Raw genomic sequence first — 72,089 nt, forward strand, 5'->3', positions numbered from 1 at the left:
ATTCCACTTTTTTTTCATTTCCGTCTAAACAAAACGTTATTAAATTAACAAAAATGAAAATCACACAATTTTGTACCGAGAACGTGGTGGGTTATTTCGATTTTGTTACAAATGTTGAGTTATTATTCTAGATTGTTGTATTTTTCAACTTTAATAACTATTTTAATTGTAATTTTTAATTTTAACCGCTATAATAAAAATAAGATTTGAAGATATTTTTGAATCAAACAACCTAATATCTCACACACAAATATATAGAAATCTAGCTACCTAATGTCTCTACTAAAAGAAAAGGTCATATTAATATTTTTTTTGTAAGTGAGAATAATGTTTCTATAATATAAACATACACATGCATTCGCTTGAAATGGAAACATGTTTTTCAAAACTTTTCACATAAGTTCTTATACATCTAATTTTCAAACGTAAACTCATATAAATGATCGGGCTAAATAGGGATTCCAATCAAATCATTATTTTATATACATCCTCGTACAAACAGTTCATACAATTATTTTAAAATAAAAAACTTATTATAAAATGATTCAGGCCTAAAATACCATCATTGAATATTCTATGAGTATTGTTAATCATAGATGGTTAATGTATCGAAAAAACTTCAATAATCACATTGAAGAATTTAAATAAAAAAATTATTTATTCCGACCATGGTTTTTAATACATTGTGCACAAGCTAGCTATATATATATTTAATTTGGTAGAATTAAATATATTCTAACTTCTAAGTAATGCTCAAGTTCATCTTATAAGTGTTTTTTCTTTGGAAATGTTTAAATATTTATAATAATATTATTATTTTTAAACCATTCAACTATGAGTTAAATGCTGAATTGACCAAATTTAACTTAAACTAGAAATTAATAAATAAACATTTGACATATATAGAGTCAAAAAGGTCTTGTTTGATTGGTTGAGTGTCCAACTTTACAAGATGGCTAATAAGTAGTCGGATGTCCTCTCTTGAAATAATGTGAATTGCCTATCGGGGGATATTCACATTAAACTAAGCCTAGTTCGATTCCAAAAAGGAATAACTTTTTTTTCTTCTATCGGCTAACAATAACATTCATTTGGAAGGAAAAAAGAGTTCTAGAACTTGTTTGATATCGAGTTATTTTAGGGTTTTATTGAGTTAGAAAAAAAACAATTGTAATGAAAAAGTAAGCTATTTTAAATTTTAATGAGTTTATTTTAATGTTTTTTTATTTAAAATAAAGTAAAAATATTTTATTATTTCCTTAATGAAATTAATGATTATATATAAAAATAATAGTTCGAATTGTCAATTTGGAGCTATTTATTGGAACCAATTTAAATTTTGAACATTTTCTTTTAAACCTTACAATTTAAAAAAAAAGAGTTTTTGTTAAAGTTATACGAAATCGAAATCTTTCTAAATGGTTTATAACGCTATTAAATTATTTACGTGACATTATATATTTAAAAATAAAAAATACATGTAATTAATTTAATTACATGTCACATTTTTTTTAATTAGTATATATATATATATTAGAAAGAGAACCTAATAACATGAAGTAGTTGTTTGCGCATTTTCGATCTCCACACCTATCCCGCTCTTCTTCATTTACACTAACGATTCCAACATCATTTATTTCGCGATTATTCAGCCATCCTCCCTTACCGTTCATTCATAACTTGCCCCAACAACTCAACTCAACTCTTTTAACTTGGTATGCTTAAATAGTTAATTTAAGCTTTTAGTCTAAAAAATTCAAATTAGAATATATTTTTTTAATTTAATTTAAGATTTTTTTTAAAAAAAATTAAATAAAGGTTCTATATTATTTAAAACTAAAACTAAAACTTTTTTGTAAAGATTTTACAAAAAGTTAATTAAATAATGTTTGATTAGTATCTATTGAAGAATTTATGAAAAACTTTTGGTCGAGAAAAATAAAGGCCCTTAAATACTCCACTAAGTCTAAAAAAACTTTCTTATAATTCAGTACAGTATAAAATTTAAATTTTGTATTACCTTTTAATAAATTTTAAGTGAAAATTCACCAATATCACACTTGAATTTGTACGAATTTATAAAATTTATACATAATGGTCAAGAAAATTTGATGGTTATTAGAGATATGGATCAATCATGTATTTGAGTTTTTATGGAGTTTGTTGAATCATTGAATTACAAAATTCGATTTCTCTTTAGATTTTGGTATTGTGAGGTGTTAGGATTTGGATCCCCAAATCTAACCTGTTTGAAACGGTCTGTAAAAATGTAAAAAAATAAGAACACAAGAAAATAGAGATTTATAGTGGTTCACTCAAATGAACTACATCTACTTTAGCCATAACCAAATTTTAATGTGAAGAAGAAGAAGAAAAAAAATAGAGAGTTTTTGTCTAACACTTTATTTCTCTAGAATTTTGTCATATCCAATGTAAATCTTAATAATAACATATTTATAAGGTAAACATTCAGGTAATAAAACATAAATAACTCTTGGTCAGACACAAGCCCAAACCCAAATACAAACTCAATAAACTCTAATTAACTATTGTAAAGTTTATTTATGTGTAGGTTTCATAACTTAACAATCTCCCACTTTGAGATTAACTTCATCATCTCTCAGTTGGTAGCGGCTTTTCATCCGGTGTCTTAATGAAAAAGACCAACTAAAGTTTCACACAACTTCATTTTCTTGGTTCTCACAACTTTCGTCAACATACTAATTGGATTCTCATTCCCGAGAATCTTCTCAAAAGTTAACACTCCATCTTCTAAAACTGATCGGATAAGATGGTAAAAAAAACTTGTATATGTTTCGTCCTGCTATGATAATCTAGATTCTTTGTCAAATGAATGACACTCTGATTGTCGCATCACAACACACTTCCCTCGTAGTATTGACTCAATTCTCATAAAAAGTGTTGCAACCACATCATATCCTCTGCCACAGCAACATACTCTGTCTCACAACTATAAAAAGCAATAATCTTTTATAGTTTTGAAACCCAACTAGTTGCAATACCTCCTAGAGTATAGATGTATATTGTTGTGTGCTTTCTATTATCAACATCATCACCATGGTCAGCATTAACATATCCTTCCATACTCATATTAGAATTTTATAAACATAAAGTGAGACCCATACTTCCTCTTAAATATCATAATATCCACTTTCTTGATTCACAACGCTCTCTACCCAGGTTGTTCATGAATCTACTAACAAATCTCATTGCATATGATATGTCTAGTCGTGTACAAACCATCACATACATAATACAACCAATAGCAAAGGCATATAGAACGGTGACCTTATAAATTTTCTCATCCTCCATTGAAGGAGACTAATCTTTGTAGTCTAAAGTGACTAATTAAGGGGTAGTAACTGATTTTGCATCGTACAAGTTGAACTTGCTAAGAACTTTCTTCACATATTCTTCTTGTGATGAGAACTTCTTTATCCCTAAAAATTTTCATCTCAAGGATTTATTTTGCAGCACCCAAATCCTTCATTGCAAACTTCTCAGACAACTATTTCTTTAGTTTGTTAATCTCATACCAGTTTGCTCCAATAATCAACATGTCATAAATGTAGAGGAGCAAAATAATGTACGATTTAATAAACCTCTTGATATAACAGCAATGATCAGCTTCACACCTCAAAAAATTGTTACTTTTCATGAAGTTATCGAATTTCTTGTACCATTGCCTTTGAATCTGTTTCAAACCATACAGAATCTTTTAAAGCTTACAAAGCTCATCTTTTCCTTTGATTTCAAAGCCTTGTGGTTGTTGCATGTAAATCTCTTCATCCAAATCACCGTGAAAAAAAAAGTTTTGACATCCATTTGTTGAAGATGAATGTCTTCTTTTACAACCAAACTCAAAATAGTTTGAATTGTTATCAATTTGACTAGTACAGTGAAAATCTCAATGTAGTCAATACATTCTTTCTATTGAAATCCTTTCACAACCAACCTTGTCTTGTACCTCATGGTTTTATCACGTTCTTCTTTAATCCTGAAGATCCATTTATTGTGAAGTGCTTTCTTTCTATTTGGTAGTTCAATGAGCTTCCAAGTCTAATTTGACGCCAAAGAGTCCATCTCATCTTTCATTACAAACTCTCACTTAACTGATTTATCATATTGTATTTTTTTCTCGTAGCATTCAGGTTCGCTTTTATCTATCAATAAGATATAGTTCATAGATGGGGACCACCTTTCGACTGGTTTTCGATTTTTTGACGATCTTCTCAATTGTATAACTGGTGTTTGTTAATTTGCCTTTAGGGCCATGTTCTCAACAATTTCATCTTCAACAACCCATTGGTCTTCTTCGACAGTCGGTATATAGATAACTAAAAAATCTCTCAAATGCCCGTACTAGTCTATTCCAACTTGGAATCACTATCTAAGGTTTTCCCAACACAATCTTTGTAGAGAACTTGCTTATTGAATATAACATTTTTTCTATGAATGATCTTTCGATTTTGATTATCCTAGAAATGATAACCAAACTTGATATCACCATAACTAATAAAAAATATTTATTAGACTTTGGATCAAATTTGCTCCTATCACATTCATTAATATGCACTTATGATAAACAACCAAACATTTTCAAATAATAAATGTTTATTTTTTATTGCCTCAAACTTCTTTTGGAATTCTAAATTCAAAAAGAACAAGGGGTCCTCTATTTATCAAGTAGGTAGCAGTGTTGATAGTTTATGACTAGAAAGTTTTAGGCAGCCCAACATACAATCTCATGCTTCTAGCACGCTCGTTCAATGTTCGATTCATCCGTTCAGCTACTCCATTTTTTTAGGCGTTCGGGGAACAACCTTCACCATATTAATCCCATTCATAGAACAATACTCTATAAAATCTAAATTGATGTATTCACCTCTGTTGTCGGATCTCAAGCACTTAAATTTCTAATTTGTTTCATTTTCAACCAAAGACTTCCACTTATTAAAAATAACAAATACTCCAGACTTGTGCTCCATAAAGTAAACTCATAATTTCTTGTCGAATTATCTATAAACATCACATAGTAATGTGATCCGCCAATAGAAGAATAATGTGTAGGTCCTTAAACATTAGTGTATATCAACTCTAGCATTTCTTTCTTGAGCTCCTTTCCAATCTTTAAGAAATTCACACGTTTCTGTTTACCAAGAATGCATTTTTTACATAACTGATGCTCAACAGACTTCAGTTCTGGATTCTGACAATTCTTCAAAAAAAAATATTCATTTTTCGCGCATATGGCCTAACCTGCAATGTCATAGTTCACTGTTTTTTGAGTCATCAACAACAACATCAATTGTGTCTCTACATGTTGAAGTTGTGTATAACGTTCTAGTTTTGTGACCTTGAGTAACAACTATTGCTCCTTTATTCACCTCCACGCACCGTTTCCACAACTGAAACTATGACCTCCGTCATCAAGTTGTGTAACATAAATTAGATTGCGCATTAAACTTGGAATGTCTCACTTTATTAATCTTCCAAACAGAACCGTTTGTCATCTTTAATTTGATGTCCCTGATGCCAACAATATCTAGTGGCTCACCATATACAAGATAAACTTTATCACAATTTCCAGCCACATGATTCTCCATTAATTCTATATGGACAGTGATGTGGAAAGATGCTCCTGAGTCTAAAACTCATGAGTCTATTGGGCTATCAATTTACAGAAGAAACACATTAGTGTCATTTTCTATAGTAATGTTGGCTGCATCATTTTTATCATCACCGTTTCTCTTTGGTGCTTTGTAGTTCCTCTTTAAATGACCATACTTACCACAATTCCAGTAATCAAATGTCCATCCAAACTTGGACTTACTCCTCTTGTTTCTCGACATAGATCTTCTTTTACCTCGGTTGAATTTGTTATAATTATCTCTGCCCCTGTTTTCAACATTCAAAGAAGAACTTTTAAACGTTTCACCATAATCAATTTTACAAACCTCTTCAATAAGAATTCGATCCCTAACTTTAATCAATTTTAGTTTAAAATTTTCAACAGAGTTACTAATTTTTGCCTTCATAGGTTCTCAACTATTTAGTAGAGATGCTAACAAAATTAGGGCACTACTTCAGCCCTAAAATTAATCTCAATAGATAGAAGTTGATTCACAATTTTATTAAATTCGCGCAAATGAGTAGTGACAGAAGTATCATCAACTATTCTTAAATTGAAGAGTCTTTTTATTAAATGGTGGTATTCTCCTTTGATATGTTGTGAACAATAATCTTAGCTAGTGTTAATTGGACAACTCCTAAAACATGTCTATCAAGGAGTTTCTATTCAGCTTCATCCATCTTCTCTAGTTTCTCACTAAAAGGAATATGAATCTTCTTTCCATAGAGATAATCATCAATATGTATCCTTTAGAATGAATAAATAGTTCCATCAAATCTTCTAATCCCGTGTCCTATATTGTTCTCTTTTACCATCATTTCTAATGCTCCGATCTAGCATAACTTCGCTCTGATACCAATTGATAGGATTTGGATCCCCCAAATTTGAACTACTTGAAACGATCTGTAAAAATGTAAGAAAGGAAGAACACAAAAAGACACAAATTTATAGTGATTCACTCAAATGAACTACATCTACTTCAGCTGCCACCAAATTTTACTATGAAGAAAAAGAATAAATACATAGTTTTTGCCTCACACTATATCTCTAGAGTTCTATCATATCCAATGTAAACCCTTAATAATAATATATTTATAAGTTAAACATTTAGGTAATAAAACTTAAATAACTCTTGGTCAGGACATAACCCAAACTCAAATACAAACTCAATAAACTCTAATTAACTATTATAGAGTTTATTTATGTGTAGGCTTCATAACTCAACATGAGTCTGATAGTGATTTAAATTCCTTCAATACTGATCATGATGTGTTGAAGGTTGTACAACATTTTTAGAGTTATCTAGAGGTTACTATTTACCTTAACCTTGTTGATGCACTAAACCAAGTTATGACTCGTATTAACATGATACATACTTCTACAAATTCAATATATTGAAAATGGCGGTGAATGAAAAGAAGGCAAAGAAGAGGTTGAATTTGAAGATGAAGAAGATGATGATGTTGAAGTTGAAATGGTGACATGAGAAAATTTAGAAAATAAAATGACTGAAGATTTTGAAGAGGATATAGATGAATCTGAACTTAATGTTGAAGAAGGGGTTGAAGTTGGAATTAAAGAGAAAAAATTTATCGTTGAAAAAAAGGGTGTCGATAAGAATTAACATAGTATTGATGAAAATGTTGAAGCGGGAGAACAAGAGATTGATGAATAGAAATATTATGTTACTAAACAAAATGTGTGTTGATGAAAATAAACATAATATTGATAAAGATGTTGAAGTTGGAGAAGAAGAGATTCGTAAAGAGGAAGATGAAGGTGGAAGAGATAATTTCTTCAGTAAAGTTCAAGGTGGAAAATGAATTATATATGAAGAAATTGGTGAAAACATCTTTCATGAGAATAAAAATGATAGTTGAAAAATAAAAGTAAAAGATTACTAACAACAATTGGTAGAGATGCTAATGAACATATGTTCTCAATTGCATGGGTTGTTATCACATGAGGAAATTTATCAAGTTGGGAGCCCAATCGACACGACGACGTCTCCAATAATAATGATTTATTCAATAAAATAAAATATATCAACAATACGTTAAATTATTCAAATCTAACTTATTACATATCTTATTATTTATTTTATAGTCCGAAATTAATTATTTTCGGAGTCAATCGTCAATACGATGTCTCCAAAAATAATTATCTATTTAATAAAAGTAATATTATTATTAATAAGTTAAATGATTCAAATTTACTCTATATATTTTATTTTTTCATTTTATAATTTGAAATTAATTATTTTAGAAGTCCGATATACACGACGATGTCCCTAAAAATAATCATTTATTTAATAATATATGTGTTAAATCTCTTGTCTTTAACTAAAAGAAATATATATATATATATATATATATATATATATATATATATATATATATATATATATATATATATATATATATATATATAATGCTACAAAGAAATTAATTAACAGTTACACCGTCTCCCCTTGTGTTGGAGCTTATCAAAGATGGTTGTCTCTTAGGGTACAATGAATCTAGTAGTGATTCAATACCGAAATCACTATGCAGCGAACTTGACAAAGTACCTAAATCAATCACCGAGTTTCAACGAAAATACAAAAAGTCAAGAACTCAAAAAACACTCAATTTAGTGATAAACTCGAAGAACACTCAAATGAGTGAAAAACTCAAAGAACACACAAAAAAAATAAAGAAAAAAACATTCAAACTCTAGAGAGATTATGGAATGAGTGAAAAAGAGATATGAGATATATGAATAGTTATAACATGAGGGGATATTTATAGCTGGAAATTAAACCATCACAATAAATTAATTTATCAATCTAACTACTGATAATTCATCCAACGACTGCCATTCCTAAACTTTTAGCATTCGATCTTATCCACCAACATTAAATTTCACCAAAATTTCACATTTGAATTTGGTATAAATTTATATTTATTTGGATTAAATTACATTTAATTTATTAATCCAAATTCAAATTTCCATTTAATTAATGGAATTAGTTTAAAATTCCAACAATCCCCACATTAATGAAAATTGAAAAATTAACCTTGTGAAAGGTTCATTAGTTGAATTATACATAGGATAAGTAGGTGTAACCCTTTGAACTTTCCCTTATGAAAGTATATAACTTACTAGCCGATTAGTAGACTCAATGTCCTTGAACTATTCTATAATTTGTGTAAGCGAATACACACTTTCACATAGAATTTTTCCTGATACATGTCAAACTCTCATGGTTGTGTCCGTTTTGGCCATGGAACACGCGCCTGGTTTTATATGAGAGTCTAAAATTGAGTCATGCAATTCTTTTAAAGCGGCCCCACTTCTCCCTCACATATGTGATCTCTTTACTCACAAAGAATCATTAAAAGTTATATGCTTATCCTCGTTAAAATATATATTGTTTTGTCATATAATTAATAATCAACAATAATTTTCTAAGTCAATACAATTAGTTCTTGGGATCTCTAGTTTACATAGGTTGGGTTTTCCTTCATACCAACTTATAGTAGACTAATGTCTTAAAAGACTTTTAAATTAACTCTCTATTCAATAATTTAGTTAGTGGATCCACAATGTTATCTTTGACTAACATAGTTAAATATGATAACTCTATTAGAGAGTATAGTTTAATGACATTATGTCTAAGACGTGTATGTCTAGATTTGTCATTTACTCCATTATTATCACAATAATTAGAAATTTTCTTTTTAGACAATCTTAAAATATCTTCTAATAAGCTTAGTTATTCATATATACTTATCATTTAAACAATCTTTTGTGAAAATATTGTTACTTGGCTAACTAGTAGACAAAATGTCTTTGAACTATTATGTCTTCGTGTAAACGATTACATATTTCAAAAAAAAAATTATTTCCGTTAGAAGATTTTCACCCATATAGTTGCACTTTCAAGTGTAAACATATTCACTTGTAGACGTAAAGACTTTTATATCACTTTATGATACCTTGTTTAGTGCAACTCACATAATTAATGGATTTAATCATTTTATCTTAATTTCCAACGATAAAAATATCGTATAAAGACATGTAATGAAATTACCACTTTCATTGTCTTCATGATATACATAATTATCACATTTATTAACTTTTCAGTTAAATCAAAATATGATCAAAATTTTCATATCATTATTGTAACATTGTTATAAGTCACACAAAACTTTACAAGGCAAATTTTCTTTATTAATTCATTTCATAAAATCTATTTTGAAGATATTTTCTCTTCAGATTTGTATGAAAATAATATTAAAGAAAAAAGCATCTCTTGATTTTAAACCCTCATAAAATCAAATTGACAATCAACTAAGCAAATTTAAACAAGGCATTTTCTTGTTATGTTAAGTTGAGCAACTTTATCTTTTATTGAAAATATATTTCTCTAATAATAGATCATCCTTTTATTTATCATAATATACACAATAATAATTTGTGTTATTATCAACAAAAACATTTGCCCCCCATTCGTGTCGGTACATTTTAAAACACACATCTATGTGAATTAAATTTATTTTTTTTAATCAAGAGATTACCACACAATTCTTGTGTTATACTTATCATTAAATTAATAAGATAACTATTATTATGAATATTTAATTGAATAAATCATTTATATAATTTTTATATAAGAGATTAGAATGTTTATTCATATATAAATCATTCTTCACATAATCTCTGTATAAGAAACTATAATGTTGAGTCAATTAAAATATTCATTTCAACATATTATTTCTATAAAAGAAATTAGAATATTTAATCAAATAAATATTTATCATCATGTCACATGATTTCTACAAAAAAATCATATTGTTTCAAGCATCTTTGGTAAAAACCGCTTGAACTTTTATTTTTGGTTACACGTTTGCATCCGATGATGTCGGCACATATGCCACATCATTTCTCAAATCAATTAAAAATTTTCCTTGTAAGATTAAACCAATCAAGATCTTATTATTGAGATCTATAACCAAACAGGCCCTCTCTATTAATACCGCATAATTATGAGTCTCATGTCATTCTTAGACTCTTGACATTTCAAAACTCTTAGCATGCGATCTTATTCATTCGCATTCGATCTTAACCATTGGTATTAAATTTCACCAAAAAATCATATTTCAATTTGATAATTATTTATATTTATTTAAATTAAATTATATTTAATTTATTTATCTAAATTCACATTTTCATTTTCAATAATGGAATTAGTTTAAAATTTTAACACTAGGTAATAAGTCCATATATATGAATTTTATATAATGGCTCAAAATTTATTAAAATATATCAATTATAAAATTGGGCAGTAACAAATGAGTGTCCACAAGGTTATAGTTAAAGATTTTGGTTATTTGGGAGATTTTTTGAAAAGACAAATTGTTTGATGTAGAAAGAGATTATTTGAGTTTTTAATAAGTTGAATTATTATAATTTATTTTTTATTTAAAATTTAATATTTATATAAAGATATTTAATATTTTAATTAATAAATTGAGTGATTAGATAGTTGAAAAGAAAATAAGATATGATATATGATATTACAGTAAAAACAAAATTAAACAACCTCTAAACTAGCTCTAAGTGAGTTTAAGTAATTATAAGTTAGCATCAAACTAACCTAATAATATTTAGTTTATGAATAATATATAAATAAGTCATCAAGAAATAAAGTCTTACAAATGGCATTCTTTAATAAAGAAAACAATGTATGTATTCATTTTTTTCATGAAAAAAAAAATTTGTATTAACATAGTTAGAAAAAGGAAAAGAGTAAATTAGACAGTGAGGTCAAAAACAAAAAATTACTATTTTGAAAATTAAATTTGTGTACGAGAAACTTGTTTAACTCGGTCACCTTTTATCTTTTATGTACCTTAATGTAACTATAATAGTAAAATAAATTGTTTGGACATTCAAAATCTTTATCGGTCCATCAATCTTTTGTGTTTTTTCTATTAACGTTCTTTTCATGTTGTTTTATTAACAAAAAAAAACTTATAATGTTCTAAATTAAAATTGAACTAGTGATATTTGATCTTTTAATAGACACATTTTTAACCCAATTAATAATAAATATTGAAATTCTTAGTGAGTATTTTGAGGATAATCACAAAGAAAATACAAATATTTAATTTAACTTTATATAACAAAGAAAATGTAAATACGCGATAAGATATAAATTATTTTATTTAATAATATGTATAAATTAATTCAATGAAACTAAATTCTATTTTGAAAATTGTGAAACTAGACTATTAAATTTTAAATTTTGAGATTATTCTCTATTATAATATTTGATAATAATTTTGTTGAGAAAATCACCTAATAATAATTTGTGGAATAATTGTTTTTTCCTCGTAGTATGTCTCAATGAGATAATCACGGGAACTAAACGAGATAGTAAGCGATAAAATTAAGTAGACAAATCAATTTTTAGCATGGAAAATCTAGTAAGGATTATAATCACGGGACCGTAGGCATATTGAAACACATTCACTATATTGTAGTAAGTTACACAAAAGTCTTCTCAAACACCTTAGAGGTCAATATTACGAAGTCTTCACCTCTAATGGTGGATTACAAAAATAATGACAAAAAATATCTCACTGAAGTGGAATACTCAAACGAGTATTTGAGAGAAATCAAAACAAAGATTTAGACTAATTAAATTGTAGTGAATACTGCGATGATTCACCACCTGTGATTCGAGCCAAAATCGACATTGTTTGACTACTCGATCGTTTCGCTGAAATTCTGAATATCTAAATATGTTTTTCTGTATTCTCTTTATATCTAGTTTTTTTTTATCTAATTAGACGTTCCTGTTGTCTATTATATAGTATAGAATAATATAGAATAATATATTACAATAATTTATAATATAATATTAGTATAAGCTCAATGGGACAGACATAAGACTGTACAAACGGGTAAAATCGATTTGTTTTGTTTGATTCGTATTAAATTCAAATTAAATTTATCTAATTCGTAACCCAAACCATTTAACTAATGAATACGGATCGGATATGAATTTGATTGAATATGGTTTGGACAATCAAAACTAAAAAATATTATTTATTTATTTTATTTTATTTTTTTGTAAAGTTTCAACTTTATATTATTCAAGAATAATTATTTTTATAATTAATTCATTTTTTTATATTTAATTACAAAATGAAAATGTGAATTAAATATATTATATTGTAAGAACTAAAATTCTATATATCCAATTTATGAATTTTAAAATAATTATTTTGAATAAATAAATTCAAAATAATTAAAAGCAAGGTTGAACATGATTAATTAGTTAATTGAATTAATTGGTATGATAATTAAATACTAGTTAATTAAAAGTAATGGATAATAAAATAAATAAAATAATTTGGGATAAATATTATACTCTTTTTATCTCAAATTAATTTTAAGAAAATTCAAGGAATTAAAAATAAATTAGAATAAATGTTGGATCTATTTTATTCCAAATAAATTATTTATTAAACCCCAAAAATATACAAAATAAAATAAATTAACAAAATAAATTTTATATTTATTAAAAATAATTTGTAGGTTAAAAACAAGCCCAAAGGGTAAAAGAAAAATTAATTTCAAACAAATCTTTAAGCTGAAAATGTAGCTTGATCATATGTGCCCGAAATTCAGAAGAACCACTACAGTAGAAACCATAGTCTTCAGATAAAAAAAGATCACATCCTTGATTTGTCAAAGATGGAACTTCGTTGATAGTCCACCAAAACGGATGATTCGAAATCTGAAATAATCACACTACCACAGTGATCATTTCCCCTATGATTGTAGGTCTCATCATGGCTCGATCGGGAAAGCAGAATAGACAAACCGCCATTGATGACTTTTGACCAAATATTAACCACTTGCTTCATAAACCGACCTTGGGAGGCTATAAATAACCTCCCTTGAGCAAATCGAAAGCAAGAGATCTACTCTCAAGTCCTCAATCAAGCCTTGAAAAATCTGTCATTAAAGCTTCAAGCTTTTTCTAGAATTTTGGAATTTTTGTGCAAGGCCTTAAGGCTCTGATTCAGACGTTTAGAAAGCTTTCCTAAGAGCTAAGGAGTGTTCTCCAACTCCAAGTAACCTTTCAATCACCCTCTGATTCAATTTACCAGTTTTAAATTGAAATTTTTATATTTCAGTTTTGACAGTTTCATATATTATCTAGTTGTCAGATTTCTTGATTGGAAAACAAACATATGATCATTTATAAGCTTTCTATTAAAGCAAAACTCAATCAATCAACCTAATTCAGAAACCTCTAAATTTGAATTTTAAAAAATTCAAAATCGAGTTTGTTTTTTCTTGAATTTTTGCTCAATAATAGCAGCCCAAAAAGCTTCCTAATAAATTTCTAATTATGTTGGGAACCTATTTGGACCAGTTCCAATCTGTCCTGATCATGTTTGATCAAAATCCAAAAATTTTATAAAAAATAAAATTCAAATTCTTAAATTGGTTAAAACGAACCGCCAATCTTCATGTTTTGATTTCATTCAATCATAGAAGGCATAAGGAAGTTATTGACAAGCTTCTTACACTACATCAAAACCTAAAAACCAAAATCTCGTTTTAGGTGACAAAACTGTTTAGATTAAATGGGACCTCACCCCGATCAAATGACGCGTTGGGATGATGTTCAAAATGATCATGAGAACTATTGGAAGCTTCCCATGCCCTTGGATTAAAGGATCGAGGCCTCAAGCAAAACTTCAAACCCTGTAGTTTTAATGTTCTTAAGGATCGAGAAACTTAGCCTAGGTTTTGCTAGGACTGAGAATTCCTCGCACCTAAGACTGACAAAAATTATCCCAAGGCTAACCTAGGACCGAGGGACATCAACCCTCATGATCGAGGAAACATAGTCCAAGGCTAACCCAGGACCGAGTGTTCTTCGCACTTAGGACCGACAAAAATTAGCCTAAGGTTAACCTAGGACCGATAAATTCAGCACCTCAACCGAGAATTCCTACACCTAACCGAGGGACTTCCGCACCTCAACCGAGGATTTCTACACCTAAACGAGGAATTTAGTACCCCAACTTAGGATTCATACACCCGACCGAGGAATTTAGCACCCCGATTGAGGATTCCTACACCCAACCGAGGAATTCAGCACCCCGATTGAGGGACTTCTGCACCTCGACCAAGGGATTTCAGCACCCTGACCAAGAATCCACGAACCTCGATTATGGGGGTTCCGACCCAGGACCGAGGGCTTTAGCCCCGACCGATAAAAATTGCACCTAGGACCGAGAGCACCGGTCATAGGGCCTATTTGGTTCTATTATTTTAATTCCAAATTATTTTTATAATTTTGGGATCCTAAACCATTTACTAAAAATCCTAAAAAATGATTTTCAAAATATTTTTAGAATATTTTCATAAAAAACTATTTTGATAAGGGCTCGTTTGGGATTTATTTTAAAACATAATACTTTCAAAACTGATATTCTTTAGGTAAATTTATATTCAATCATCGTCATCAGCTACATGTATCATTGTTTAAATATTGTTGTTACAATTTTAAATACACGAAAAATGTGTGCATGTGTGGGACCGAAAAAATAATTTGTTAAAAAAAATGATATACAATCAACTTTTCAAAAACCGAGATTTTGTAAAGTAGAGACTGTTTTTTAACAAAAAAAAAAATGTTATACAATCAACTTTTCAAAAGCCAAGATTTTGTAAAGTAGATATTGTTTTCTAACGGGTGCTGGGGATATAAAGCAAAAACTCTTTCTCGAGTATCATCAAACTACGAACCAAAACAAAACTGTAGTTAAAAATACGTTTGTATACGTATACTTTTTTTTATTGATTTTAAACTAAAAATCAATTGCCGACTTTTTATTAAATAAATAATCTTTTAAATTAATTATTTTTAATTAATTTTAAAAAAGATTTCTTTAATCAAATTTTTATTTGATTATTTCAAATCTAAAAACTTAGTTGAAATTTGATCAATAATTAATTATTGTTATAATTAATTTGAAAGGTCGGAACATATTTTTTAAATCTTTTAAAATAATATTTTATTTAAAAAGATATCAAACATAAATTGATTAAAAAAAATTTGGAATTATATATATAATTAAAAGAAAAATAGATCTATAATTTAATTGAATTTTTATCGTTGCTATTTTTAAAGGATATGTAAAAAAAGTAAGTAACTTGTTTAAATGATAAAAATTTGGTTAGAGGAGAGAGAAACGGTAAGTAAGTAAGAATAAACAAAAATATATATTTTGTTTTAAATTAAAAAAAAATTAGCATTACACCCTCACTTTCATAGTTTTCCGTTTAAACTTAAAACGCTTACAAATAAAATATATTTTAATTCAAATTATTTTGGATTAATTGAATTATTCAAATCTTCAAATTAAATTCAATCCAGATTTTATTTTATTTTTTAAAAAAATGATTTATCATCATTTCATTAAAAAAATTCAAAAAAAAAAAAACCAAAACAACGAAAATTACAAAACACATAAATATTTAAGTGTTTATCTTTCTAAAAAAAAACTATTGTTGGTAACTTCATAACTAAATCTGAATTTAATCTAAACTCAAATAGTTAATTCAATTTGTAATTTGGATTTGATTCGGATTAATTCATCATATGCTCACATCTAGAATAATTCAATTTAATATTTTCTTATTTAATTACTTAATTTTTGATTTATTTTCTTATTTATATTTAATATGTATAAAAAAATATTAATATTTTAATGTTATAATTAATTTTATTTATAATTTGAATCTTAAAAAAATAAATCAATCAAATCAAATCAAATTTTGTTGATTAAGTAATGGGAAATAAGTAAAAAAAACATATTATATTGAGATAATTTAAAGAAAAAAAATTGAAAAACATATTTTATTTAGATAATTTAGATAATCATAATCCAATCTGAACTCAATCCGAATTGGTATTTTGAATTCGAATTGGATTGAATTTCGGATTAATCCATCAAATGCTCTTTCTAACCTGAACAACCTAATTAACAATTTTTCATTTGTATTTATTTTAATTAGAATTAAATTTACATATTGAATTCTCTCCTAATGATATTCAATATTGAAATTAATAATATATTAGGATCATTTCAAAGTGATATGATAACAATAACTCTATGTAAGTATGATTTGCTATTTTGAGAGTTCTTTAAACCTACTAAAAATTTGCATCATTAAGAGTTGAATAAGATCAAAAGTTTAAAAAAAATTATAAGAAAATTTGGAGGTGGTAGTTTAGAAGAAATGTAAAAGTTCAAGGTGATTAAATCAATTAAGATAAGCAACCTCTTCTTGATTTAATGTTTATAAAAAAAATTCAAAAAATATTAATCAATAAGACTATCGATGATCACTGTTCTTCTTAAATATCTCATGGATTATTTTAGAATAAAATAACACCTAAAAAATAGCAAAATGTTAAAAAAAAAATTCATAATTAAATAAATGAAAGAGACAAGTGGCGTGCAAAAGCCCTCTCACAAAATATAAGATTAACGTGTCACAAGAGAATGAATTTGAATGCAATTATCATTGAAAATTAACGTTTACTACAAAAAAAAAAATCAAAATTCTAGAATGTATTGCCTTATCATAAAAAATAAAATAAATAAAATATGGTGATCAAGCTAAAGTTGATATTGGACATATATAGTTTATAATCCCAATTAACCAAAAATCATAAAGTCTCTGGAACATAATTTTTAATAAAAATAGAACATGAAATTTTTAATCTTTTAAATACACTTTTGTTAAATCCTATCGCGGAAAGAAATTAAAAAGAAAATGAATAAGATCTTTTAATAAAATGGGACAACATTCTAATGCACATAATTAAGAATATTAATCTGTAAATTAATTAATATTATTATTATTTTTAATAATTAATTAGCTAGCATATGTAATTAGTGTGAATATACATATTTTTTTTTATAATAGTAGAGTAGGTGTATGTATGTTTAGGTGTAAAGGTGTGAATCGCATGCATGTGCATATGATAAATGAAATCTCATAGAGAAAATTAAGCCACACAAATTTCTTTTTCTAAGACATTGCTTGCTTTGAGATTTACGTGTAGATGGACTACAAATAGAAATCAATGAATTTTAGTTGTAAGTGATCTTCAAATCTTGTTCATTTCCAAATTGAGGGATGGCGGCTATGACTTGAACAATTTTTTCATCATTTTTATTTCTTTCATTATCATTTTCAAATAATAATAATAATTATAATTATGAGATTCGCGGCATGACGGTGAATTCGTGTTGATTCTTTAAATTCAAAAGAAAATAAATAAGTCCTTTAGTTTTTTGGTAGGATGATATCTTAGGTTGGTTTATATGCATGTTTAAGTTCTTAAGAATTCTTTATTGAATTTATGATAAAAAAAAAAATATATGTTGTATTGACTTGGGTGCTTGTCATTTTTACAAAGAATACGTGGTTTAATGATAGTTTGGATGGTAAGAGCATTTTGTCGATCCTTACCTTTTATTCATGGTGATATTCTTATAACTTTAACTGAAATTGATATCGAGTTTTTCCTATTAATTCTAGATCTTATTGAAAGACAATGATTGATAGTTTGGATTCCACTTGCGATTAGTTTGGTTTCTCATTTTTTCTTTTATATAATAATTTTAGTGAGCTTAAATAACTTCATATTGTTGATTTCATGGAATATTTAAAAAAAAATATGTTGTTAAATATATATTTAAATTTTAGCTTTTTATTTAAGAAGGTAATACAATCTCATCACAAGTGTTCTTAGTGTAATGAATAGAACCATTAAATTTTGTCTATAAACAAATGGATTAGTTTATGATAAAAATGGATATCTATAAAGTAATTTAATATAAGAAACAAATAATAAAAATATAGGTGTCGACAAGTTACAATGAAATTCAGAAATTCACCATAAAGTCAAGCTAATAATAATTATTTAAAAGTAGCATATCTATATATATTCAAAATTTTGGTCAGTACTAATTACTAAATAAGAATGACGGTGGAATAGGAAGAGTGTGAAGAATAAGTGGAAGAAAAAAGATGTTTAAAGCAATGGTTGAATTGCTATTTTTATTTCTTTTTCTACCCTTTGTTTATTAGATCTTATATGGTAATATGTTTTAGTCAATTTATTAGTTGGATTGTATTTGACATTTGAATTATTCTCATTAGACTTAACTTTTCAATTTTATATATAATTATTGTAATCAAGCTTATATAATGCATTTTTCAACATTAGATGTGCGAGATGCCTTTGTTTTGTTTGAGACATTTTACAATTTCGATTATAAGTAACTTACCTTAATTTGTTTAGGGTGTAATTTATTTTAACTATTATTAATACAAATAATGTTACTTTTGACAAACTGTAGATTTTTGACTGTTGTTTCCAATTATGAAATATTGGATCATTAGTCGAGATTCATTTCAATATTCACAATGTAATTTTGCCTTTGATATTTATAAGATTCTAATTAGTTACAAACATCAACTTTTTTCTTTTTTTCATATTATTTTGTCACCTTTGTAATGTGAATGAAATTTCAACTTTACTAAGAAAAATGTAATAATAATAATAATAAATAAACATAATTAAGAGAACTCTTAAAAGACTTCATGGTTTGTCTTATTAACAATAGCATGAACATTCTTGAAATTCAAATAGTTCAATAATCTAAAAGACAATAAAAAAAACTCTTAAAAGACAAAATCAAACTAAGCATAGGAAAAATCAGAAGAAAAAAAACATAGGTGGGATAAAATAAAAATATAATAATATTAAAAGCCGTGTCGGACTGAATTTCATATGAACTCATAATTCCAGTTTTATGGATGGAATTATTCTGCAGAGTGCAGACAATAATTAATGGTCCTAGAACCTTAAAAGAACACGTGTTGATATTCAACTATGGATAAGAATTTGTTAGCCCAAGCTTGAAATTAGAATAATTTATTTTTTTTAATAATAAAAATAATCTGAAACAATTAAATGTATCATGGATTAGTAATATATATATATATATAATGATATATATAATGATGCTTAATTTTTAAAGTGTCTGGATTGTCGGGTCGAGAGCTGTGGTTAATTTGGATATATGTGAGAGTAAATGGATATTTAGGTCGGATTGTGGGTTGACCCGCACATAAAAATTTTACCGTAATATTTTTTCACGGTTTTTTATATTATTACTCGTGCAAATGCACTGAATACATATTAGTTATTATAATGGAAGACCCTATATTATTAGGCTAATAACTATTTGTATATTTATTTGAAAGTAAAATATATGTAAGGATCAATATACAAATTAACCAACGTATTAAAATTTTGTTTACAAAATATATATTTATATACAAAATTATAAAAAAAAAATCAACATTCACGAATAAAATTATAAGTGAAATTAATGAATCACTGACAATATTAACATTATAAATATAATAACATGTACAACAAATCAACATTCAAAATAAGTAAATATATATATATATATATATATATATATATATATATATATTTATTAAAAAAATAAAACAATATCTTACATTAAATATATAAAAATCATATTCTTCAATCATTTTAGAAATGATAATTATTTCTTTGAAAATCAATTTCTTAATTGTTATTATTTTATTACTTTCAATATTATCAATTGAAAACTTTGAAATAAATCCCTCTTAAATCTTAATAAAGATTTTTACTATAAATTTATAATTGATTTTGATTCAAAATATTTACTTGATTATATTTTTTAAAAATTAATGAAGTTTGGATATTTGAGATCATATTTCCTTTTCTATCAAAATGATGATGTAGATTTGCAACGGAAATCAATAGTCTTTGGATATCGATGATCAAATGTAAGTATGCTTACGATTGGTCTGATTGGTTCACAAAAATATCTAATTATCTATAGGGGTGTAGCATTTAGAGAGAAATTATTCCATATGAAAATATTTTGTGAGCAATCTAGATTCATTGTAGGGATGATTATTCGATTAGTTTTGGGGACGACAAATGGTGTAATGTTAAAAGTCTAGCTACGACAATATGCAGAAATACCACAGTTAAAGCCTTAAAGGACATGTTTGATCCTTGATCTAGTTCAAATAAAGTCAATAATATTAAACAATGCTCTGTATGTGTATCTATTTTAGTTACTCTTTTCTTTGTTTTTTAATTTAGACAAAATTGCAGCTAAAATGTTTTCACTCATAATATATATAAAATGTTTAAATTATAGATTATCTAACTTACATTTTAAATTATATGTTTTTCTTATAAATTAAAATTTTATCTTTCCAAACAAAAATATATATTGTGATCATAACCAATTACAATTAAAAGAGTATTAGAATAGCAAAATTATATGTAGAAGTAATTATTTTAATTTTTTTTTAATATAGAAAGTGTAATAATTAAATATTAGTATAATTAATATATATATATATATATATATATATAAACTGAGTACATGTGTATATTAATTAAGAAATATTCTTTCGCTTAGTAGAGGTCTTCTGCTTCACTTCCTCTTTACTCCATTTTCTTATTCTAACGTTAAAAAGCATTAAAATAAATAAATAAAATTTATTTGGAATTTTGATCAAGTAATAAATGGGATAATTAATAAGCAATATTTACCTCATTAAAATATATATATATATATATATATATATATATATTAATTATGGTGATAAAATAAGTTTTTATACAAAATCATTTTGTTATAAAAGGGTATTGATTTGAAAATGATATGAATCTAGAATACACATTTTGTTAAAATGATTTGAAAATTTTGATACAATAATGATATTGAAATAGTGAGAATATTAGAACTGTTTTTAATTATTTTTTTTTTCTGTTATTACATAATTATGTACTAGTTTATTTGATAATGGTTATTTATGCTTCTAGTGCTTATATCGGTTATAAGTTAGTGTAGGATATCTAAATCTCGATTGATGGTTATTAAAATACTTTATATGTTTATTTGATCAACTTTAAAAATGTATATATTATATTTTTTACTATGCTAGTTTGAGATCATTTTAATTGATTATTATTCAAATAACAAATAAGAATAGGTGAAGTCATGAATATCACCAAATAGTTTGCCACTTCAAAAAAAAAAATCTAAATCCCCAAAAAAAATTTATTTATTTATATTTGGTAAGAATGTGTAATTAATTATCAAAAATTTTAAATAAAAAATGAGAAAAAAAAGTAAAAGTAAAATTTTATAAAATTTGTAAACAGGAAAAAGAAATTAAAAATAGTTTGCCACTTCAAAAAAAAAAATCTAGATCCCCAAAAGAAATTTATTTATTTATTTATATTTGGTAAGAATGTGTAATTAATTATCAAACTTTTTAAATAAAAAATGAAAAAAAAAGTAAAATTTTATAAAATTTTAAACAGGAAAAAGAAATTAAAAATAGTTTGCCACTTCAAAAAAAATCTAGATCCCCAAAAGAAATTTATTTATTTATTTATATTTGGTAAGAATGTGTAATTAATTATCAAAAAATTTAAATGAAAATGAATAAAAAGAAAAAGTAAAATTTTATAAAATTTGTAAACAGGAAAAAGAAATTAGAAATAGTTTGCCAATTCAATAAATAAATAAATAAATATATATATATATATATATATCAAACAAAATTATATATACTATGTTATGGATTGAGTTAAATGATTAAATTAATTTATCAAACTACTATATAGATGATTTGATCAGCGGTAAAAATATAATGTATTTTTTACTAAGTTAGTTGAACTCATCCTAACCGGTATAATTCATATAAATTTTGTTTTGAAAATAATATAAATTTATTTTAAAAATAATGTAGACAGTAATTATAAATATAACATATTTGTCATATTAGTTTTTTAGATTAACGAATTATGACTCTGATAATATAAAAAAGTGTGGAATTTTGAATTTTTTAATTTAAGGCGTGATAGAAGGCTAACACGATTCTTTACATTTATATTTCATTTCAACCTAACATTTCTAAGTAAGAATTAAACACATGATGCTTGCTCTCTTAAACACTTTTCCAATTTGAGCTAGCATATTATATATTATATAGAGACAAATATAATATAACATATTTTAGAAAAACCTTAGCAAGTCATCCTATTATTCTAACATTAACAGATTTTTTCAAACAAATTCATATCTTTTTTTTAAGTGATGTTTTATCATAATTATTAATTACTTTTACAAATAGTGAAAGGGAAAGATATTTTACTTATATTTGATAAGAAAGTTTGATTAATTATCAAACCTTTTAAATAAAAAATGAACAAAAAAGAAAAAGTCAAATTTTATAAAATTTGTAAACAGGAATAAGAAATTAAAAATAGGTTGTCACTTCAAAAAAATCTAGATCCCAAACAGAAATTTATTTTTGGTAAGAAGTGTAATTAATTATAAAACTTTTTAAATAAAAAATGAACAAAAAGAAAATGTAAAATTTTATAAAAATTATAAACGGGAAAAAGAAATTAAAAATAGTTTGCCACTTTAAAAAAATCTAGATCCCAAACATAAATATATAAAATCTATTATGTGATGGGTTGAGTTTAATGATGAAATTAATTTGTTAAATTATTATATATTATTTGATCAGTTGTACTTTATTTCTTCTTGAATTGATTCCAATTGATTATCATTCAAATAAAGAATGGGTGAAGCTGTAAATATCACAAAGAAGTGAAGAAAGACATAGTATTCTACGGTATAATGCATATAAATTTTGTTTTGGAATAATATAGACAAAAGATCATGGAATTTTGAATTATATCAATATTATCTTGTATTTTATGGATTTATATTTAGTTTTAATAAATAATATGCAGGAATTGAACGTGTCATTTTAAATTCCTAAAAGCGTGATAAAAAATTAGCACGATTCTTCACATTTATATCTCACTTTCAATTCTAACATCCTTATGCAAGAATCTAACACACAATGTTTAGTCTTTTAAAATCTTACAATTTTAGCTAGTATATTATACTTAGACAAATATAATATAACATATTATAGAAAGACATGTACTTCATTCTATTATTCTAACATTAACACTAACAGATTTTTTCAAATAAATTCATATTTTTTTTAAGTAATGTTTTATCATAATTATAGTTTAAATCATAATTACTTCTACTAATAGTGAAAAAGAAAGATATTTTATTTATATTTGGTAAGAAAGTGTGATTAATTATCAAACTTTTTAAATAAAAATTGAACAAAATGTAAAAGTAAAATTTTATAAAATTTGTAAAAAGGAAAAAGAAATTAAAAATAATTTACCACTTCAAAAAAATCTTGATCCAAACAGAAATTTTTATTTTTTTTTCTTAACTATAACTTTGATTGTTTATGTGGCATCTCTAACTATTTATATGAAGTTAACACAACTGTACAATATGTTTTTAACTTATATTTAAGATATTTTTATTATGAATGTATGAGAATTTTAATTGCTTGATATATATATATATGCTCATTATTATACAGTATTAGTGCAATCTACATACATAATATGCATTTGTAACTTAATTTTATAAAAAATATTACATTAGAACTTGTCTGATTAAGTATTTTAAATTTAAAGACAAAAACGTATAACTATGGGTTGTTCAATTATTTTCTAAAATCTTATTCACACTTAACAACATTTCTTATGCACATGTATTAGCAGCATCCCACATTCATTAAACTAATTTTAATTTAAGTTTATTTAGTATGAATAAGAATATGAGATGTTCACTTTTATGCAATGAAAAGTTACATGTTCTAGTTTAAGTAAATTTTGTTTTTTCTTTTAAAGTTTAAGTTAATTGACCTTCCTAGCAAATATAAAATTGATTTGCTCTGTTTTAACCAAAGCCCATAGACTTTTACTAGAGATAAATTATTTGACAAAGATGCAACTATTCAAACAATTCTAGGGTTTGTTTGATCAGGGAACTTTTTTTATTTAAACTCCCCTTACACATATCCATCATCCATCAAAAATACAATCCTTCAATCAAAAAATAAAATCTTTGATTGAATGTTGTGCCCCCAAGTTCACCCGTTAATCCACCTAGTCTCGTCTCAATTAGCCAATTGATAACAACGGTCCACACTAAAAGTTTTCATATCCCTCCATTTAAGAAGACCCTTACCGCCAGGGAGTGAAACTGTTAAGATAATACAACACATATTTTGCTTAAGATAACAACAAAGGAACTTACACAACAAATTATATAAGTACAAATATTTTTGTAACTAAAGTGAAAACTCATTAGTTTAAACCTTTTTTTACCCAAGTTCCCAATATGTATCAAAGTCTATTTTTGAAAGAGGTCGACCAAATAATATAAACAAACTTCTTTTCTTTAACTAAAATTAAGGAGTAATCCAAATAATATAAACTCAAAGAACATGCCAATGATTTTATTTATTTTCTAGAATGAGTATATATATTAAAACCTTATTTGATAAATGCATCTATGATTATTGAAATTTTTTTATACCTTTTTGAATTTTTAACATGACTCTCTATTGAAAAGTATAAAACTCATGATCATTTTATAAGATACAACTATTATAGAAGTAATCAATAACAAGTCCAATTTTGTCTTCTTCTTCTATAGTTGAACCACGTTCTCAATGTTTAAACCAGGACCCATTAAACAAAACATTTAAAACATCGCTATTTTAGAAAGAAAAAACAAAACATTTAAAACATCGCTATTTTAGAAAGAAAAAACGGGATTCAAAATTAAAGCTTACAAAACTGACTCATTTTAATATTGAATTGACCTTTTTCAAAAATATCATATAACTGAAATAATACAATAAACCACCTTTTTCATGTTTATCTTTTTATTTATCAAATTCATCAACTTATAAATTAAAATATCAAAACATTGTTGATTTTTTAAATATTAATACCTTTTAAATCTTTTCAACTAATAATTCAATTCAAATAAAATTTTCTGTATATAAGAATATACCTCGTTAATGTCTTTGCTTGGCAAAAAAGTGCTCTATCTGCAAGCATCCTTGAGACTGAGAAGATGAAGAACTGCCTGTTTTGGCTCCATACTTTAATCTCTTTGCAAGACTTGAAGTCTCCACATCCTGTGAAAACAAGCAGATTAAGGCAAAAACAAAATTATTAAAACCAACTAAATATATCTTATTTGGAAACACCCATATTTTTTAATTTGGATTTGACAGAGAAACCGCCAATTAATTCCTGAATGTGTCGCACTAAATTCAGTTACCATATGGATCCACATTTTGTGAGATACCTTATAACAAGGATGTTTTCATATGGAGCCTTAAAATTCCCAAGCAAAAACATGTCTTAGAAAAGTGAGATTTGAAAACGGGATAATACATTTGAAAAAACCTTCAACCCTTCTTCCTCTTAATACTTTTATGATCAGATGGGATATTGGTGATTTCAGCTTAGAATTCTCTACTTAAAACTTCCATTGATATTCCTTACTTCAAGGTGAAAAGAAATATAAGTACTCACCGGTGATGACTGATCTAAAGATCTTAAAACTTTGATTTTGCCCCCTCTACCATCAGCTCCAACAGCTATTAAATTACTATTTGTACCCTTTTTTTCTTCCTCGTTATTGTTTGATCGCTTACACCATTTTCCCAAGTGCCTTCTGCCTCCATCAGGACCGAGAGCCCATCCCGAGAAGCAAAAATCTGCTGAGATTCACAAACAGAAATTTATTTAAGAACTTGTTTGCCGTGGGGTTATTTGAAGGTTATGAAATCATAATCTTGTTCGATGAAAATAGCGGAGGGGTTTGTGATTATATGGGTTAACTTAACCAAATGTCCTTTTGTATTTAAAATTTATAAAAGAAAAAAATAAAGTAAATGTATTTTGATTGATAAATTAAGTTATTTGATGGTTGAAACTTGAAAGGATAGGTGATTTGATAAAGTTTTTTTTATATAAAAGAAACTCAAGATAAAAAAAAAACTCTAAGCTTAAGAGTACACACAACTCATGATTTCTAAAGCTCACTGATATTTTTGTAAACCTTCATTATTCTCCTTGCAAAGAACTTATCAAACAAAAATCAATTTTGACATATACCCCAAACCCTATTGAGTTTTAGATTCAATTTTGTTCTGATGCCTTGTGCATTTTGAATCAATGTCATAACTTGCGCTAATTTGGTTTGATTTTCTCCCTAGGTGTGTGTGATCTCCGTTACCAGGGATTAAATGAAGAAAAACAATTTTGACATACAAAAGATGAAGAAAAACCTGGCTTGGCAATTGGAACTGGTGGTGGAGTTTCCTTGGTGCCGTGACATGGGGTTTGAACTTTTTTAATGTCGCCAATAATCAAAGCATCATCATCATCAATAGTTATGGTGTTAACTGTATTAACTACACTTGTGTCCATTGGATCTGAAGTCCCATCATTGTTGGACAGCTTTTGAACAATGGCTTCTTTCCTCAACAAACTCTGCTTATGAGCAGTTATATTATTGCTGCTTGAAGGTTGCAAAACACTTTTCGGAAGTTCATGAGAGAATTTAGGGGCATTATTGTCTTCAACAATGTGATAATCTGTTTCCTGATAATCTTTTCCTTGTTGAGGCGATAACTGATTGGAAACCATATTTTTTATCTGGATTGAGTTAACCTTTGGTTCAGTTTTATCCCTTGGGCAGTCTGGGTTTTTCTTTGAAGCTTTTAACGACCTCAAAACATCATTCTCTTTTACTTCAACAGTCATCTCTAGTTCCTGGATCCTAGCCTGAAGAATTTGACAAATTAGAATGTTTGTTTGTTTACTTCATAATAAAAATATTCTTTTGGAATATTCATATATGATGAATTTACCTTCATTTTCTTAATCTTTTCTTTAGATTTCTCAAGTTTCTTGAGAGAACTGGCCTCACCTCTACCCAATGTGTTGCATTTTGCCATCAGAGCTTTGTAATTCCTACAGAAAATTGAGAAAGGCACAATTAATGACAAATGAAGTTAGAAGGAATGGAGAAGCCTATGTTTCATACAAAGCAAATGTACTATAGATATTCCAATAGTAACTTTTAAAACTTGTTTGATATGGACCTTGTGTTAAGTACAAAATTTATATCCCTAGAACAAATATACCTCATATACCATATGAGTTTATACTTTATTGTCAGAAACACATTTTTCGCACTTCAACCTAATCAAGATACTCAAATCAATCATTTTACTTTCATTCATGCCAAATTAAGACTTCAAGTTAATTTGGGACTTTTTGAACGAAAACATTGTATTCAAATTTTTTTATTGGAAACTTAAATTATTAAAAGAAAATTTGTGGAGAACATAAAATGTGGAGGCCACACTTCAAAACAAGTAATTATGAAAAAGATAAACAAAACTTAAAAGAAAAGGTTTTGAATGGTTGGTGCAAATAAATAAGTAGCCGTGATTTATATGGGAACAGTGGAGGTTCATATATTTTCTAGATTAACCTTAGCAAGCTTCAAGTAACTCTCTACTCTTGACTTGAGACCAAAATCCTAAAACAAGCCTATGATTGTAACTATGGTGGAGCCTTGATCGTATGAACTTTGTTGATATAACAAAACTCATATATAATACACATTTTCAAAAGAAAATTATATATTTCAAGACAATGTGATGGGTAGTAATGATTTGTGTATTAAGATAGTAAACTGTATGATTAATATTATTGTACAGGAAGAGGTTGTTAGTAGTTATAGCAATTATATGTTGTCTTATTAGCATTAGTGTATAAGATCACACATGTTGAGTAATGGATTGAACTTCTCAAAGACTAATTCACTTGTCATCTACTTTCTAAAGAGATTCTTAACTTCTCAAAGTCTTTTTCTAATCAAATTCAGCATTGCATCATAATATTACTTTTGTGATTCGATATGGTCCAACTCATTACAAATGGGAGTACATATGGCAAATTTCCTAAGGATCAAAATTTTAGGCAAATTTTCAAAGGAATAAAATTCATACCAAATCTTTGAAAGACATTGTAAGTTATGAACATCTAATTCCTAGAACCAGATTAATGCATCTTCAAACAATGGTGTTGTAAATTTCAGACCACATGTGAATTCCATTAACCAGACATGGGAAGAGTGGTTGTTAGGAAGAATCTATTTAAAGCATTTGTAGAGTCTATCACATTGATCAAGATTGCTTGATCTGACCTATTAGTGTGGATAAAAGAGAAATGATGAAGAACTTACATGTTACGAATGATCAATGTTTTTTTTAACTTGTCAACTGTCTCTTTGTTGCCATTACCTAATGAAGCAAGCTTCCCAATTTCTTCCTCCTCCAAGTTCACGTCAGAAGCACTGCTCATAATAAACAAATTAACATTTATTTTTCCCAAATACAAATTCAATTAACAATAACACATTTTAAGAAAATTTTATGAAGAAGTAAAAGCTTAAATGCTTCCAGAAAATAGCTCGAAGGTAAATACAGTTTCACTGAAGCAAGCTCTTGGGCCAAGGCCAAATTTCTCTCTCGCAGCACCTTACATTCCAGAGTTGATTTATCCAGTGCCTTTCACACAAAAATGATAGTTTGATCTATTAGTACATTTTTATACCCCAAAATGTTTGCATGTTTCCATAGTATTATTAAATACAATGATGAGGTACCTTAGATTTCTCATGAAGAATCTCATCTAAACAGACTTTCTGTCTTAAAGCTTCACTCTTCAAAGCTGTTTGCTTGTCAGCGTGCTTCTCACTTGAACTTAGCTGAAAAATAAGCAATAATGTCACATCAACAAACTCAAAATTTAGCATGTAACTGTATTCTCAATTCTCCATTTAAATATCTCAGAAACACCTCAACAGACTAAAATGATACTTCTCATTCTTTACTACAAAGCTTAGCAAAAACTTCCAAATCGGAAAGAACATTCTAAGCAAGTCTTGATGGAAAAACAAAGAGAGGCCAATAGATTATACTTTTACAAGTCTTACATATAAAAACAAATATGTACACATTAGCAATAGTTTGCAAATATTACTCTAATGCAATAAACATGTAAGTTAAGGAAAGAGAAAACATATGTATCTTATGTGCAGAAAATGAGATTAAAAGGTAACTCGGGTTATTGTCTTCATTCTTACCTTTGCAGATAGCTCTTGAATCTCTTCCTCTTTGCTCTTCAAATTCGAAGTGAGAACTGAAGTCTTCTTTTCCAATTTCTCGAGTGTCCAGCGAATTCCCTCCAAATCCTCCTTGTTGATTGGCTTCTCAGAAACGTCAGTATCATTTGGATCACCAACAGACTGGAAATAAAGCCGAGCCACATTGGTAGTTGAACATGTTTGTTTGCATACTGGACAATTCTTCTTCTTTCCATTCTTGCAGTACTCAAACCATTGTTGAATACTAATACAAAAAATAGAACAATGAAAGTGTAAATTCACTAAATTGTTAAGTTTAACTTCATTAATATAGTATTGCAAAACTGCTAACCATAGTTCATGAAAGACATGACCGCAGCTGGAGATTGATTGAAGGTCTTCGACAATCGGCTTCAGATCCTCGAAACATATTGAGCATATGGTCTTGGCGAACGTATTACCGCCACCAGGCATTTCGTTTTCACTATGTATAATCCAGAATGAGGAGTATTAACATCTATAAACCAAAAAAACTAAGAAATAAGCTACCAAAATGACTAAATAGAGTGAAATTACCTCGTGAAACAGTCGAATCAAGCATGAGAGTAATGAATAACAGGAACAAAATTTCGAATCAAGTTTCACTTCCTCTTGCGATGCGCTTTGCAGGAGAGTCGCGAAGAGGCGCGAAATATATTCTTCTTCAGTCCCACTTCCTCTTGCGCTGCTGCGCCTTGTATGGGGAATCGCAAAATCGGGAACCCTAATTCCTAAATCGGAAGAAATCAAAATCGCCGTTTTTTTTAGGAAATAACAAAAACAAAATGGAGGGAAAAATGAAAATAATGAAATCGGCCTGACTGGACCGATTCTCAACCGGTTTGATCGATTTATTATTAAATATAAACTTTCATAAATATTGTCGAAAATAAATATGTTATTACATCTAGAAGAAAAACTCAATCCTACTTATATAATCTAAAAAAAAAACTAGACTAAATAAAATAAAATAATTTGAATTGTCAAAAATATTTTGAAGAATATGCTCAAATCACTTTCATTTACAAAACATTGAGAATTTTGGACCATTTAAGTTTACTGTACTAGTACCAATTTTTATTAATGAGTTTGTAGAGGTTTAATGTAATTCTCAATTGTCGGAGATTACACATTTAAATTGATTTTGAATTCTCGTAAGGTTCAACCAATAACGGTCCTAAAGTTTGAAATTGTTTTTTTTAATTTAAATTTGTATATTTTAAACTTGATTAAATCAATATAATAAATTATATCATAAGTTAATTAGAGTTGGTAGTTATAGGTTCATCAAATTTGAGTGATGGTTTCGAGTGGTATAAAGATTTTTTTTGCCAATTTATAGATGACACTTTTATTGGTAGTGGTTATACTGGTGTAATCATTTTAAGATGAACTATATATGTCTGGTTTTAAAACAAAATATGTCGATAATCGCTGAAGATGAATAGTAACTAAAACTTTATAGGACATATTTGAATAAATTGATTATCTAATAAAAATCGATAATTGAAGATAGAAACATAATTAAATTTATAACAAAGATTGACATTGAAAATTTGGATTAAATATTATAAAAAAATATTTAAGGAAGAAGATTAAATGCAAGGTGCCAAGGACTAGAGGAATATTTGACAAGCATTCAGAAAATATTATAACGCTAAACTATAAATTGATTTCTCTTTCGGTTTAACAATTTTTGAGATTTTTAATTTGGCAAGAAGTTTAACTAAGAAATTAGTTTTTGAGTTTTATTATTTAAAATATGTTACTATTACATAAATTGTCTATTTATAAGATATCATACTCTACCGTCAATTCATAATTTATTTCAATTCTCTTTAATTTATTTTCAAATGTTTAGTATTTTATTTTAAAATACATATCTAATTTGAAACTAGTTTTACTTTAAATGATAAAAATAAGAGGGAAACATTCATACTATAAATATGTTTTTGTTTAAAAACATATTTTTATCTTAATTTATATTTAGATGTCAATTTAGTATAAAATTAACATATTAAATTAAAATAACAAAGTTAATCCTATGTTTTCCTATCATTTCTTTATATGATATTAAATTACCTGATAAATAAATTTGTATCACTCTTGTTTTTTTGAATTATTTAAAAATAAATTTAAACTATTCATAATCACGTCTTATATTTTTCTCATTAATTATAACATTTCAATTATCTCTTCTCTTCCCCTCTCTAGATAAATAAATAAAAACTCTAATAGAGTTAAAAAATCATTTCCTTTGTTCTTTTAATAAATTTTTTTATAATATCTTATTTTTCTCCTTTCATCATAATTAATTTAGATATTATTGTGTTACTCCTTCTTACATCTTATTTAGGAGATTAATTTGTCGTACATTTTTATAATTCAAATAATACTTCAATAATTTGTAAGTCATTTACTACAAATACTGATTATGATGGTGATTATTTGTCGAATTTGTGTTGTCTATTTTTTAACAACAAATTAGTCAAAATTAACGAATTTTAAATTATTTTTTATATTTTAAATAAAGAGTTATTAGAATTTAACATGTATCCTTATAAGTTTTCCACTATTACAGTTAAATATATTTATTGTATTGTAAGGATCGTTAAGAAGTGGAATTTGAAAAATTATTTAAATTTTAACAATATTTAATACTAATATATTCAGGTATCGGGTTTGGATTTCCAACACTATTCATTCTCAATCCCGAATCCGATCGGGTAACATTTATCACTTCTCATCCACGACTCCAGTCCCCGATTTTAAATATCCGAACCTGACAATTGGATACCTACGGGTAGGGTTGTAATTGAATCAAATACTTTTGATTCGATTCGGTATTCGTATTCGAAATTTGATATTCGTATTCGTAATTTTGTTATTCGAATTCGAATAAAAACATTTGATTCGATTCGACTAATAAACGAATGCGAATACAAAATCAAGATATTCGATTCGGTATTCGCTAATATTCAATTAAATATTCGATTATATATATATATATATATATACCGTTTTATTAATTTTAATTTTATAAATATTATTTATTCTAAAACCTTAGTATATATATATTTCTTCGGTTGAAAATTTGAAACCCACATTAAAAAAAATCGAATCGAATACTCGAATCGGATCAAATAATACGAATATCAATTTCAAATCGAATACGAATCACATTAATTATTCGAAAAAATTTCGAATACGAATATTCAAATAGTTTCACGAATACGAATCGAATACAGTAATATTTGCTTCGATTCGATTCGTTTACAACCCTACCTACGGGTATCAGATATACGGGTACCCATTGTCATCCTTAATGGTCAAGGGTGGAGCTAGGATTTCAAGTCTACTCGGGCTAAAAATATTTTCACAAAAACTACTATATATATATAATATGATGTTTTTTAAATAGTTTGTGATATATTGAAAAATATGAATCATTTAATCACAACGAAACAAAGTATGACATTAGTTTCTCGTACAATCTCACGTTCACCATCAACAATAGAACGAGCAATTTCATTAGCTTGAGCTGACTATAACTCGGTATTGCGTTTTGAAGAAGATATAATAATATTGATAATAGTCATTAGATTCGAAAAGAAAAGCCATATAGAGATCTAATGTTCAAGAAATAAAGCAATGCATATCATACGCATAAGGGTAATCTTTAAGAAATAAAGCTTGCAAACTATTAAAAATACAACTCATATTGCTAGCACCATCATATCTCTAATCTCGCATATTATTAGTTTCTCGATTATATTTATTGAGGACATTATATAATTTTTTTTTTATTGAGTGTTATAACTATGGCATAATAAACATGTAGAATTGAAATTATACAAATCTGATAAGAGAATAAATTTTAATTTAAACTAACAGAATGTGGTCTTTAGCCTAACAAATTATAAAGACTAATGACTATTGAGAAAAAAAAATTTAATTATTATAGTTATGTATATATTTTTTTTTATTTAAGTTGAATAAATTATATATAGTTTAATTATTTAATTAGGAAGAATAAGTTATACATATATTTTTTTAATTAGGAAGTGATTGATTATATATTATTAAGTGAGTTATTTATTTAAGAATTAAAAAATTAAAAAAAAAATTATAAATAAATATATTATATATTACTATTGATTAGTTTAATTTTTATTTATTTATTTATTTAAGAATTAATAATTTAGATTTAGATGGTTTAAATATAATAAATATATTATAGAATATATTAATTATATTGATCAGATATTTAAATGGAATATATATATATATATATATATTAATTAGTACTAGCATGTATCCCGTGCATTTGCACGAGTAATAATAATATAAAAAATCGTAAAAAAATATTACGGTAAAATTTTTATGGGCGGGTCAACCCACAATCCGACCCAAGTATCCATTTACTCTCACATATATCCAAATTAACCACAGCTCTCGACCCGACAATCCGGACACTTTAAAAATTAAGCATCATTATATATATATATATATAGATTAGTTAGTTAAAAAGTTGAACTTATATTGTTAAAATGTCACGCGTTTATCAAATTTTGGGTTGAATTTAAAATATAAAATGTTATTAGCCTAGTTGGTTAAAATATTATACTTGTTTTTGTTAGGTTGCAAGTTTGAACCATACCTATAGCATTTTTAATTTTATTTTTAACCGTTTTAAGTTTATGGGCGGGTCAACCCATAATCCGACCCAAGTATCCATTTACTCTCACATATATCCAAATTAACCACAGCTCTCGACCCGGCAATCCGGACACTTTAAAAATTAAGCATCATTATATATATAGATTAGTTCATATTACCATAAATTATTTTGTCCACTAAATTTAGTATAAAATATAGTTTTGCTTCATAATTTTTTGAACTTTGAATTTATAATTTATAATTATATATATATATATATGACTTTAGCGGGAAAAAATTAGATTGAAACACAGTTTAAACAAAAGTAAGACTATCTAAAAAAAAATTAAATAGTGTAGATTTATTATCATTTATATTTTAATTTATATGTTCAGTTTTATTTTAAAAAAAATATTTGCATTGAGATTATTTTCCAAAAAGTTTATTTGGTGATAAGGCATGTCTATAAAGATTACTGATATTATCATTAATTAAAAACAAATTAATTATATATAGTTCAATATTTACTTAATGTTGGACAGATTAAGTAAATCTGTAAAAAATATTTTTATTTAATACTTTTTATCTCTTATAGAAGTCTTGTTTGGTTGACAATAGTGTTTATATCTTTGTATTTATTAATATTCCAATGTGCCTTAAATAAAGGTGATGATTACTTCTAAGTACATATATATAATATTTTATTGTTTATAATTTGTAAAGAAAATAAAAATAATAGTTGGAGTGTTAAATTTTATTGGGTTTAAAAATTCTTAGTTGTTTTACCTAGATGGTTTCTCTTAATTTTACCTTAAATATTTATTAACTTAATTATTAATTAATTACATAACTAATTAATAACATAATTTTAGATAATTAATTTATATTTTAATATATTGAAAATAGTCTTTTTAAACATTATTTATTTTAAATTCTTACATTTTTATCAATAAAAATTATAAAACATATAAAATATTTAATTATCATTAATTAAACTGATAGGCTAAATTTATATCTCAACAGTATATATAATTATATTTTAATAAAAAAAAATTATATTATATTAGAATCTATGGTATAAAATGGAGTAACTAATAAGAAAAATATTTAATTTCGAAAAAGTCTCATCTTTGAAAAAAAAAAATTAGTTATTACAATAATGAAATTAAACATAATAGTTAAAAATTAAATTAAAATTTTAATAATAAAATTTTAAATAACATAAATAAAAATAATAACAAAAATGAATTTATAATGTATATATTAAATAAAAATATTATTAAATAATTGTGTAAAATATCATGATTAAAATATTAAATAATGATAATAAAATTTCATAACAATAAATTAAGTTAGAATAAACAATTTAATTAACAAAACTATTCATTTTTTTATACAACCAATTCAACACAAAATTATAAAATCAATACAATTTATATTTTCTTATACTCTCAACTAATTTCAACCAAACATTAATGTTACAAAATTCCAAACAGTAAAAAAAAAAAAATTAGACGCTATAAATGTTGAACTAATTTTAATTGAAAGAATCAACTTGAGCAAGTTTATCATCTGTTTCGTCATTCGTTCTAGATACTCTTATTGCACATGTTTGTGCACTCTCTTTGGTAAATCAATTTGCATCGTCTTTTCAATGAGAATTGAACTTGAGAATTTAATGTTGGAACTTAGGATAATAAATCTTTAATGAATAAATAATTTTCTGCAAGATAAAATTGAAAAGTAATGTTATTATATCAACTAGAGTTATTTCCCTACGTTGTAGGGGTTATTTTACACATGATAAACAATTTTTTAAAAATAAATATTGTTGATTACAATTTAGAATAAGATAAAATATAAGTGTAAATTAATTACATTATAACGTTAAAATTATAATATTATATAAATCACACCACTATTCATTCATGAATATTAGAGTGAGTTTAAAAAAAATGACATATTTTTATACTAATAAATTATATTTTAAATATTTTTTCTCATTTTTATAATATTAAGTACTTTAAAAGATAAATAGATCTTATTTTAAACTTTTAAGAGAAGACTCATATAATACCTTTAAATATGACAAATTATAGATATAAAAAATGTTTAACAAAAAATTTAACTGAAATTAATCATTAATAAATAATCAAAAAATCTTAACAATATAATAAAAAAAAATCTTATAAATAAAATAAACAAATAACAATTACAGAATTAAAGGAGATGAGAGCACATGGAGTCGCTCCGATTATGTGAGACCCAACTTTTACTATCTATGAGCTATTTTTATGACCTTACATTTTAGAAGTTAGCGGGATATGGGAGTCTTTCAAGATAGATTGGTTCAGTTCCTACTGTAATTCAAAAGAATATATCCGAGCTTTTCCTGGCCTTTTCTCTCTTGCTTATCCGCTTTTTTATATTTAATCGGTCCATCTCATTATTTGGATCAATTTCAGATATAAAAACTTTATTATTGACCTAAAAATATTATAATTTGACATATTATAATAAATAAATATATCAAACAAATTTTAGAATTAATAAAAAAAATTAATATAAAATTTAAATAATAGCATTATATTATATTACTCAACTTTTAGGTGGTAAAATTTAGCTTCATAATTACTTCTTATCCTTAAAATAATTTGTCGAACTATAAAATGTGAAAATATTTGCATTGTTTTTATTATAAAAAAATAAAAATATATTTTTAAATATCTTAAATCAAAGATTATAATATAAAAATATCATAGTTATAAAAAAATATGATCTTTAGGCCCTTTTTTATATAAAAAAAATAAAACAATAAAAATTAACTAATAAGTTTTGCTTACAAAATAAAACTACATTATCAAACTATTTGAAAAAAAATAAGTTCTTTTAAAAGGTTAATCTAAATATTTTTAGAAAAATAAAATAAATTATAAAAATTTAAAAATTAATGTAATTTTCTAATTAACTTTTAATGATATGATATTTATTTTAGATTCATTATCTACCTATTTATTATTCAATTCCTAATTCAAGAAAAATAATAAAAGAAAAAATATAATTCATATATTTATATATTTATATACATAATCAATCAAAAATATAATTAAATTATGAGATAGAAAATAAAAAGTGAATAAAAAAATAAATTAAACTTAAAAAAATATTTAAGAAATTTTGATAAAAATAAAAAAAAATACAAATTTGGTACTTCAAATTTAAAATTACATTATTATTATTATATAATAAATGTTTGAAAATATTTAAACTTAATTTAGATAATAAAATCTTATGTCATTTTTCTAAATCATATAATTTTTTTGATTTTTTTATATTAAATATTATTTTATATGATATAATAACATTTAAATTAAATATATATATAATTAAATAAATAAATAATATTATGAGTTTATAACTATAATTTTAAAAATAATTTATTTTTATTTAAGTTATTTAAACTTAAAATAAAAATTGAGAAAATTTGATTGAAGACAAAGATAAAATTTAAAATTACATTATTATTATTATTATATAAATAAAGGTTATATCATTTCATATCATTTTTTTACATTATATAAATTTTTTAAATAAAAAATGTTTTATAAATTTGTAATTTTAATTATAAAAATTATTATACCCATATAAAAATGTGCTATTAACCAAAACATAAAAAATTAAATTTCACTCTAAAAAAAGTAATTAATCTTTTTTTTGATGTAGGGTAAATAAAGTATATATTATTATTTTTCTTATATTAAATTAAATCTCTCAACTCTAATTTAATTTATAGAACATTTGTATATTTACTGGATGGTTCTTAATTCTTAAAGATGAGATTATTGACTCTAATTTTTAGTTACATTTTTTTTTGTCTTAATTTCTTGTGTCAAAGTGCTATGCAAATCCTTTGAATTTTTATATAATTTTGTTGATTGTTTTTTAAAAAATATTTTATTTTATGAATTATTGTTATACAATAATAAAAACAAATTCATAATCAAATGAAGATAACATTACTCTTCATTTTACGAACTTTATAAAAAACGAAATTAGAATTCATTTTATAAAAAAAAAACTAACATAATTTAATAGTCAATACCCGATTTTAATTTAAAAAATGAATAAATATAAATAAATTATATTGGCTTCAAACTTAATTTATCTTTTGAAAAAAAGAGGATTGTTATTAGACTTTTAAAATATTTTATTAAATATATTTTTTATTTTTATATATTTCTAAATGTAATTAAAAAATTAGATTTTTTTTTATAGAAGACTAATTTTTGTTAGAAAATTTTTCTAACAAAATAAACGAAGTAATTTACTCGAAGATAAAAGAGGGGATAAACTCATACGAGATGAATGATAAAATAGTATACAACACATTTTACCTATCATTGATATAGTTTGATATTATAGTTCAGCATATAAATAAGTATTTATAACCAATTTTCAAAAAATCTCTTTTTTCTAAGACCAACCTAGTCCAAAAAATTTGAAAGTAAGTCATGGAAAAATTTAGATTAATAAAACTCCTTCACTAAATTATAAAAAAAATTCTCTTAAACAGTATCTTGTAAAAAAGAAGATTAACCAAATGATACAAATTCTATATTTATAATCAAAGATTAAGTGAGTATTAATATATTTTGTTCAATAAAAAAATATATCACTAATAGTAACTTAATTCTAATAATAATATTAACTTAAAAGCAAGATATATGTTTATATAATATAAAATATGTTTCCATCATATGTATATTAATTATTTTTAATTGTTAGAGTTGACTGCTTCAAATTTTTGCAATGAGTTTCAATAAATTTAGTAAAAGAATGGTTGAAATGAGTTTCAATAAATTTAGTAAAAGGATTGTTGAGACATTTGTATTTTTCATAAAGTTAGAAAGGGTAGATATACAAAAGTCAAGACAAAAAAAATATTTTAGAGATAGATCACACTGGTAGTAGGGTAAATACCAGTATTGATAACATTCAAGAAAAATGCAGAAAAATTATCAAATAATAAATAACTGTAATAAAAAAATATTGTCCACAAATAAATAATTTCTTGAACAACCAAATTAAGAAAATTCTCCTACAAAAATTCAAACTAAAAAAATAATATTATTTAAAGAAAAAATAAATTGGACATTTGTATTTTTTTTTATAAAGTGAGATAGTATTGATATACAAGAGTCAGAAAAAAAAAGAATATTTTAGAGATAGAACTTTGTTTGAAAGTTTAAATCACACTCGGTCATTGTGGAGATGAAACCACTGTAGTAGTGTAGTAGAGTGATTACCGGTATTAATAACATTAAAAAAATGCAAAAAATTACTAAATAATAAAAACTGTGATATAAAAAAAATATTGTCCCAAATAAATAGTTTCTTGAACAACCAAATTAAGAAAATTCTCTTAAAACAATTCAAACTAAAATAATAGTATTATTTAAAGAAAAATAAGTTGACTCAATCAAATTCTCTTTAGACCTGTGTATTTTTAATAAAGTGAGATAGTGTAGATATATCAGAGTCAAGATAAAAATAAGAATATTTTAGAGATAGAATTTTATTAAAAAGTACACATCACACTCGGTCATTTTGGAGATGAAACCACGCTTTAATAGAGTAATCACCATAACATTTAAGAAAAAGACAGAAAATTACCAAATAATAAAAACTGTGATATAAAAAAAATAATATTTTCCATAAATAAATGATTTCTTGAACAACTAAATTAAAAAAATTCTCTTAAGCAATAAAAAAAATTAAGTACGAAATTAACATATAGGTTTTAGTTGAGAGAAATATTTAATATTATTATTTAAAATATTTATTTATATATAACCACCTATTTAAAATAAATAGTCTTAACTTACCTAATATATATATAATTTTAAATTTTTATATATTATGATAAGTAGAAAGCGAAAAAAAATTAATTAGAAAAAAGAGTAATATTAGGAATTAATTAGAAAGATAAATTATGAAATGAAAAAATTCTTGAATATAAAATAATGAATTGAGATAGAAATCATAATGAATTTGTGTATAAACCTTCGTATCCATCTATTAAACATTATTATATATTGTTAGTATATATATATATAAATATGTTATGTAATATTATATATTTTAATATAAAAAATATTTTATATTATTAGTGTGAAAAAGAGTAAGAAAAAAAATACTTAATAATTAGATTAAGAAAGAAAGTCAAAATATATATAAAAAAATTAATTTAAAAAGTAGAGTAATTTATAGAGTTAATTAAGAGAGAGAAATTATGAATTGAGATAAAAATAATTTGTGTATAAACCTTCGTATTCATCTATTAAACATTATTATATATATAAAAATAAATATGTTATGTAATATTATATATCTTTAAGTAAAAAATATTAATAAAAAAATATTTTATATTATTAGTGTGAAAAAATATAAAAATTTATATAGTAAGTCGAAAAAAATACTTAATAATTAGATTAAGAAAGAGAAATATATATATTATGAAAGATATTTATTCTCATACTTAAAATGCAATATCTCAGTAATTTATCTCAACCCAAAAACTCAAACTCAAAAGAATATTCTCAGAATATTTATTTTTATAATAAATTTTAATTTTTTCAATATTATATATATATATTTATCTAAAATTATAAATTAAACTCATAACTTTATAACAACTTATTAATTACTTTTAAATTCTCATTCAATTATTTATACAAAATAGAATAAATTAAACATTATTACATAAACACAAATTACATCTCACAAACAAAAAAATACAACAAAACAAATCTTATTAAAATTATCATATATATATATATATATATATATATATATAAAAAGATTAGAGATAAAAAATAATAAATTAAGTACGAAATTAATATATATAGATTTTAGTTGAGAGAAATATTTAATATTGTTATTTAAAACATTTATTTATATATAACCACCAATTTAAAATAAATAGTCATAACTTACCTAATATATATATATATATAATTTTAAATTTTTATATATTATGAAAGTGAAAAAAAAATTTAAATTAGAAAAAAGAGTAATATTAGGAATTAATTAGAAAGATAAATTATGAAATGAAAAAATTCTTGAATATAAAATAAAGAAATTAATTTAGAAAGTAAAGTAATTACATAGAGTTAATTAATAGAGAGAAATTATGAAATGAGATAAAAATCATAATGAATTTGTGTATAAACTTTCATATTCATCCATTATTATATATATTATTATTTTTATATATATGTTATGTAATATTATATATTTTAATATAAAAAATATTTTATATTATTAGTATGAAAAAATATAAATATTTATATATTGAAAGTAAGAAAAAAATATTTATTAATTAGATTAAGAAAGAGATGTAAAATATATAAAGAAATTAATTTAGAAAGTAGAGTAATTTATAGAGTTAATAATTTGTGTATAAACCTTCATATTCATCTATTAAACATTATTATATATATTGTTATTATATATATATATATATATATATATATATATATATATAAATAAATAAATATGTGATGTAATATTATATATCTTTATGTAAAAATATTAATAAAAATAATATTTTATATTATTAGTGTGAAATATATAAAAATTTATACAGTAAATAGAAAAAAATACTTAATAATTAGATTAAGAAAAAGAAATATTTATATATTATGAAAGAAATTTATACATCTCTAACTCAAATACCTATTCTCATACTTAAAATGCAGTAAACATCTTAGTAATTTATCTCCAACACAAAAACTCAAACTCAAAATAATATTTTTAGAATATTCATTTTTATAATAAATTTTAATTTTTTCAATATTATCTATATATTTATCTAAAATTACAAATTGAACCCATGACTTTACAACAACTTATTAATTCTAATAAAATTCTCATTCAATTATTTATACAACTACATAAAATAAATTAAACATTATTACATAAACTCAAATTACTTCTCACAAACAAAAAAATACAACAAAACAAACCTTATTAAAATTATCATGAATTAAACATATAAATAAATTATATAAATAAATTAAAATATAAATAAATAAAATATGTAAACAAATTAAAATATAAATAAGTTATATAAATTAATTAAAAACAAACTAAAATGACTTAGATGAAAGCTTTGAAAACCTTTTGAGTATGTGAAAAATGTCCCTGCATATTTGGGTTTGGAGGAGAAAGATTTTGTAGGAAAACTTAAAATGCAGATGAGTGACCTATAATGGAGTTGTTTGCTGGTGAGTTGGAGATGATCTTATATTATGAGAGAGAAAATAAGTAGAGAGAAAATAAGTAAGATAAATAAATTAGGAAAGAGAAATTACCTGAATTTTGTGAATGATTATAGAGTTATAAGCTACAAAAGAGACCAATGATGTTTTTCCAACTGCCTGAAATGATCAAATTCCTGGAAAAAAAATACAAATCAGTGAAAACGGATTGTTGAAACATAACATAATGCAAATTCAATTATTGAAAGCATGATATTGATATTGAAATTGAGAAGATTATGAATAGAGATAGCACACACGACAAAATGAGATCCACGAAATAAAATGCTCTGTATTGTTAGGAAGATATCACTCTTCTCTCTTCAATTGAACCTCATTGATCTAAGATTATTTATAGGAATAAAATATTTGGATGGAGTAATATATTAGTTTAATTGTAATTATATACGTTAATATAATCAATATTTATTGCTAGGTGATATAATTAATATTTATTGCTAAATTCAATTAATAGATAATTATAATATGATAACTGAAATTTTTTATTTTTACATATTTTCATTAATTATGATATGATAACTGAAATTTTTATTTTTACATATTTTCATTAATTATAATATAATAATTGAAAATTTTTATTTTTATATATTTTTATATTTAATATTTAATGCAAAATTGAAATAATATAAATAAAATAATTTTATAATAAATATAATATAATAACTGAAACTTTTATTATTTTAACAAATTTTTATAATTAATATTAATGTTAAATTCAATTAATAAAAAATATTAATATATATATATATATAAAAGAGTAACGGACATAGATAATTATGAAACTTAGTTAATAGAATTGATGAAAAAATATATTTTTTATATTATTAGTGAGAAAATATATATATGGTAAAGGAAATAAAAAAAATTAATTAATAAAGATAAATGAAGAGAGAGAAATACCCATAAAATTATCTATGATGTAGATCATTTTAGAAAGAGCGTGATGTACACCTCCATCATTTCAAAATTAAGCGTCATTAGATATATATATATAAATAAATAAATATGTGATGTAATATTATATATCTTTATGTAAAAATATTAATAAAAATAATATTTTATATTATTAGTGTGAAATATATAAAAATTTATACAGTAAATAAAAAAAAATACTTAATAATTAGATTAAGAAAAAGAAATATTTATATATTATGAAAGAAATTTATACATCTCTAACTCAAATACCTATTCTCATACTTAAAATGCAGTAAACATCTTAGTAATTTATCTCCAACACAAAAACTCAAACTCAAAATAATATTTTTAGAATATTCATTTTTATAATAAATTTTAATTTTTTCAATATTATCTATATATTTATCTAAAATTACAAATTGAACCCATGACTTTACAACAACTTATTAATTCTAATAAAATTCTCATTCAATTATTTATACAACTACATAAAATAAATTAAACATTATTACATAAACTCAAATTACTTCTCACAAACAAAAAAATACAACAAAACAAACCTTATTAAAATTATCATGAATTAAACATATAAATAAATTATATAAATAAATTAAAATATAAATAAATAAAATATGTAAACAAATTAAAATATAAATAAGTTATATAAATTAATTAAAAACAAACTAAAATGACTTAGATGAAAGTTTTGAAAACCTTTTGAGTATGTGAAAAATGTCCCTGCATATTTGGGTTTGGAGGAGAAAGATTTTGTAGGAAAACTTAAAATGCAGATGAGTGACCTATAATGGAGTTGTTTGCTGGTGAGTTGGAGATGATCTTATATTATGAGAGAGAAAATAAGTAGAGAGAAAATAAGTAAGATAAATAAATTAGGAAAGAGAAATTACCTGAATTTTGTGAATGATTATAGAGTTATAAGCTACAAAAGAGACCAATGATGTTTTTCCAACTGCCTGAAATGATCAAATTCCTGGAAAAAAAATACAAATCAGTGAAAACGGATTGTTGAAACATAACATAATGCAAATTCAATTATTGAAAGCATGATATTGATATTGAAATTGAGAAGATTATGAATAGAGATAGCACACACGACAAAATGAGATCCACGAAATAAAATGCTCTGTATTGTTAGGAAGATATCACTCTTCTCTCTTCAATTGAACCTCATTGATCTAAGATTATTTATAGGAATAAAATATTTGGATGGAGTAATATATTAGTTTAATTGTAATTATATACGTTAATATAATCAATATTTATTGCTAGGTGATATAATTAATATTTATTGCTAAATTCAATTAATAGATAATTATAATATGATAACTGAAATTTTTTATTTTTACATATTTTCATTAATTATGATATGATAACTGAAATTTTTATTTTTACATATTTTCATTAATTATAATATAATAATTGAAAATTTTTATTTTTATATATTTTTATATTTAATATTTAATGCAAAATTGAAATAATATAAATAAAATAATTTTATAATAAATATAATATAATAACTGAAACTTTTATTATTTTAACAAATTTTTATAATTAATATTAATGTTAAATTCAATTAATAAAAAATATTAATATATATATATATATAAAAGAGTAACGGACATAGATAATTATGAAACTTAGTTAATAGAATTGATGAAAAAATATATTTTTTATATTATTAGTGAGAAAATATATATATGGTAAAGGAAATAAAAAAAATTAATTAATAAAGATAAATGAAGAGAGAGAAATACCCATAAAATTATCTATGATGTAGATCATTTTAGAAAGAGCGTGATGTACACCTCCATCATTTCAAAATTAAGCGTCATTAGATATATATAGATTTATCATAGATATTAATATATTTAAAAGCAAATAACACTTACTTTCTCATATTTTGAAAAACTCTTCTTCTTTAAATTTATGTAGGAATTTTCCTCCACACACTCATTTTCTATCGTAATGGTCACAAGAAACCGTTTAGGTGTTGGTTGGTTTATTCTTGAAAGGATGATTTCAATCACTTGTTATCATGAAAACAATTAAGGTCAAACACACACAAGAATACTCGTAAAATTTAGTATATAGATCTTCAATATTAATATTTTTTATCTCAAATCAATGTCACGAGGAATTAGAATTGTGTTTTCACATTACCTTATTTCTTTTCGCATAAAATTTCAATGTGTTCACAAAACACCAACTAAGACTATTGTCGTCCACTCGAACGATTTAATCAACAACCAATGTCATGTCCTCCTTATGGTTGTTGCCAAACTTGATGTGTCTGAGTCTCACTTATCCCACTCTTTCACTGTAAAGTTTTAGATACGGCGGTTAGGTATTAGTAGACTCTATTTATAGGATTTGTATTATATTTAGGGTTTCATTTATTTTCATCATAAAAGATAAAAAGAAAAAATAAAGTCCAAAGAAAGCCCGTATGATATATTGGGCCATGTCGTTTGGGCTCTCGGACTCGGAAAGTTATAACGAAAATGGTTATTAGATTTCGCAACCATCTCATTTGGAGGTAGGAAATCTCAAATTGGACAACAAAAATTTGAGAGCTCATTTCAAATTCTAGCCAAATTATCTAATAACTGACATCAACCATGTTTCTTAATTGTCCTTATAGTTACTCTTTTGAATTGAATTAACTTATTAAGGGAATTCATCCTCTCAATTTTACATTTCCAAATTCATATAATTTTGTTATTTTTTCATTTCTCATCAAATAATTAATCTACAAATATGATAAATTTGTCTCATTGTAACTGCCAGTAGATTTACATATAAATTAAATGCACTCACAGTTTTTCTCTTTAGCTAATCCTATTGACACATATGTAAGTAAGAATTTTTTTTCGTCACAACTATCACCTGGGTAAGGAAAATCTATGCAACCATACGACAACAAGAAGTGGATATTCTCATTATAAGGTCTTGGGTTTGAGCTCGTCAGGCGGGCGACAAGTTCTGCACTTAGTTAAATAATTAAGTGTGTTTGCGAGCTACGTACATACTTAATCCGTTGTCCAATTTTTTTTCTCAAAAAAAAAATCTACGAACCGTCTAGTCGCCTCCCTCTTAGGGCCCTAAAAAAATATTTTAAAAAATAAGTATCTTATCAAAGTTTGAACATAAGAATCTCTTCAAAACTATTATAATATTTAACTAACTAAACTACTTATATTATATATAATATAAAATTATTAATATTCCATCTCCAACCGTCCAAAGGTATTATTTTCATTAAATAGTTATAAATTAGAATGAAACTAAATAATTTATTTTATGGATGTGAGGTTATAATAATATTTATTATCCAGAAAGTATATTTTTTTAATTGACGACTATAAAAAAAAATCAGAAAATGTTACAAAATTTATATTAACTGCATTTAATATAAGTTCAAGACACATAAGGGCTCTAACTATGTTTGTGATTGCACTTATTAAGGCTACTAAAAGAATTATTGAAATAAGTTCAAATGGAAGAAAAAAATCCCTTGATTTCAAATTCTTGTCTTTTTTCGCTTCCTATTTTATGTAATTAAAATATAATTTTATTTATAATTTTATTATAAAATATCTTATTAGACTGTGTTATGAAATAATAAAAATAAATAATTAAATAAAAAATAATAATTTTTATTTTTTTTCTAAATTCACATAGACAAAGAATCTTCGGCTTTCTCTTGATTTCAAATCCTTATCTTCCATTTTTCTTGCGGGCATTTGAAATCCTCTTTACAGATTTTCCTATACATAGCCATCACGTTATATAATTAATATATATGATAACTGAAACTCTTATTATTTTTGCAGTTTTTTATAATTAATATATACCATATTTTAGATGAGAATTATTAGGTTTACTATTAAAATAATTAATAAAAAATATTAATATATATATATATATATATATAAAAGTATATTTGTAGAATAATTAATGATGAAATTTTGTTAAGAATTAATGAATATATATATATAAAAGAAAGAGAAAATATATATGATGATGAAAATCATTTTGGAGAGAGCTTGATGTTCATCTCCAACATTTATATACATATAATTAAAATATTAATATTATTTATTAAAATATAATTTTATTTATAATTTATTATAAAATATCTTATTAGACTGTGTTATGAAATAATATAAATAAATAATTAAATAATTAAATAAAAAATAATAATTATTTTTTTTTTCTAAATTCACGGAGGCAAAGAATTTTTGGCTTTCTCTTGATTTCAAATCCTTGTCTTTTTTCGCTTCCCATTTTTCTTGTGGGCATTTGAAATCCCCTTTACAGATTTTCCTATACATAACCATCACGTTATCATCTTAAAACAGTAGGTATAGAAGAACAAATAGGATAACACCGCATGACCAAATAATAAATGATGATAGAATTAACAACCTGCTATGATTAAATTCAGACTAAATCACATTATTATTAATATACTATGAATATATTAAATAGGATAATCAAGACAAATATTATACAATAATGAGAATAATAAATAAATTAATTAAAAAAATATTATAAAATAATGTGAATAATAAATAAATTAATTAAATGTTATAATAAATAATAATAATATTTCAAAAAAAATTGGAAAATAGTAAAAAAAATATTAGGCTAAGAATATAGAGATTATATGCATTTAATTTTTTTATTTAATTTTATTAATTAGTCATAAAATTTAATCATTACTCATACTTTGACCATATCGGATTCAAAAGAAGATCGATAAATGCGTAAGATGTTATTGCAGCTGCCTGAAACGATCAAATTCCTAATAAAAATTTCAAAATAGTGAACAACAGATTGTTGAAACATAACCTAATACAAATTCAATTATTGAAAATATTATATTGATAGAGAAATTGAGAAGATTACGAGTCGATACAGAGATAACACGCTTGGAGACCGATGATGTTGTTGTAGTTGCCTGAAATGATCAAATTCCTGGCAAAAAATGCAAAACAGTGAACAACGAATTATTGAAACATAACATAATGCAAATTCAATTATTGAAAGCATGATATTGATAGAGAAATTGAGAATATTATGAGTCGATATGACTATTCTCTCTTCAATTGAACCTTGTTGATCTAAGATTATTTATAGGAGAAAATATTTGGGTGGAGAAGAAGATGAAAAGTCGGGATTTAACATATTGATTTAATTGTAGTTATATATGTTGATATAATTATTATTTAATGTTAAATTAAATTAATAGATAATTATAATATGATAACTGAAATTTTTTTTATTCTCGTATATTTTTATATTTAATATTTAATGTTAAATTGAATTAATATAAATATTTTTTTATAATTAATATAATATATTAACTAAAACTCTTATTCTTCTTAGCGTTTTTTTTTATAAAAATTCAATTAATATATATAATATTTTAGAGGAGAATTATTAAATTTACTTTTAAAATAATTAATAAAAAATATTAATATATATATATATATAAGTATATATATAAAGAAGTAACCGATCTAAAATAATTAATGATGAAACTTAATTAATAGAATTCATGAAAATATATATACGGTGAGGGAAAGAAAAACAATTCATAAATGAAGAGAGAAAAATATGAAAAAATACTTTGTGATATGAGAATTATTTTGGAGAGAGCGTGATGTACACTCTCAACATTTCAAATTAAGCGTTATTAGATATATATAGATGTGGGGTTCAGGCTATTAGATAGAAATGAATAGATCAAGTACTTATATAATTATAAATTATATAATACAATAGTACTATGGACCTAGTTCCGGTAGTTATCAATTGACATTATTTTGTTCGCGTTACTTATAAATCAACGAAGAATATAATATAGATATATATTATTTAACATCGTTTTATTAGTTTATTCGGTTTGTTCTACCTAAATACTTATTATTTATAAATTCAAATGTCGACTTTAATAAATTACATCATTGTTGTATTTTCCCTATTTTTGATATTTAGATAATCAACTATTCATATTAGTTTTATAGTTATTATTTTATATATTACTAATTAATTTAATATATATATAACTCTAAATTAAATGTGAATTATTTCTTTATAAAAATCAAAAATATCAAACAAAAATCGTGACAGGTTTGCAGCCCTTGTCTATAATATAAGTATTCAATCTAAAATATATTATTTCCCTAACTTCTCATTTATTAAATATAATATTAATATATTATATACTTATATATTAATAGTCTTTAATTAATAATTGATGATAATTTTAAAAAGATAAATATTTTTGAGTAAATTTTAAAGAATATTAATTATAATAAAATAAAAATATTAATTTAAAATATATTGTATTTTATTGAATTTAATAATGTGATATAAATAAGTTGAGGAAAGAAATAATGTTTAATAGTACGAGTTATCAAACTTTGTTCAAGATGAAATGTGACTAAGGGTATAAATATTTAAAACTAAAATCTTAACTCTTATGGTTAATTAAAATAGGTGATAAAATAATATTTTATTATATTTGGATTTTATGATTTAGGCATTGTTATGTTTTTTTTAAATTTAACCAAAATAAAATATTTATTTTATTTTTTATCCGTCACATATTTAATTCATTATTTAAAATATTTTTTATTTAAAATAAATAAATTATTTTATCAATATATATTTAACCTTTAAGTTTAAAAAAAATCAATTAATGTTTTTTAAATAAACAAATATTTATTTATATAATCATCAACTGAAGAAACTCTTAGACAATAAATCCTATTTTTCTCGATTATCATTTTACAAACTTATTGGTCAACTGCAACTTTCAATTTAAAATATTATTAATTTTTAACTTTGGAGGTTATCAACCTCCTATTACTATATGCAAAGATACCACTATACTATAAACAGATTTTATAAATGGTTTTATAATAATTTATCTATACTATAAACAGATTTTATAAATGGTTTTATAATAATTTATTTTAAAAAATTTAGAAAACTAACCCAACATTTACGACAAAGTCTGCATTTTAATTCAAAATGTTCTCAATTAGAATCAAACTCGAAAATTTTAATTTTGTAAACCCGAGTCTTGATATTTAAGTTATTTCAACCTAGAGTGGTTAGGTGGAAAACAAAATTAGTCTTTGTATGTTCTAAATGGGGTGAGGCGGTTAGTGACTACCTACTGCCTCGGGTGCCTAAACGGTTGGAAGATTTTCACTATATAAGTATATATAAATTTAAATATAAATATAATAAAGATATTATATAATTACCATTTTATCAAAAATTTAAATTAATATTAATAATCTATCTAACCTAGTAACATTTAACAAAAATAAAGACTATAAACAACTAGAATGAGAAACAATTAGATAACCAAGCAAGATGAATGAGAATAACTAGAAAGAGAATCAACTAGATAATAAACGAGAAATGAATAAGATAAATGAAGTGAAAGGTAAATAGTCATTTTAAATAAATAGTGAATAAGGGAAAGTTAAAGAGTCTTTTTATTATATATATATATTAATAATATAAATTCATTAATTATAAATAATAAATAATTAAATAATTAACTGACTACCTCATGTATAGGCGGGTGGTATAGGGTCGCCCGCATAGGCGGTCGAGACCGCCATTTAGAAGTTCATACATAGACTCCTTTTTTATTTGAGATCCTCTGCTACCAAATAAGTATGCTCCCTCTGTTGCATCTCCCTCATTTATTTACCATATTGTCCCTCCCATTGTGAGAGGCAACAGAGGGAGCATACTTATTTGGTAGCAGAGGATCCTGCTTCCTCCTTTTTGGTACCAAATGAATAAATAATAATAATATAATTCAAAATTATATTTTTTTATTATTTATAAAAAAAATAATTAAGGAGAATTATCATGACACCTTATAGTAGGGGTATAAATGAGTCGAGCCGCTCGTGAGTTACTCGGTCAAAGTTCGATTCGAGTTCGGTCAAAATCGAATTTGAGCCGAGCTCGAGCCAACTCGTTTAAGATTCGAGTTTAGGTAAGACTCGCTTGATGACTCGTCGAACTTTTTCAAGTCTAATCATATACTTTTTAATCAAAATTTGAAACATACTCATAAGACTATCTATGAGCTTACTGTTTATGAGCTTCCCCAAAATCCAATTATCCACATAACTCTATTTTCTATCTTGTTTTCTAAATTTCAAATTCTCCTATGACTCTTTGAATGGTTTAATTGTCCATAGTCATCTCTTGTTTAGATCTGTCTACAACAATTATAAATTGAAGATTAGTTTTTTTTTTTTATAGATTTTGATAGATGGAACTAGCTAGGAAAAAAAGATACTATAAAATTTTAAATCTTGGCATAGACTTTATATTAACAAAATATATAACCATACCTGACAATATTGTTTTTGTTAATAATTAATATTTATTTAATATAACATAAATTATACATAGGGGTAATAAATATTAATGATATTATAAGTATATTAAAAATATTGTTTTTTTGGTATACCAATTAAAGTAAGGTATGATACTGATACCAAAATTATTGGTACAATAAAAATATGAGGTTTTCAATATTTTAGTATATCAAGGTATACCAAAATAATATTTATAAATTAAAAAATATATACTATATAATATTTTAAAAAAAATAAATATATTTGATATTAATTTAATTATATAAACATAATTTTTGAAAATCAAATCAAAATATAATTATACTGTAACATTATTTAATATATGTAATCTTAATATATTATATTTTACAAGATATTAAACTTTTTTATTTTACTATTAATTGTTTTATTTTCAAAATAAACTTAATGGAGTCTAATACGTTTTCAAGTTTATCTCAAATACAATACACGGCTTGAAAATATTATTCTTGAAAAAACTCTTGACTTTCATTTGCTCTCATTTTATAGTACACACAAGACAACAATCTTTATTTGATGAACTATGTTTTGATTTATGGTTGTCTGTATTTTATTAATATGTAACTAAGGATTTGAAATATTTGTGTGGTGAACTGGATTGATGAATGGTGATTTATATTTTTTAATATAAAAAATTAATATATAAATATATTTAAATTCAAGCTTTTCGAGTTGAACACGAACCTATGGTTATATGATCGAGCCGAGTTCGAGCTCGAGCCGAGCCAATAAAAAACGAGTCTAGTCGAACTCAAGTCAGAGCTAATTTAAGCTCGACTCGACTCGTTTACACCCTACCCTATCGCAATGCCCTGCTTTAACTTAAAACACTTTCATATGAAATTAAACCCGAGACATTTTTGTCTAAAAATTATAAAATTATTATTATAAAGCACAAAAATTATGCTATAATTATTTTTTTTATAATAAACATAAAATAATCACTTAATGAGATTTTTTTTTATACATTTCCCCCCCCCCCTAATTATCCTATTTTATTGTGTTAGTTGTAACACAATTAATAATTTTCAAATAACTTAATATCTCATTCTCAACTTCATCATATTTAATCATGAGAATATTAAACTTATGCTTTATATTGTATTGTTTTTTTCTTCTAAGAATATATATGTAATTATTATTATTTTTTTTATAAGAAACACACATTGTTGAGTGTTAAACTCACTAAAATATTTTAAAAGTTAAAATCTCACCTAAAAAAACCAACAATGAGATGGTTTTAACCTCTTAATAATAATATCAAACATACTATTGAAGTTGTGCAAGATATTCAATTTACCATTGAACTTGTAATATGTTTTAAATTTGCATAAAAGATTCAAGTATTTAGTCTCTAAATGTAATATTAATCTTTTATTTATTTATTTATTTGATAAGTTCACATTTTATTTTTTAAATGGTATTTTATCTTTATTATATTTTAAAATGATTAAATTAAAAGTAAAAATAATTTTGTTTGTATCTAATATAATAATGTTTTTAATATAAAATATATAAAAAGCTATAAAAATTATAGATTTATATAGACTTTATTTATTATTATTTTTAATCATATATTTTCCGTCAATATATATATATATATAGTTTGTGAATGTGAAAAAAAGGAAGTTTGAAGGTAATTATATACAATTTTTTAAAGGTTCATTTTTATTAAAAATGATTTTTTTTTTTTTTTTGAGTAAAACGAAAAAACATGAAATAAAAAAGAGAAAAGAAAAAAGAAAAGAAAAAACTGTACTCAATAAGTTATCAAGCTCGTCGAAAAGAACAATTAACTATCCAACCGATTCTATTGTCTTTCTTAAATAAATCTCAGAAAGCGTCATAATAATATTATTAATGATACGAATTGGACGACTACGATAATTGAAAATTCGACGATTTCACTCAAAATAGATAGTCCACCAAAAAATAATTAGGATGATAACCCAACTATGTAGGTCTGCCATTTCAGTCACATCAATCCAAACCTCCTAACAATCACCCAAAGACTCGGACATTACCCAATGAATCTCATTAATATTCCATAGAAGAATCCAAATATTAGTGACCCATCGACAATGCAAAATTAATTGAATTGTCGTTTCAACATTTCGTGACACATATCACAACTATTAGTCATAAATTTCAATGTATTTTTAACCATTATATTCGTTCAAGAACTTACTTGTAACAAATGTATAAATATGAGGATAATTATAGTTTATGTTGAAGGTATAAATATTCTCATATGATTCATTTTAATAATATAATCCCCAAATTGAATTTTAACCCTAATATTATGTTCTTTGAGGGCTTATGAAATAATAAATAAAAGTGCTTAAAATAAATAACAATAATAATAAAAGGGAGGACCTTTAAAAAATGCTCACATTTTTGCTGCTCAACCAAACAGGGCCTCCGGCCACCTTGTAGTCTTCGTAAAGCGTTCTCTCTCTTTCTTTCTCTCTCTCTCAATAACTCAGCTTCGGCGAGAGGATCACAGGAAGAAGAAATCAGAAGAAACGCCAGCATTTTGCTCTTTGAAATTTCTCCAGCTTCGTCATACGGATCAGTTCAACAAGGTACAAACTGAGTTTTGAATTCTATATACCTTTCATATTCATTTCGCCATGCCAACTCTAATACGTTCAATTGAGATTCGTATTTCCATGGCCATAACTTGAATATTCATCAAATTTTGAGACATATGTTGTATTTTTCTGCTTATTTAGGATCAATAGATTCCGGATTCGGGAGATATATAGCTTTTGTTGTCGAGAAAACTAAGAATTTCAGCTGAAATTTGCTAAATGTGTAGAGTATACCTTTCAAGTTAAATTAATCCGTTTGATTTCTGATTTATTGATTACTAGATGAAAGAGAGTAGAGACGGTAACAGGAGTGACAGGATACCGAAATCTCAATCGGTTGATTCAACACCGCTGGTATTAGATGAAGATCATTTTAAGGTGAAATTAAATTGTTCCTTTTATTTTGACTGAAGCGAAATTGTTCATTTCTACTTCAAGTTGTTTTTTTCAGATATTTCATAATTTTGGATTTGTAGGGGGATTTCTCTTTTGATGCTTTATTTGGGAAACTAGTAAATGAGCTGCTCCCGTATTATCAAGACGAGGAAGGCGATTCGTCGTTGCCTAATGGGCATACGAGAATGGGATCAGATTTAGGGAAATTGACGCCAGGACAACCAAGTCATTTGTTCCCTGAAGTTGACGCTCTTCTATCTCTGTTTCAGAATTCCTCTAAGCAGTTGATTAATCTACGGAAGAAGGTTTTGTATTTTTTGACCTAACCATGTCATTTAGATGCAATACACATTTAGTTATGTATTTTTAATGTATATTAGTACGATCCTTTCATGATAATTGTAGATTGACGAAAGGCTCTATAATCTCAAGAAGGAAGTCGTTGTTCAAGATTCCAGGCACAGGAAGACGCTTACAGAGGTTGGTTAATGCTTAATCAAGATATAAATAATTTAATGGACATAAAATTTACGCGACATATGTGCGATTTCAAGAGTAACTACTTGTTTGGCTGACCGCAATCCCTTCATTAAATTACTTGCTTTATAGCATTTCCATACTTCATCCTGTCCTCGAGATATCATTTACTTTCTGTCCTTGCTCTATGAAGTTAATTTTAGTAAATAGCTTAGCTCTCGCCTCTCAGCATGTTCTTTAAATTGTATTTTTAGCTGGAGAAAGGTGTAGATGGATTATTCAGTAGTTTTGCAAGATTGGATACACGTATATCAAGTGTTGGACAGACAGCTGCCAAAATCGGTGATCATTTACAGGTATGGTTTCTGAGGTCTTGTGTGTGCTATACTTATTTATTCTGTTAGAACAACAAATGACAATTATGCTACCATTCTTTTGACAGAGTGCTGATGCTCAGAGAGAAAATGCCAGCCAAACAATTGAACTCATTAAGGTAGTGCTAGAAATCATCAGAAATGTTAGGAATACTTAGTGTATTTACCTAAGAACTTTTTGTTTTTAACATGGAATGACAGTACTTGATGGAGTTCAACAGCAGCCCAGGTGACCTCATGGAACTTTCGCCCCTGTTCTCGGATGACAGTCGGGTTGCTGAGGCTGCTTCTGTTGCGCAGAAATTGAGTAAGATTCTAGGGTTTTCAGTAATTTAGGGATTGCTTGGTGTAGATTATGCTGATGATTTTAGGTGATTAATGACTAAATTATATTTATAGAATGTTCAAATAAAATAGGAAAAAACAAAGTGTATGAATGATGTACTTTTGGACAATGTAAATAAAATTATAGATTAGAAAAATTATTTATAGAAGTATTTTGGATTAAATCCGATTTCCGATCAACTAAAAGAAGCCCTTATATTGCATCCTGTTGACGTCTTCTCATTATTATGTGACCGAATTTGTGAAGCTTAACATAACAAGAACCAAATGTTACTGAAAAAAAAACTAATTCTTATCAACTAGACGAATTCCTTTAATTGTGTGATTCTGTTCACTGTGATAACAACTTTCTAGTTGTTGAGTTGTCTTGGTAGCACCGCCATCAAACATATCCATATTAGAAGTGATATTAAACTTTTTTCTGAGTAGCCTTAAGATGCATACCTATGCAGTTAATGATGCCGTTTTGTTCTCATTATTGAACAATGTTTTTGAGTTTAGGGTCATTTGCTGAAGAAGACATCGGAAGACAAGGAATATCTGTATCAGCTCTTGGAGGAAATGCTACTGCTAGCAGAGGATTGGAGGTAGCTGTAGCTAATCTCCAGGAGTATTGCAATGGTGAGTTATATCATTACCTGTAGTCTAACCCACGTCTGACCCCATTTTTCGTGAGAAAAGGTGTAATGGAATTCTACTAGATATTTTTTTATCCTGTTCAGAAAGTTCTTTTGCCTAGAGCCACCTTTAAAATCAGATTGGCATAGTAGTAGTCTACATATGAATAAGTTTTATACAATTGGTCAAAAACTTGTCTTGTAATGTTTTCTCATTACAGAGTTGGAGAACAGATTGTTGTCACGATTTGATGCAGCATCACAAAGAAAAGAATTGTCTACCATGGCAGAGTGTGCTAAAATTCTGTCTCAGGTGATCTGTTCAAACCTTTTGCTTTGGACTTCCTCAACTTCTTATCTTCCTTGGTTATGCATATACCAGAGCGTCTCAATTCAGAACATGATGTCAAATTACTATTTATAGTAAGCTAGTGGACTTATATATATATATTTTGTATTCATGTGCTCATGCTGACACTCTGAGGTTGTCTACATAGTTATGATTGTTGTATCAAAATTTCACTAACCTTACCAACTTAAACTCAACTCCTAATTTTATAATGCTCTGGATACCATGTTGGCCTTTTTTTTCTTCTTTTTGTGTCACTATGCATAATATTCCTGTCACGAGTATCAGGAACAAACAGAAAAAGTTGGTATTGTTGTTTCATGAACTCATGTGCATAGACTTGTTATATTCACCCTAATGCCATTCTGAGCTTATAGTTGGAATTTTTCTTTATGACGTATTGATTATATTCTGCAAAGAAAACTCTCATGAAAGACATTGGCTGAATTGGTAATGCAGTTCAACAGGGGTACCAGTGGCATGCAACATTATGTGGCAACACGACCAATGTTTATTGATCTCGAGGTCATGAATGCAGACACTAGATTGGTCCTTGGTGACCAGGGTTCCCTGCCTAATCCTACCAATGTTGCACATGGTCTTTCCTCATTGTATAAAGAAATTACTGGTTAGAAAATATCCAATGTGCTCTAATAGTGTCCCTTCTTCTTCTTCATATGAGAAATGTATTCTTTGTTTCACAGTTACTGTACGAAAAGAAGCAGCCACAATAACTGCTGTTTTTCCTTCCCCCAACGAGGTTATGTCAATTTTGGTCCAGGTACTTAAAAAAGTCTGAGTAACAGTTAATATGGAGTTGATTTTGACAGCTTACATCTGTAACTTGTTTTTATTTGTGTTTGTGCAGAGAGTTTTGGAACAGCGAGTTACAACTCTGCTCGATAAATTGCTAACGAAGCCATCATTGGTCAACCCTCCTTCTGTGGAAGATGGTGGACTTCTATTGGTAAATCAAGTCAAATATGTTATTTCTTTTCACCAATGACCTATTTAATATATTTCACTAATATGTATCTGTATGAGTTGTCAGTATCTTAGAATGCTAGCAGTAGCTTATGAGAAAACCCAGGAGCTTGCCAGAGACCTACGAGCTGTAGGTTGTGGTGATTTAGATGTTGAAGGTAAAAGCTAAGCATATTATATTGGTGATCTCTACTCTTCATTGCAAGTTTTAAGTTTCGAAAAGTCTGCATTCATAATTAAATTTTAATTTACTTTCATCACAATGTAACTGTGCTGGCGGCATCTCTCGGTGCCTAAATGAGAAACTGTTTCACTATGTTAACTTTGAATTATTAGAATTTAGTTCCTCAACTAACATCACAGTGTTGAATCATTAGACAAAAAAGAATTAAAAGATGTAACAAAATACCATAGAAAAGAGTTTTTTTGGTGTTTATTGAGTAATTGACTATCTTTGTACATGGGCTACTAGCTTATGTACTTACTTGATTGGTTAAGTCACTTTGATTCGTATGTTTTCTTGGTGGCATCTAGTTGGATTTATTCTTTCGGGTATGGTCCCACTGTGTTCATTGAAAAAATAGTTTATTTTCTATTTTGTTTAATTTCTTCTGAATGTTTGTTACAAATAGCTTATTATATGTTTGAAGTCCAGAAAATAATCGAGGCCTTCTTTTATTTTACTTTAGATCAATAGGACACAGCTTTAGATATTTAGAATGTCTCTTCAGTAGTTATTCTTCCTATTTGGTTGATAGGGAGCATAGTCTGTAAAATTTTGTTAGTTTTTTTATTGTGATGCAATCTACTGATCCTTTTATACTACAACCTCCTGAAAATCTTTTCTACCTCTGTAGGCTTGACAGAGTCTCTGTTTACTGCACACAAAGATGAATATGTTGAGCATGAACAAGCCTCTTTGAGACAACTTTATAAGACAAAGGTTGTTAAGATGATTTTTTTAAAATATATTTTTCTCATTGCGGAAGAGGACCGGTTGATATTATGATTCCAATACTTCATAGTTCATATTTTTATTAATACAAGGACTATATGCAGATGATGGAGTTACGTGCTGAAGGCCTTCAATCTATTGAGTCATCAACTGGTTCAATTGGACGGTCAAAGGGCGCCGCAATAGCTTCTTATCAGCAGCAGATATCTGTCACTGTTGTCACAGAGTTTGTGCGTTGGAATGAGGAAGCAATTTCTAGAAGCACTTTGCTTTCATCACAGGTATAACTTTTCTACTTTGAACCTTCCTCCTCCCCCTTTCCTTCCCTCAAAGTTCTCGCATCTTGTCAATTTAGCTTGTAAGTTTTGTTTAGCGTAAGGCTCATAGACACAATGTCGTGGGTTCGAGCTTTCATGAGCCTTTAAAAAAAGTCTTCTTTTCCTTACAGGTGGTAGAAATGGTAGAATCATAGTTACATGCCCATTTAACTTCTTAGTTTAAGTATTGCAGAAGATTCAGATGTAATCCTCACTTTCTTTGTCATGCAGAGTTCTTGTAGATACCCATGTTTTGTGCAAAATTGTACTTTTCTTGAGTGTCAGATAGGGCAAGTATAAACTAGGGCAAATATTGCGTCTTCAAGTGTTATTAGAACTTATTGAATCATATAAAGGGTCACATATAGACTCAACATTTTCTATTTCTATTAAAACTGGAACTCCATTCACAATGCAAATGAGTTAACATGTGTAAAGTGCAGGAATACATAAATACAAAGATAGCCTATTGGGAAACTAGTATTTTGTCACCATCACGATCTCATTGAAATATCTCCAAAGTTAAAATTGAAAGTGATTTTTTTCCATTTGGTACAAGATATTTTTTTGGATCATGATTAGATTAGTTTCTGGATCGTGATCCAGTATTCTGATTTTTGCTGTTTCATTTGGTATACAAATTATTTTCTACATCATGATATGAATTATAGTGTAAATTCATGCTTCATTTGGCATAGAGCTTTTCTCGATCATGGTATTATTTTTTGGATCATCATTTTATAATTTTTAGACCATTGTGAATTTTGACAAACATAAAATGTAGTTTTTTCGGATCATGATCAACATGGAAAAATCAGATACCAAAACAGCCCAGAGTTAACTGTAGTTTAAATGGTTGACATTGATGTACATAGTCCTTTGTTTTTGGAACTTGGTTTTATGTGTCTATTGCAAATTAGTCATACATGGTATTTCACCTTTCAGCCCACCATTTTGAGAAATCTTAATGACTTTTTTTTCACCTTCTGTTTACAGCCTGCTACCATTGCAGCTAATGTAAAATCTGTGTTCACATGCCTTTTGGATCAAGTAAGCCACTTCTATCTGCCTTGTGTTATTTGAAATATGGGAAAATGTAAAATTGTATTGAACAATCTTTTCATGCTTATCCTTCTATATAGGTTAGCCAGTATACAACGGAGGGACTTGAACGAGCTAGAGACAGCCTGACTGAAGCTGCTGCATTGAGAGAGAGATTTGTTCTGGGAACAGTTGTCAGTAGAAGGGTGGCTTCTGCTGCTGCTTCTGCTGTAATTTCTTAATCACTCAACATTGAGAGTATATTATGAAGGATTTTAGATAGAGAACAAACAACATCCATTTAAGATACAATGAATAAACAAAACATGCTATGGTCACATGCAGGCGGAAGCTGCAGCTGCTGCTGGTGAAAGCAGCTTCAAATCTTTCATGGTGGCAGTCCAACGTTGTGCAAGCAGTGTTGCTATTGTTCAGCAAGTATGTTTGAGTGTTTGAAAGAGACATAGTTAACTTGAAATTCTAATTTTCTAATTTGACTTTTGTCTGCAGTTCTTTTCAAATTCTATATCTCGGCTTTTATTACCTGTGGACGGTGCACACGCTGCTTCTTGTGAAGAGATGGCAACAGCAATGTCTACTGCAGAGGGTGCTGCCTACAAAGGGCTTCAACAGTGCATTGAGACGGTTATGGCTGAGGTTTGTAATTAGCATATTTTTTTTTGAATTAAGGAGAACTAGCATGACACCCTACAGTCATGCCCTCCGCTTCCATTCAAAGCGCTTGTAATTAGCATACTCTTCTAAGAGTTCCTTTTTTCTTTGATCATGTATCAACACTCATCTTAGTGTTTCAATATTATTTTCAAGTATTAGGCCTCGTCTGATCTCGGGTTATTTCCAAATAATCTTGTTTGACGTAGAAAATCGGGTTATTTGTGTAAAAAGACATTAGGGGTATAAATATACAATTTTTTATTTTTATATTTTTTAAATAGGGTAGTTTGACATTTTAGTTGATGATTTGAATGTGATTGATGAGTAGATTGTATAGTGTGTTATCTGAAATTAATCTCAAATAACCCACATCAAACAAGACATTACAAGTTCCTAGTTCACATGCTTATGTTAATGTTATTCATATTTACTTTGCAGGTTGATCGGTTGCTGTCAGCTGAACAAAAAGCGGCTGATTATCGGTCGCCTGATGATGGCCTTATTCCCGATCATAGGCCAACAAGTGCCTGTAGTAGGTCTGACCAACTATTTAAATTGTAGTTTTATCTGTTTGTATCAATTAAGTGACTAAGATCATCTGGTGTCTTTTATTAAGGGGGTGTTCTCATATTCATGTTATTTTCCTCTGTATCTTTCATTGGATTTGATCTCGTGCTACAAAGTATTGTTGATTTACATTTATTGTTCTTTTGACCAGAGTGGTTGCATACCTATCCCGTGTTCTTGAATCTGCATTCACTGCTCTGGAAGGCCTTAACAAGCAAGCTTTCTTGACAGAACTAGTATGGTCCTTTTACCTTCCATTTTTGCACCAACTCTTCTATATCAACATCTGTTTTTCTTTTGTACATTACTTATACTGTTATACATTATTTAGTTAGAGAACAAACAACATCCATTGAAAAAAAGTGGTTCTTGATCCTTATACATTACTTATACATTATTTAGCTACTCCGGAATGTCATGTTTCTACACTTTATGTCAATGGATTTCTTTTTAATAAATTTTATGATTTTTCAGTGTATATCAACCTTTTGCATATTTGTTCTCTTCTACAAAGCAACTAACAAAGTGGTTTTGAATCCTTGTGTAGCTGTGTTATGCTACAATAATATTATGGGCTTTTTTGGTTTGGCCGTTCAGGATTTGATATCATTTATTTGCTTAATCCAGAACCAGTTTTATAAAATGAAATCGTTTTAATCTCTGATATTATTTATTATAAAATCTACCATCTAGAATCACATATTTATTTTCATACCTTTTATTTAATGTTTACAACTAAATAAACATCACAAAATCACATCTCAAATCCACCTAATTTGTAATTACCTTTAGCAAAAACTCAAGTTTTAGTCTATTGGTTCTCGAGTTAGTAGGTTGAGTGTCCAAAAGTGAGCTGCTAAAAGAACAAAAAAAATGTGCTTTTAGCAAGAAGTTGAACACTAGTCTTCATTTACTCTTTTCACATGGAAATGACAGTATTCACTAAACAGTTATTGATTTGGAAATTGTAATGTCATGTTTCATTGAACTCGAATTTTTAACAGTAACTTGTCAATACAGGGAAACCGCTTGCACAAAGGACTGCTACTCCATTGGCAGAAGTTCACCTTCAATCCAAGGTGATGCCCTACCCTTGTTCATATTCTTGTTTTTTGCTTAGCAAGAAGATGAGAAGAAAAAATGACTTAAAATTGTAGTTTTAGCTTGTACTCTGATGGTTTGGTGAGATCGAGAATTGGGAGTTGTGTTCATATGTTCGCACCTTTATGCTAGGAATGTACCTACTTGGATTCTCATTTGCATATAGTTAGAGGCTCTTCTTTCATTATTTATTTCTTTTTTACCTTCTCTTTGGACATTGAAATCACATTTTGTAAGTATTCATATTTATGCAAACTTTAAAGTATTGAGAAACAAAGTAGATTAATAGTAGTGTGATATTGTCTCCCAAATACTTGGAAACACTAAACAGAAAAAATAAAATAAAATAAAATAAAATAAAATATAGAGATTTTCTTACAGATCATGATCCGGATTATTTTCTGCATCTGTAATTTTTAACAAATATAACAAATGTAGATTTTTCTGGATCAAATCAGATGACAAAAATAAATACCAAATCAACTCATAGAGTAGACAAATGCAGTTATATACTTGTTAAAAACAAAGCAACTACTTGGGATACTATACTCTTTATATTCTAACTCCTAAGGACCTATCATTTCGTGGATCTTATGGAATGAAAAGAGGAACTATGATATTTTTTTGTTTGTTTTGTTTGAAAAAGCAATTTCCTTAGTTTCTCCCCTTTCTGTGATATGCAATTAGACGATAATTTTGGTTTCCCCAGTTCTCATTTTCAAACCCCCAAAATTTTTATCATAAATTTGAGTCGTGGATAACACTTAATAAAGTATCCAATCCCCCATTCTTTTCAGACTCTACCCTGAATCAATACATTTGAGTATAATTCTTTCCGTTTGAGCTTTTGTTGTGCTGTTGTTTCTGTCTCTTTGAAGAAACTTATTTGAAAAAGTAATCCGACTCCTTATCTATGGTTTTAATCCTGTGTAGTGGAGGACTGAGACTGAAACGTGACATAACTGAATATGGGGAATTTGTACGTAGCTTCAACGCTCCTACAGTCGATGAAAAATTCGAATTGTTGGGCATGTAAGCCTCTTAATCTTTTTCTAGTGTCACAACAATTTATTTTATTTTAACTTATTAATATTTTGCTCTTCTTCCAGTATGGCCAATGTATTCATTGTTGCTCCTGAAAGTCTTTCCTCCTTGTTTGAGGGAACCCCAAGCATTCGCAAAGATGCACTAAAGTAAGAGTTCAAATTCCAAACACGATTCATTTTCTATAATAAATTTGGCTTATTATAAACGAAAATGGGTTATTATATGTGGTTTCAGGTTTATTCAGCTCAGAGAAGACTACAAGAGTGCGAAACTGGCGACTAAACTCAGCTCCCTTATACCAACATCTGGCTAAGAATAATAATAGTAAATAATACAGAAAATCATATTTTCTGTATTATTAAGTGTAGTAGTGATAATAATAATTCTTTGGACCAATCCTTCCCGATGCTTCCCAATTTGTGAAGAGACCCGTCTAGCATTTCAGCCGAATGGCAGATAGTTGTGTGTAACGAACCATTTGAAGGTACGCTTTTTCGATTTTCTCTATTTACAAGACAATTCCAGCTTCTTTTCTTGTGTAAATTATTACTACCTAAGATGTGCTGTTGAAATAGCTACATGTTTATATGAGTTTGTTTTTTTGAGAAGATTTATGTTTATTTGCTAGCCCTGACCCAATATGAAGTGAACCAACATGAGATTTGTATTCATTGTTATTCTATCTTCTTGTTTCAAGTCTACTACCCTTAATGCGAGTTATAAGCTAACTATTCATTGATCCGTTTGGAAACAACTGGAGCTGAACGAAAAAAATATGAATATATGTATAATTAAGGTATGTTTCATAATATTATTTCATTTAAATCAATTTTTGATAAAAAAACAATGATTTCAATTAAATTTATTAATTTAAAACTAGATCCTGTTCGAATTTGAATATAGGGGTTTGTAATTTATATGAGATATTCTATTTTATTAAAAGTTGATGGATTGTGTTTGAAAATAGTGTGGAACATCTAATAAAATTATATTTTAAATATTAAAAGTATATATTTAGTAACACTGGAATGAAAGGATTTAATTTCAATTATTATGTTGGCCAGAACATTTAAAATTAAGAATGAAAATTAGATCTATACTTATATTTTTAATAGAATTCTTAATTTATTTTAAGTCTAATATTTTTTTTAATCAAAAACATCTTATTAATTTATCATTTAGTTAAAATTTAGAAAAAATTCAATCTAATACAGTGAGTTATGTTTGAACTCATATTTTAATGACATCAATAATATTTATTCAAATTATGTTTGTTATAAATTTTTTAAACATAAAATTATAATTTTATAATTTTTCCAAACATAAAATGAATTATAATTCAATGTTAATTTTTGTAAATTTAGAATTAATATTATAATCACAATTTTAATTTTCATCATTCAAACAAACCCCTAAGAGTTTTTCTGGTAAGAGTAAATCATTATTTTGATTTTATTAAATATATTTTTTTTGTTAATAATTTTACTTTTATATTTTAATAAAATCAAATTTTTGATTTGATGCCTGATGAATAGTAGAAAAATATTTTGGGTGGTGGGCCGCTTTTTGCACTTTCTTCTCCTTTTTTGTGACAAGGCAAAGATGGTACTGGATTGATGGAGAAGATACGTGACAATTTTTTTTGTAATAACTTTAATTTTGTATAATGTATTAATCAAGATGTTACAATAATAATATTATTTTTTTTTATGATAAAAGTAGTGGAAGAAAGGGGAGGGAACTCAGTCTTGAATTGATAATTAAGTTTTTAGAAAAAGTATGGATAATAAATGTCTATATAATCTCTAATTATAGAATTTACAAAATTTTTTATTTAAATAATTTTTATTTGGAATGATTTAAAATTTTTATAAATAAAAATATTAATATATAATGGTACGTAAAATATTTTAGTATTTTGTTAAATGAATTAAGTGATATAATTAATGATAAAATTAATAAAATGTTGTTTAATTATAGTTATATTAAAAAACGATCTGATTTTAAAATCAAATTTATCAACTAAAACAATTAAAAAATATTTAATATTGATTTTTTTCATTGACTTTTTAACAAATTATCATAAGAAACATCTTAGTTTTCAAATATTCTTTAACATGTTTATTATTATTCTAATGAAAACAGTCTTAGTTAAGAGATAATAAAGATTTCAAGTTAGGGAGATAGAGTCGAGACTATGAACTATCCTAATAACTTATATATATATATAATGATACTTAATTTTTAAAGTGTCTGGATTGCCAAGTTTGAGAGCTTGGTTAATTTGGATATATATATGTGAGAGTAAATGGATACTTGAGTCGGTTTGTGGGTTGACCCGCCCATAAATTTAAAACGGTTAAAAATAAAATTAAAAATTCTATTTGTATATTTCAAATTTGCAACCTAACAAAACAAATACAACCTTTAACCAACTAGACTAACAACACTTTATATTTAAGATTCAATACCAAATTTGATGAACACGAGACATTTTAACAATAAAAGTTCAATTTTTTAACTTATATATATATATAATGATGCTTAATTTTTAAAGTGTCGAGACATTTTAACAATAAAAGTTCAAATTTTTAACTAACTAATCTATATATATATATAATGATGCTTAATTTGTAAAGTGCCCGGATTGTCGGGTCGAGAGCTGTGGTTAATTTGGATATATATGTGAGATTAAATGGAAAGTTTGATTAGATTGTGGGTTGACCCACCCATAAACATAAAACAGTTAAAAATAAAATAAAAAATGCTATTTATATATTTCAAACTTACAACCTAACAAAACAAGTACAATCTTTAACCAAGTGTGATTGAGATGTGGTGTGTCGAGGGATAATAGGCCGGTATCATTTGAAAGTGGTTAAACAAATATGAATCAAATATTTGATTGACCAAAGTGTGAGGTTACAATGTTAATTATTAAAAAATATGAATCAAATATTTGATTGATAAAGTGAAAGTGTAAAGTCACGAGATGAGAGATTCATTCGGAAAAGATATGTGATGAAACATGTGAGAAAATAAGTTATTTTACGGAAGTGAATAAAATGTGGAATGAGAACCTTTTATTTTTTATTTTAATATATTATTTGTGATTTATTAAGAATTTTAAACATTGAATACATATTATTATAATTTTTTAATTTATTTTGTTTTTATTCTTATCCGTGTGCACCACACTGAAATTTTCCTAGTTATATAAAAAATACTATTTTTTTATTCATTCTAAATTAAGTATGAAAATTGAGATTTTTAAGAAAAAAATTGTCACTTTATGTGTGTAACTTTTAAGAAATAAGTACAATTAAAATCCATATATTACACTAAAAGAGCTAAAGTGAAAATATTTGATCACTAAAATTATTCCTTATATTTATCCCATAATTTTTTGTTTCTCTATTTAGAAAAAAAAAATATTTAAAGAGAAAAATATTTTTTATTGGTCCTATATTTGATTTTTCACATTTTGAAAGAATTCACCATGTTGAAAAACGTCAAAGTTTCATTTTTGAAAAAGGTTTGGATTCCTCATTTCGCGTTTGAGCGTTGAGGAAGGGCTAAAACGTCGCTGTTTTGACTTTATTTTTAACCTACACAATATACAAAAATATTTTTAATAAATATAACATTTATTTTGCACATTTTTTGTTGTATAATCTATTTGGGATAGAATGTATACAACATTTACCCTATATCATTTATCTTAATTCCATTGATTTTTCTAAAATTAATTTGAGATAAAATGAGTACAACATTTATCTCAAATTATTTTATTTATTTTCTTTGACCATTATTTTTAATTAATTGAGATTTAATTATTTCAATAATAATTCCAGTTAATTTTAATCACGCTTTAGTCCTTCCTATTAATTATTTTGATTTTATATATTCAAAATAATTATTTTCAAATTTGTAAATTGGGTAAGTAAAATTTTAGTGCTTATAGAGTGTCTCTCTCGAATCGATTTTGGTTACAACCAACTGATTTTTGAAAATGCGGATTCGAGTATGACGTCTAACACTAAACTTTTTTTTATCAAATTTATATGTTTGTGCGAGGTAAGGAAAGATAGAACGTGGAGTGAGAAGATGTTGGAGTGACCTTCGTGTTGTTGTGTGTAGCATTTGTCGAAGCTTTCCAAGCATTGGTCAATGATTAATTTCCTTGGTGATTATCCTAACAATGATTGATTTTGGGATCCTGTTTATAGATTTTAACAAAATATGTGCAAAGTCTATAGTAGGGATGGCAACGGGTACCCTACCCGACGGGTAGTGAATTACCCATCCCCGAACCCGATTTTCATTTCACTACCCGACCCCGACCTCGAACCTGATGGGTATCTCTACTTCTATACCCATCCCCGATTTGTCGGGTACCCGATCCCCGACGGGTACCCCATTACCCGATTAAATTACTTATAAAATTATAAAGTTTGAAAAAAAGAAACACAACTTTAATAAATAATTTTAACATTAGTAATAATATCAAAATATTAAAAATAAAAATAAAACCATTACTTACCTACCTCATAATTTTTGTAAATCTTGAAGAAGATAAACTAGAGTGAAAAAAAAAGTAGAATGGACATTAAAAAAAAACTAGAGATTGAATATGAATAATTATGAGAGAGAGTAATATTTTGTTATTAAAATAAAAATTGAAGTTATATAGAGAAATATTGTTTTGGGAATATAAAATAATTAAAGTTGGAGTGTAGCGTATTTATGACTATGGTTGGAGTGAAGTGTGGATAAGATCAAATCAAATGATGCATATTTATGATACATTTGCAATGATCAATAATATTAAACATTAAACTTTAATAAAAAAAATCAATAATATTAATATAACCGGGTATCGGGTATCGGGTATCGGGTTTGGGTTTAGCACACTCCCATCCCCGTACCCGACCGGGTACCTTCTCCCTCTCCCCATGCCTGACCCCGACCCCGATTTAAAATACCCGAACCCGACTATCGGGTACCCACGGGTATCGGGCATACGGGTACCCATTGCCATCTCTAGTCTATAGGATGATGCTGTAGAGATGTGCCCATAGATATTTGTTGAAAAATCAACTTTTATTAGACTTGAATATCAATAGATTGTTCATATCAAATGCATTTTTTTAACTATCGACCGATAGTATTTGATTAATGTTTGTTGAGATAGTCATATATGACTAAGGCTAATGTCACTTAGTGAGACATAAAGGGGACCTAATAAGTTTGATAAACTTTCCATGTGAGTTACTAACAAGTAACATGTAGAGATGATCATACGTAAATGATCGTAGTATTATCTTTTGCAAATAGATTTACATGAGAGTTAATGAACTTACTCATGGGAGTTACTGACAAGTAACATATGACGATCATGTATAAACCATGGTACTATCAACAAACACTAGTAGAAAAAGAGGTATCAGTAAGGATGAAAACCGTTACTGAAAACATCGAATGCCGTTACTGAAACAAAATTGTAACGGCAAATAAAATCGTTACTAATCGTTACTAAAAAATACGTTACAGAAACTTCACAGGTATCAGTAACGGCTTTCGAAAGCCGTTATTGATAGTCAATGGACAATAGTAACGGTTCTAGCCGACTTAAAACCGTCACAGAAACTTCACAAGTATCAGTAACGGTTTTCGAAAACCGTTACTGATAGTAAAGGAACAACAGTAACAGTTCTTGCCGACTTAAAACCGTTACTGAAAGGCATTAGTATCAGTAACGGTGTTCGAAAACCGTTACTAAGACCTGTGAAGTTTCTGTGACGGTTTTTTATTTGTTAAACCGTTACAGAAAATTTTATAGTAACGATTTTTTAATTCATTAAACCGTTACTAAACCATAATCGTTTTTTTCTCTCCAAATTTTTACCTATATAAAACCACAATCATCAATAACCAAAAACCAAAAAGCACAATCATCAATAACCAAAAACCCCAAACCACAATCATTTATTCAAAACAATAATCATCCACAAACTACAATCCATCCACAAACTACAATCCATCCACAAACTACAATCATATCACAAACTACAATCATATCACAAATCCACAAAAACCATTAATTAACGTACTTTAAATAACATTTCAACTAACCAGAATTCAAGTGGGAAAGCGACGATCAAGTGGAAGGGGCATCATCTCTAGTGGGAGGGGCATCATCTCTAGTGGGAGGGGCAGGTGGACGTTGAGGGCGAGCACCGAGAATCATGGATAATAAGAAGTTCATCGTCTCCCTCATCTCAAGCATCTCATCCCGCATTCTATCACGCTTTACAAATGATTGTTGTCTCTCCCTTCGAACTTCTTCACGTTCCATTTCACGCTGCCTTTGTAATTCTTCGCGCTCCATTTCACGCTGCCTTTGTGCTTCCTCACGCTCCATCTGACACTCGAGTAAGGCTTCTTCGCGCTCTCTCCGTGACTGAAGCTTCTCCGCTTCACGCTCCTCTCGCATCCTCTGCATCTCATCAAGTAAAACTCGGTTTTCTTCACGGAAATGTTGCGTGTCACTGCGCGGTGTGCTAGAACCCCCACGAGCATCTGCTCTAAAACATGTAGGTGTGACACCTGAGCCCATACCCACGACTTGCCCATGTCCTTGAGACCCGAACGCATACTCAGCCAACTGCAGGTCATTCTTAGTCGGGTCTTCTTCTATAGCAGTTCGCAAGGCAGTCTACAAACACAAATCACATTTGATTACATACATAAAATAAATAAAATAAATAAAACTAATAAACAAGACTTACCACTTTTTCTTGAATAATAAGGGGAACCTCCAGATTTGGATCTTATAAAAGTTGATTTCTTTGTATGAGTGTGGAGAAATAATTCCGCAAAATTAGGCGACGTACCAGTAGTCTTATCCTATACAAATTTAATAATTAATAAAAACGTAATAACATTATAAACTTTGTTATTCAATGATAAAACGAACCATTTGCTTCTCCACTTGCGAAAATGAGATGCTGCCCGCATGATTCTTGTACACAACACGCGACCTATTTTGCGCATTCACATTACTTGTTTTCTGCAAATAAGAAAACATTTGTGTTTAATGAATGATTAATGTAAGAGCTCTTTATAAAAACTTTAATTTACCTTGAATTCCAGAGTGAGAAAGCGACGATCAAGAAGATAATGCCAATCACTTATTTCGATCTCGGGAGGGGGATTTGCCCTAATCGCTTGCTCGTTACCTTCACGAGCTTTAATGTACATGGTGTTCCAATGACATCTCCATCTATCCCATAATTTGTTTGCTTGAAATAAACTTTGTCTTCGATAGTTGTTGATGTCCTCCCCCACAGCCACGAAAGGATCCTAAATAGTCAACATTAAAATACGATTATAGATTGTGATGAATACATAATGAACTTAATAATATAAAAAGTTACTGTGATAGCCATCCATATATGATCTAGCTGTGTAGAGCTCAGGTCCGACCAACGCAAAGTCCTGTGAGGTAGTGCATTGGAGTCTCGAATGACACTCCCAATATGCCTCAACCAAGTTGCCCTTTCTCGCACATTGGTTTACCATCTACCGGGTTAAATTGAAGAGTCATCTTTTGCCCCGCTTGCAATCTCCCAACTGCCATATTTTTTTCTTGCCCCGTCTCCTCCTCGAAATAAATCCTAAAAATAAACACAAGATTATATAGGATCATAACAAAATACTTAAGCAAACACCAGTACCTCCATCTTGCTCCTCAGACGGGGGTTGTGTCTCATCATCATCATCGAGGTTAGTGTTTGGTACACTATCAACATTCATCACATCATCAAGGTCCAAATCAATTTCCCCGATACAGTTAAGTAATTGCAAAGGATCTTCTGAATGCTCCTCGGTCCTCTGTACAAGGTCGTTTAG

The 72,089-nt window shown here is 26.4% G+C and overlaps 2 protein-coding genes across 3 annotated transcripts; one reads left to right on the forward strand and one right to left on the reverse strand.

The window, feature by feature from the left end:
• Positions 1-24,660: 24,660 nt before the first annotated feature.
• Positions 24,661-30,728, reverse strand: LOC124922575. 2 transcript variants are annotated; one of them, XM_047463300.1, is made up of 11 exons: positions 30,493-30,728; positions 30,269-30,400; positions 29,917-30,181; positions 29,437-29,538; positions 29,256-29,338; positions 29,014-29,124; positions 27,629-27,731; positions 27,044-27,542; positions 26,286-26,470; positions 25,756-25,882; positions 24,661-24,936 (listed from the first exon to the last, which is right to left on the reverse strand). In XM_047463300.1, the coding sequence occupies exons 2-10, from the start codon at positions 30,388-30,390 to the stop codon at positions 25,760-25,762; spliced, it is 1,593 nt and encodes a 530-aa protein (XP_047319256.1). In that variant the 5' UTR covers positions 30,391-30,400; positions 30,493-30,728; the 3' UTR covers positions 24,661-24,936; positions 25,756-25,759. The 2 variants fall into 2 exon arrangements, with proteins under 2 accessions (XP_047319256.1, XP_047319255.1); XM_047463299.1 differs by having other exon boundaries at positions 24,662-24,936; positions 26,286-26,473; positions 30,493-30,727.
• Positions 30,729-54,739: 24,011 nt separating this feature from the next.
• On the forward strand, positions 54,740-64,857 carry LOC124919425 (exocyst complex component SEC10b). The gene is made up of 25 exons (XM_047459660.1): positions 54,740-54,921; positions 55,213-55,308; positions 55,407-55,631; positions 55,732-55,806; positions 56,058-56,159; positions 56,246-56,296; positions 56,379-56,484; positions 57,024-57,143; positions 57,361-57,452; positions 57,948-58,116; positions 58,193-58,269; positions 58,357-58,455; positions 58,540-58,630; positions 59,330-59,415; positions 59,532-59,708; positions 60,741-60,794; positions 60,887-61,015; positions 61,131-61,223; positions 61,296-61,442; positions 61,899-61,996; positions 62,179-62,263; positions 63,048-63,106; positions 64,062-64,160; positions 64,238-64,321; positions 64,410-64,857. Exons 2-25 carry the CDS (start codon positions 55,213-55,215, stop codon positions 64,486-64,488), a joined length of 2,493 nt encoding a protein of 830 aa, XP_047315616.1. The 5' UTR covers positions 54,740-54,921; the 3' UTR covers positions 64,489-64,857.
• The last annotated feature ends 7,232 nt before the right edge of the window (positions 64,858-72,089 follow it).

Source organism: Impatiens glandulifera, chromosome 1 (genome assembly GCF_907164915.1).
Source record: "Impatiens glandulifera chromosome 1, dImpGla2.1, whole genome shotgun sequence".
In the NCBI taxonomy this organism is placed as follows: Eukaryota; Viridiplantae; Streptophyta; class Magnoliopsida; order Ericales; family Balsaminaceae; genus Impatiens; species Impatiens glandulifera.

What these genes read in the sequence shown, in the direction of transcription:
- LOC124922575 (XM_047463299.1), bottom strand. Translation starts at nt 30,390, where the DNA reads ATGCCTGGTGGCGGTAATACGTTCGCCAAGACCATATGCTCAATATGT. An exon ending in TTCTTCATGAGAAATCTAAG is followed by an intron (nt 29,339 to 29,436) that starts GTACCTCATCAT and finishes TTTGTGTGAAAG; the next exon opens with GCACTGGATAAATCAACTCT. An exon ending in CTTTAGATCAGTCATCACCG is followed by an intron (nt 25,883 to 26,285) that starts GTGAGTACTTAT and finishes TTGTTTTCACAG; the next exon opens with GATGTGGAGACTTCAAGTCT.
- LOC124919425 (XM_047459660.1), top strand. Translation starts at nt 55,213, where the DNA reads ATGAAAGAGAGTAGAGACGGTAACAGGAGTGACAGGATACCGAAATCT. An exon ending in CCAACAAGTGCCTGTAGTAG is followed by an intron (nt 61,997 to 62,178) that starts GTCTGACCAACT and finishes TCTTTTGACCAG; the next exon opens with AGTGGTTGCATACCTATCCC. An exon ending in AAATTCGAATTGTTGGGCAT is followed by an intron (nt 64,161 to 64,237) that starts GTAAGCCTCTTA and finishes CTCTTCTTCCAG; the next exon opens with TATGGCCAATGTATTCATTG.